The 66,041-nt window shown below is 38.2% G+C and overlaps 1 protein-coding gene and 1 long non-coding RNA gene across 9 annotated transcripts; both read left to right on the top strand.

Annotated features, from left to right (window-relative positions):
- Positions 1-30,604: 30,604 nt before the first annotated feature.
- LOC311077113 (single-pass membrane and coiled-coil domain-containing protein 3-like) lies at positions 30,605-42,940 on the top strand. 8 transcript variants are annotated; one of them, XR_014604758.1, is made up of 4 exons: positions 30,607-30,898; positions 36,721-36,932; positions 37,050-39,123; positions 42,405-42,940. XR_014604758.1 is itself a non-coding variant. In XM_084138917.1 (3 exons), the coding sequence occupies exons 2-3, from the start codon at positions 36,753-36,755 to the stop codon at positions 37,428-37,430; spliced, it is 588 nt and encodes a 195-aa protein (XP_083995043.1). In that variant the 5' UTR covers positions 30,607-30,898; positions 36,721-36,752; the 3' UTR covers positions 37,431-38,602. The 8 variants fall into 8 exon arrangements, 4 of the variants coding, with proteins under 4 accessions (XP_083995043.1, XP_083995041.1, XP_083995042.1 ...); XR_014604759.1 differs by having other exon boundaries at positions 39,022-39,123; XR_014604757.1 differs by having other exon boundaries at positions 30,605-30,898; positions 36,721-39,123.
- A 1,217-nt stretch (positions 42,941-44,157) lies between these two features.
- LOC311077112 lies at positions 44,158-55,964 on the top strand. The gene is made up of 3 exons (XR_014604756.1): positions 44,158-44,462; positions 49,993-50,075; positions 54,816-55,964. It is a non-coding gene; the product is annotated as an uncharacterized lncRNA (long non-coding RNA).
- Positions 55,965-66,041: the final 10,077 nt, after the last annotated feature.

Genomic DNA, 66,041 nt, shown 5'->3' on the forward strand with positions numbered 1-66,041 from the left:
TCAGCAGTGTGTTCGTTGTAAGAGGCCGATCGCACAGATGTGACTATTGTGAGTCAAAGTTATAGCGCCACCAACAGGCAGCAGGAAGTACATCACTATTAAAATGCTTTGAAATCACTGTCTTATTTTTACCAGATTTGCTTCAAACTTTATGTGTACAATGTAGACACACGGCAGATGTAAACCTGTGAAAGGATTATTGATATCTTAGATACTGTTGCCGTGGCAACGCATCAAACTTTAATATTCTTTTTTTATGCTTTTGAGACTCTTAACATACTTGAAATTGCATGAAACTCGACAGACACATCACATTTATTATCCAGTAGACATGTGCAAAGTTTCAGAAACGGGCGTGGTGAGGGGCTCAGTAGCGCCACCTTTAGTCATAAGTGGGGGTGTTAGTTTTATCAACAGCAACAAAACTTGGTATGTGTATTGTTCTCATCAAGACGGACAACTTTCTAATTTACATGAACCATCTCTGACCAACAGGAAGAGAGATATTTTGGTTTGAATGTGGATTTTCTGAAGAATTTTCTCTCCCTCTCTGTGTCTGTGTGTGTGTGAGGGGAGGGGGGGATTTGACTATTGCTTTTATATTGTTAATCAAGGTTTCAGGGGCTTTTGGGGTCCTTAACGTGCTCAAAAACTCTTGAAACTTTGCACACAGGTCAGAACCCACGGCCATCAGGGCCGGGCTGAAGCTGGGACCCGGGCGTGGCTGGGGGGCTCAACAGCGCCCCCTTGAACGGGGTTCTAAAACTTGATCCATATATCAAACACGCTCGCATGAATTAATATGAAACTCGGTACACATATAGATCTCATCAGGCCGAACAACTTTACCCCAGTCAAGTTTTACGCCAGCCCAACAGGAAGTCGGCTATTATGGGTTGTTTGGAAAACGCTTGCTGTGGAATGTGAAATACTCCTCCTAGAAAATTCACCGTGCCCCCTTCAAACTCGGTGTGGATGTAGTCAAGACATTGAGGATGCTAAATTGCGGACGGATTTTTGATATCTCGAACGGTTTGGCTGTGGCGAGGAATCGAATTTATGGCGAGAAAAGAGAAACACGGAAGTGGAATAACTTCTGCATACATTAACTGATCTTGATGAAACTTCAGCAGTGTGTTCGTGGTAAGAGGCCGATCAGATGGATGTAGCTATTGTGAGTCAAAGTTATAGCGCCACCAACTGGCAGCAGGAAGTGTGTCACTTTCAACATGCTTTTGACAAAAGTGGGGGGGTTAGTTTTAACTACAGTAAAGAAAAAATAGTTTGTATATTGTTCTCATCAAGCCGGACAACTTTCTAATTTACATTCAATAGCTCTGGCCATCAGGAAGTCAGATATTTTGGTCTGAATGTGGATTTTTTTGCAAAATCAGCCTCTGAATTTTTAGCCACTCCTCTTAAACTATTTATTTTATTCGTACCAAACTTTTTCAACATGATGAAACTACATTAAATATGCTAAATTGTGAATGGATAATAAATATCTCAAACGGTTTTGCTATGGCGAGGGATTAAATAATGTCCAAAAAGGAAACACTAAAAATCTTCTAAAAATGTAATTATATACCATTTATTTCTATATAAAAGTATACAAATATCACAACTAAACCCATTTTATTCTGTTTTTGCAATTCAAGAAGAATGAAAAAGTTAAAACAGGCTATTTAGTGCTATTTGGTTCAACAAAAAAGCAAACATAGGGCTATACTGCCCTCTTGTGTCCAAAAGGACATCAAAATAGTATATAAAACTTTTTACCAGGTAGGCCAATATTGTATTTAAATATACATGTATTAGGTATGTGTCTGAGGATATTTTCCCACCGGTTAATCGACGTGTGACACGAGTGGGTGCTTTTAAATCGCTAATATAATAGTGTAAGAAAAATAATGATAATGTTGCACACACAAATCACACACATGTGGGAAAGAATGATGCTTTTAAACAACACTAAACCGCCATTAGGTGTCGCCAGGCATCCATCTTAATAAGCGAGTCATTGATTCATTCGTTCAAACGATTCGTTCGAATGAGTCGATCATGATTAAGACAGATGTTTATGGATTGATCATTCAATCTTTGAGTCAACCGATTCGTTAAAAATGCTGAATCGTTCAGTTATGAGAAAACACGTGATGCGTGATGGTTCTGCCGTGATCTTTGTTTAACTATTTTCGCTGCTGAAACAGAACAAAAACAGTCAACATTGCATCTAAAATGTAAGTGACTTAATTGTAACTGTTTATTAACCTGTTGTATGAAATCTAGGGGTGGGAGAAAAAAATTATTCTTAGATGCATCGCGATGCGGACGTGGACGATTCTGAATCGATTCACAAATGTCAAAAAATCGATTCTCTAAAAAAATATTTTTCTAATAACGTAATATTGACGGACGGCAAAAGGCGGAACTCTAAGCGGACGTGCGTGCAGTCTGTGGCGCGCACATACCAGAGAAGTTTCTTCTGCTCACCAAGGCTGCATTTATTTGATTAAAAATACAAACAAAAACAGTAATATTGTAAAATATTATTCCAATTTAAAACAGCTGCTTTCTATTTTAATATATTTTAAACTGTTATTTATTCCTGTGATCAAAGCTGAGTTTTCAGCATCATTACTCCAGTCGTCACTGTCACATGATCCTTCAGAAATTATTCTAATATGATGATTGATACTCAAGAAACATTCATTATTATTTTAAATGTCGAAAACAGTTGTGTACAGTCTTTGATGAATAGAAAGTTCAAAAGAACAGCATTTATCTGAAATCTAAAGCTTTTGTAACGTTAAACACTACCGCTCAAAAGTTTTGGGTTAGTAATAATTAAAATTTTATTTTTTGGGGAAATAAATAAAATAAATCAGTACTTTTATTTATGAAGGATGAGTTAAACTGATCAACAGTTACAGTAAAGACATTTATAATGTTAAAAATATATATATTTGAAATATATGCTGTTCTTTTGAACTTTACATTCATCAAAGCATTTTGAAAAAAAAAAAAATCTGTACACAACTGTTTTCAACATTGAAAATAATAATGAATATTTATTGAGCATCAATCATCATATTAGTATGATTTCTGAAGGATCATGTGACACTGAAGAGTGGAGTAATGATGCTGAAAACTCAACTTTGATCACAGAAATGAATTACTATGTAAAATATTTAAAAATTGAAAACAGCTGTTTTAAATTGGAATAATATTTCACAATATTACTGTTTTTGTTTGTATTTTTAATCAATAAATGCAGCCTTGGTGAGCAGAAGAGACTTCTCCTAAAAACATTAAAAATCTTACTGACCCCAAACTTTTGAACAATAATATATATATATATATATATATATATATATATATATATATATACATATATATGTATGTGTGTGTATGTATATGTATATATATATATATATATATATATATATATATATATATATATATATATATATATATATATATATATATATATATATATATATATATAAATATAGCTGCGAGCAGCGATGGAGGGCCAAAGCCGGCGGTACCGCCACCCCGGTGCCTTTAGGTAACTAAAGGCACCGGGGTTGCGGTGCCACCGGCTTGGGCCCGTAATCGCTGCTCGCAGCTATATTTAGGGCCCAAGCCCTGAAAGGGCGAAGGCCCTATTGTTTTCGGTAGGATTATTATTATTATTATTATTATTATTATTATTATTATTATTATTTTGTCAACCTTTCGGCCACTTTTGGGGCCCTTAACATGCTCGAAAACTCTTGAAATTTTGCACACAGGTCAGAACCCGCGGCCATCAGGGCCGGACTGAAGCTGGTACCCGGGCGTGGCAGGGGGGCTCGACAGCGCCCCCTGGAACGGGATCCGAACACTTGTCCATAAATCAGACACGCTTGCATGTAATAATATGAAACTCGGTACACATATAGAACTCATCGGGCCGAACAACTTTCGTGCTCTAAGTTTTACGCCAGCCCAACAGGAAGTCGGCTATTTAGGGTTGTTTGGAAACGCATGCTGTGGAATTTAATGTACTCCTCCTAGGGAATTCATCGATTCGCCTCCAAACTCGGTGTGCATGAAGTCAAGACATTGAGGATGCTAAATTGCGGACGGATTTTTGATATCTCGAACGGTTTGGCCGTGGCGAGGAAACGAATTTATGGCGAAAAAATGAAACAGGAAGTGTGTTATAACTTCTGCATACATTAACTGATCTTGATGAAACTTCAGCAGTGTGTTCGTTGTACGAGGCCGATCGCACAGATGTGACTATTGTGAGTCAAAGTTATAGCGCCACCAACAGGCAGCAGGAAGTACATCACTATTAAAATGCTTTGAAATCACTGTCTTATTTTTACCAGATTTGCTTCAAACTTTATGTGTACAATGTAGACACACGGCAGATGTAAACCTGTGAAAGGATTATTGATATCTTAGATACTGTTGCCGTGGCAACGCATCAAACTTTAATATTCTTTTTTTATGCTTTTGAGACTCTTAACATACTTGAAATTGCATGAAACTCGACAGACACATCACATTTATTATCCAGTAGACATGTGCAAAGTTTCAGAAACGGGCGTGGTGGAATGGCTCAGTAGCGCCACCTTTAGTCAAAAATGGGGGCTTAGTTTTTCCTAGAATCACAAAACTTGGTATGTGTATTGTTCTCATCAAGACGGACAACTTTCTAATTTACATGAACCATCTCCGACCAACAGGAAGAGAGATATTTTGGTTTGAATGTGGATTTTCTGAAGAATTTTCTCTCCCTCTCTCTGTGTCTGTGTGTGTGTGAGGGGAGGGGGGGATTTGACTATTGCTTTTATATTGTTAATCAAGGTTTCAGGGGCTTTTGGGGTCCTTAACGTGCTCAAAAACTCTTGAAACTTTGCACACAGGTCAGAACCCACGGCCATCAGGGCCGGGCTGAAGCTGGTACCCGGGCGTGGCTGGGGGGCTCAACAGCGCCCCCTTGAACGGGGTTCTAAAACTTGATCCATATATCAAACACGCTCGCATGAATTAATATGAAACTCGGTACACATATAGATCTCATCGGGCCGAACAACTTTACCCCGGTCAAGTTTTACGCCAGCCCAACAGGAAGTCGGCTATTATGGGTTGTTTGGAAAACGCTTGCTGTGGAATGTGAAATACTCCTCCTAGAAAATTCACCGTGTCCCCTTCAAACTCGGTGTGCATGTAGTCAAGACTTTGAGGATGCTAAATTGCGGACGGATTTTTGATATCTCGAACGGTTTGGCTGTGGCGAGGAATCGAATTTATGGCGAGAAAAGAGAAACACGGAAGTGGAATAACTTCTGCATACATTAACTGATCTTGATGAAACTTCAGCAGTGTGTTCGTGGTAAGAGGCCGATCAGATGGATGTAGCTATTGTGAGTCAAAGTTATAGCGCCACCAACTGGCAGCAGGAAGTGTGTCACTTTCAACATGCTTTTGACAAAAGTGGGGGGGTTAGTTTTAACTACAGTAAAGAAAAAACAGTTTGTATATTGTTCTCATCAAGCCGGACAACTTTCTAATTTACATTCAATAGCTCTGGCCATCAGGAAGTCAGATATTTTGGTCTGAATGTGAATTTTTTTGCAAAATCAGCCTCTGAATTTTTAGCCACTCCTCTTAAACTATTTATTTTATTCGTACCAAACTTTTTCAACATGATGAAACTACATTAAATATGCTAAATTGTGAATGGATAATAAATATCTCAAATGGTTTTGCTATGGCGAGGGATTAAAGTAATGTCCAAAAAGGAAACACTAAAAATCTTCTAAAAATGTAATTATATACCATTTATTTCTATATAAAAGAATACAAATATCACAACTAAACCCATTTTATTCTGTTTTTGCAATTCAAGAAGAATGAAAAAGTTAAAACAGGCTATTTAGTGCTATTTGGTTCAACAAAAAAGCAAACATAGGGCTATACTGCCCTCTTGTGTCCAAAAGGACATCAAAATAGTATATAAAACTTTTTACCAGGTAGGCCAATATTGTATTTAAATATACATGTATTAGGTATGTGTCTGAGGATATTTTCCCACCGGTTAATCGACGTGTGACACGAGTGGGTGCTTTTAAATCGCTAATATAATAGTGAAAGAAAAATAATGATAATGTTGCACACACAAATCACACACATGTGGGAAAGAATGATGCTTTTAAACAACACTAAACCGCCATTAGGTGTCGCCAGGCATCCATCTTAATAAGCGAGTCATTGATTCATTCGTTCAAACGATTCGTTCGAATGAGTCGATCATGATTAAGACAGATGTTTATGGATTGATCATTCAATCTTTGAGTCAACCGATTCGTTAAAAATGCTGAATCGTTCAGTTATGAGAAAACACGTGATGGTTCTGCCGTGATCTTTGTTTAACTATTTTCGCTGCTGAAACAGAACAAAAACAGTCAACATTGAATCTAAAATGTAAGTGACTTAATTGTAACTGTTTATTAACCTGTTGTATGAAATCTAGGGGTGGGAGAAAAAATGTATTCTTAGATGCATCGCGATGCGGACGTGGACGATTCTGAATCGATTCACAAATGTCAAAAAATCGATTCTCTAAAAAAATATTTTTCTAATAACGTAATATTGACGGAAGGCAAAAGGCGGAACTCTAAGCGGACGTGCGTGCAGTCTGTGGCGCGCACATAACAGAGAAGTTTCTTCTGCTCACCAAGGCTGCATTTATTTGATTAAAAATACAAACAAAAACAGTAATATTGTAAAATATTATTCCAATTTAAAACGGCTGCTTTCTATTTTAATATATTTTAAACTGTTATTTATTCCTGTGATCAAAGCTGAGTTTTCAGCATCATTACTCCAGTCGTCACTGTCACATGATCCTTCAGAAATTATTCTAATATGATGATTGATACTCAAGAAACATTCATTATTATTTTAAATGTCGAAAACAGTTGTGTACAGTCTTTGATGAATAGAAAGTTCAAAAGAACAGCATTTATCTGAAATCTAAAGCTTTTGTAACGTTAAACACTACCGCTCAAAAGTTTTGGGTTAGTAATAATTACAATTTTATTTTTGGGGGAAATAAATAAAATAAATCAGTACTTTTATTTATGAAGGATGAGTTAAACTGATCAACAGTTACAGTAAAGACATTTATAATGTTAAAAATATATATATTTGAAATATATGCTGTTCTTTTGAACTTAACATTCATCAAAGCATTTTGAAAAAAAAAATCTGTACACAACTGTTTTCAACATTGAAAATAATAATGAATATTTATTGAGCATCAATCATCATATTAGTATGATTTCTGAAGGATCATGTGACACTGAAGACTGGAGTAATGATGCTGAAAACTCAACTTTGATCACAGAAATGAATTACTATGTAAAATATTTAAAAATTGAAAACAGCTGTTTTAAATTGGAATAATATTTCACAATATTACTGTTTTTGTTTGTATTTTTAATCAATAAATGCAGCCTTGGTGAGCAGAAGAGACTTCTCCTAAAAACATTAAAAATCTTACTGACCCCAAACTTTTGAACAATAATATATATATATATATATATACATATATATGTATGTGTGTGTATGTATATATATATATATACATATATATGTATGTGTGTGTATGTATATATATATATATATATATATATATATATATATATATATATATATATATATATATATATATATATATATATATATATATATATATATATATATATATATATAAATATAGCTGCGAGCAGCGATGGAGGGCCCAAGCCGGCGGTACCGCCACCCCGGTGCCTTTAGGTAACTAAAGGCACCGGGGTTGCGGTGCCACCGGCTTGGGCCCGTAATCGCTGCTCGCAGCTATATTTATTATTATTATTATTATTATTATTATTATTTTGTCAACCTTTCGGGCACTTTTGGGGCCCTTAACATGCTCGAAAACTCTTGAAATTTTGCACACACGTCAGAACCCGCGGCCATCAGGGCCGGACTGAAGCTGGTACCCGGGCGTGGCAGGGGGGCTCGACAGCGCCCCCTGGAACGGGATCCAAACACGTGTCCATAAATCAAACACGCTTGCATGTAATAATATGAAACTCGGTACACATATAGATCTCATTGGGCCGAACAACTTTCGTGCTCTAAGTTTTACGCCAGCCAAACAGGAAGTTGGCTATTTAGCGTTGTTTGGAAACGCATGCTGTGGAATTTAATGTACTCCTCCTAGGGAATTCATCGATTCGCCTCCAAACTCGGTGTGCATGAAGTCAAGACATTGAGGATGCTAAATTGCGGACGGATTTTTGATATCTCGAACGGTTTGGCCGTGGCGAGGAAACAAATTTATGGCGAAAAAATGAAACAGGAAGTGTGTTATAACTTCTGCATACATTAACTGATCTTGATGAAACTTCAGCAGTGTGTTCGTTGTAAGAGGCCGATCACATGGATGTGACTATTGTGAGTCAAAGTTATAGCGCCACCAACAGGCAGCAGGAAGTACATCACTTTCAAAATGCTTTGAAATCAGTGTCTTATTTTTACCCGATTTGCTTCAAACTTTATGCGTACAATGTAGACACACGGCAGATGTAAACCTGTGAAAGGATTATTGATATCTTAGATACTGTTGCCGTGGCAACGCATCAAACTTTAATATTATTTTTTGATGCTTTTGAGACTCTTAACATACTTGAAATTGCATGAAACTCAACAGACACATCACATTTATTAGCCCGTAGACATGTGCAAAGTTTCAGAAACGGGCGTGGTGGAATGGCTCAGTAGCGCCACCTTTAGTCAAAAATGGGGGCTTAGTTTTTCCTAGAATCACAAAACTTGGTATGTGTATTGTTCTCATCAAGACGGACAACTTTCTAATTTACATGAACCATCTCCGACCAACAGGAAGAGAGATATTTTGGTTTGAATGTGGATTTTCTGAAGAATTTTCTCTCCCTCTCTCTGTGTCTGTGTGTGTGTGAGGGGAGGGGGGGATTTGACTATTGCTTTTATATTGTTAATCAAGGTTTCAGGGGCTTTTGGGGTCCTTAACGTGCTCAAAAACTCTTGAAACTTTGCACACAGGTCAGAACCCACGGCCATCAGGGCCGGGCTGAAGCTGGTACCCGGGCGTGGCTGGGGGGCTCAACAGCGCCCCCTTGAACGGGGTTCTAAAACTTGATCCATATATCAAACACGCTTGCATGAATTAATATGAAACTCGGTACACATATAGATCTCATCGGGCCGAACAACTTTACCCCGGTCAAGTTTTACGCCAGCCCAACAGGAAGTCGGCTATTATGGGTTGTTTGGAAAACGCTTGCTGTGGAATGTGAAATACTCCTCCTAGAAAATTCACCGTGTCCCCTTCAAACTCGGTGTGCATGTAGTCAAGACTTTGAGGATGCTAAATTGCGGACGGATTTTTGATATCTCGAACGGTTTGGCTGTGGCGAGGAATCGAATTTATGGCGAGAAAAGAGAAACACGGAAGTGGAATAACTTCTGCATACATTAACTGATCTTGATGAAACTTCAGCAGTGTGTTCGTGGTAAGAGGCCGATCAGATGGATGTAGCTATTGTGAGTCAAAGTTATAGCGCCACCAACTGGCAGCAGGAAGTGTGTCACTTTCAACATGCTTTTGACAAAAGTGGGGGGGTTAGTTTTAACTACAGTAAAGAAAAAACAGTTTGTATATTGTTCTCATCAAGCCGGACAACTTTCTAATTTACATTCAATAGCTCTGGCCATCAGGAAGTCAGATATTTTGGTCTGAATGTGGATTTTTTTGCAAAATCAGCCTCTGAATTTTTAGCCACTCCTCTTAAACTATTTATTTTATTCGTACCAAACTTTTTCAACATGATGAAACTACATTAAATATGCTAAATTGTGAATGGATAATAAATATCTCAAATGGTTTTGCTATGGCGAGGGATTAAAGTAATGTCCAAAAAGGAAACACTAAAAATATTCTAAAAATGTAATTATATACCATTTATTTCTATATAAAAGAATACAAATATCACAACTAAACCCATTTTATTCTGTTTTTGCAATTCAAGAAGAATGAAAAAGTTAAAACAGGCTATTTAGTGCTATTTGGTTCAACAAAAAAGCAAACATAGGGCTATACTGCCCTCTTGTGTCCAAAAGGACATCAAAATAGTATATAAAACTTTTTACCAGGTAGGCCAATATTGTATTTAAATATACATTTATTAGGTATGTGTCTGAGGATATTTTCCCACCGGTTAATCGACGTGTGACACGAGTGGGTGCTTTTAAATCGCTAATATAATAGTGAAAGAAAAATAATGATAATGTTGCACACACAAATCACACACATGTGGGAAAGAATGATGCTTTTAAACAACACTAAACCGCCATTAGGTGTCGCCAGGCATCCATCTTAATAAGCGAGTCATTGATTCATTCGTTCAAACGATTCGTTCGAATGAGTCGATCATGATTAAGACAGATGTTTATGGATTGATCATTCAATCTTTGAGTCAACCGATTCGTTAAAAATGCTGAATCGTTCAGTTATGAGAAAACACGTGATGGTTCTGCCGTGATCTTTGTTTAACTATTTTCGCTGCTGAAACAGAACAAAAACAGTCAACATTGAATCTAAAATGTAAGTGACTTAATTGTAACTGTTTATTAACCTGTTGTATGAAATCTAGGGGTGGGAGAAAAAATGTATTCTTAGATGCATCGCGATGCGGACGTGGACGATTCTGAATCGATTCACAAATGTCAAAAAATCGATTCTCTAAAAAAATATTTTTCTAATAACGTAATATTGACGGAAGGCAAAAGGCGGAACTCTAAGCGGACGTGCGTGCAGTCTGTGGCGCGCACATAACAGAGAAGTTTCTTCTGCTCACCAAGGCTGCATTTATTTGATTAAAAATACAAACAAAAACAGTAATATTGTAAAATATTATTCCAATTTAAAACGGCTGCTTTCTATTTTAATATATTTTAAACTGTTATTTATTCCTGTGATCAAAGCTGAGTTTTCAGCATCATTACTCCAGTCGTCACTGTCACATGATCCTTCAGAAATTATTCTAATATGATGATTGATACTCAAGAAACATTCATTATTATTTTAAATGTCGAAAACAGTTGTGTACAGTCTTTGATGAATAGAAAGTTCAAAAGAACAGCATTTATCTGAAATCTAAAGCTTTTGTAACGTTAAACACTACCGCTCAAAAGTTTTGGGTTAGTAATAATTACAATTTTATTTTTGGGGGAAATAAATAAAATAAATCAGTACTTTTATTTATGAAGGATGAGTTAAACTGATCAACAGTTACAGTAAAGACATTTATAATGTTAAAAATATATATATTTGAAATATATGCTGTTCTTTTGAACTTAACATTCATCAAAGCATTTTGAAAAAAAAAATCTGTACACAACTGTTTTCAACATTGAAAATAATAATGAATATTTATTGAGCATCAATCATCATATTAGTATGATTTCTGAAGGATCATGTGACACTGAAGACTGGAGTAATGATGCTGAAAACTCAACTTTGATCACAGAAATTAATTACTATGTAAAATATTTAAAAATTGAAAACAGCTGTTTTAAATTGGAATAATATTTCACAATATTACTGTTTTTGTTTGTATTTTTAATCAATAAATGCAGCCTTGGTGAGCAGAAGAGACTTCTCCTAAAAACATTAAAAATCTTACTGACCCCAAACTTTTGAACAATAATATATATATATATATATATATATATATATATATATATATATACATATATATGTATGTGTGTGTGTGTGTGTGTGTGTGTGTGTGTGTGTGTGTGTGTGTGTGTGTGTGTGTGTGTGTGTGTGTGTGTGTGTGTGTGTATGTATGTATGTATATATATATATATATATATATATATATATATATATATATATATATATATATATATATATATATATATATAAATATAGCTGCGAGCAGCGATGGAGGGCCCAAGCCGGCGGTACCGCCACCCCGGTGCCTTTAGGTAACTAAAGGCACCGGGGTTGCGGTGCCACCGGCTTGGGCCCGTAATCGCTGCTCGCAGCTATATTTAGTTTTATTATTATTATTTTGTCAAACTTTCGGGCACTTTTGGGGCCCTTAACATGCTCAAAAACTCTTGAAACTTTGCATACATGTCAGAACCCGCGGCCATCAGGGCCGGACCGAAGCTGGTACCCGGGCGTGGCAGGGGGGCTCGACAGCGCCCCCTGGAACGGGATCCGAACACTTGTCCATAAATCAAACACACTTGTATGTAATATGAAACTCGGCACACATATAGATCTCATCGGGCCGAACAACTTTCGTGCTCTAAGTTTTACGCCAACCCAACAGGAAGTCGGCTATTATGGGTTGTTTGGAAACGCATGCTGTGGAATTTAATGTACTCCTCCTAGGGAATTGATCCAATCGCCTCCAAACTCGGTCAGCATGAAGTCAAGACATTGAGGATGCTAAATTGCGGACGGATTTTTGATATCTCGAACGGTTTGGCCGTGGCGAGGAAACGAATTTATGGCGAATAATGAAAACAGGAAGTGTGTTATAACTTCTGCATACATTAACTGATCTTGATGAAACTTCAGCAGTGTGTTCGTTGTAAGAGGCCGATCGCACAGATGTGACTATTGTGAGTCAAAGTTATAGCGCCACCAACAGGCAGCAGGAAGTACATCACTTTCAAAATGCTTTGAAATCACTGTCTTATTTTTACCCGATTTGCTTCAAACTTTATGTGTACAATGTAGACACACGGCAGATGTAGACCTGTGAAAGGATTATTGATATCTTAGATACTGTTGCCGTGGCAACACATCAAACTTTAATATTATTTTTTGATGCTTTTGGGACTCTTAACATACTTGAAATTGCATGAAACTCGACAGACACATCACATTTATTAGCCAGTAGACATGTGCAAAGTTTCAGAAACGGGCGTGGTGGAATGGCTCAGTAGCGCCACCTTTAGTCAAAAATGGGGGCTTAGTTTTTCCTAGAATCACAAAAATCGGTATGTATATTGTTCTCATCGAGCCGGACAACTTTCTAATTTACACTTATAAGCTCCAACCAACAGGAAGTCAGATATTTTGGTTTGAATGTGGATTTTCTGAAGAATTTTCTCTCTCTCTCTGTGTGTCTGAGTGTGTCTGTGTGTGTGTGTGTGGGGGGGGGGGGTTGTCTATTCCATTTAATCTTTGTTTTTCAAGGTTTTAGGGGCTTTTGGCGCACTTAACGTGCTCATAAACACTTGAAACTATTCACACAGGTCAGAACCCACGGTCATCAGGGCCGGGCTGAAGCTGGTACACGGGCGTGGCAGGGGGGCTCAACAGCGCCCCCTTGAACACGGTCTGAAAACTTGGTCCATATATCAAACACGCTTGCATGAATTAATATGAAACTCGGTACACATATAGATCTCATCGGGCCGAACAACTTCCGCACTCTAAATTATTAGCTCCGCCCAACAGGAAGTCTGCTATTATGGGTTGTTTGAAAAACGCATGCTGTGGAATTTGAAACACTCATCCTAGAGAATTCATCCGATCCCCACCAAACTCGGTCAGCATGAAGTCAAGACATTGAGGATGCTAAATTGCGGACAGATTTTTGATATCTCGAACGGTTTGGCCGTGGCGAGGAAACGAATTTATGGCGAGAAAAGAGAAACACGAAGTGTTATAACTTCTGCATACATTAACTGATCTTGATGAAACTTCATGAACTTTGTGTTCATGGTAAGAGGCCGGTCAGATGGATGTAACTATTGTGAGTCAAAGTTATAGCGCCACCAACTGGTAGCAGGAAGTGTGTCACTTTCAAAATGCTTTTGACAAAAGTGGGGGGGTTACTTTTACCCACAGTTACAAAAATCAGTACGCATATTGGTCTCATCGAGCCAGACAACTTTCTAATTTACAGTCATTAGCTCCGAGCAACAGGAAGTCAGATATTTTGGTTTGAATGTGGATTTTTTGGATATGTCAGACTCTGAGTTTTTAGCTACTCCTCCTAAGTGGTTTATTTTATTCACACCAAACTTTTTCAACATGATAAAAATACATTAAAGATATATATATATATATATTGCGGTGCCACCGGCTTGGGCCCGTAATCGCTGCTCGCAGCTATATATATTTTAACAATTATTTTCAATAATATTGAAAAACGGTTCAATAACAATGTTCAATATAAACAAGAATCCAACTGTAATGCGACTGTGCTTGTTTCACATATAACTGTTGATTGTTTCACATATAATAGTTAGATGATTTATCTAACGATTGAAATTTACGATATGTTAAAACATTTCGGCATTCTGCCGAATAAAAAGAAGATCATAAAACTCTGGTGTCAAAGTGTGGACGGAATAAAAAATGAATCACCCCCACCTTTCACGTAAAAATACCACGTATCAATTGTGATTCATTAGCTTAACCGTTGTTTAGCGACACACACAAAATAACTGTGTAATAATAACAAAATAAGTGTAATAGGTAACAGAAAAACAGCAATACTCATCTTTGACGTCAATGTTTCGTAGACATAGCAGAAAGATTTAGTCAAACACTATCGTGTAGAAGGCCATATATTGTATAGGAACATGTTTGACCACGCTCTATGTACTTTTTGCAAACTGTACAAAAACAAAAAGAAACAAGATGTCAATGACAGACATTCAAAAGCTAAAAAGGATCACTATAGTGGCTTTTCTGTATTTGTTTTAAATGGCTCATGATGATGAAGAATTAGAATTTACTTTTGTGCAATTTTATCAGCAGGTTTTACCAAAGTGTGGAACTTTGTTAAACAGCCTCAAGCTTTGATGAATATGCATCTCTTGGTGCAATAGTTTAAGTGTAAAACAGCTTGTGTGATTCGTATTTGTGTGATTGATATCAGTTTAGTCAAACTATCGCTTAAATTCTTAATCGTCATTTATTTCTATAAATGACTCTCAAAGAAAACGTCTTCACTTAAAACACATACAGTCCAACATACAACATGTGAAACAGTGTCGCCTGAACAAGATGACTAAATCTAGCGGAGTAATAAAACCATCATCATTTGGAAACTTTTCTTAGTGAATTGGTCTTTTGAATCTTACACATGTGATTCCTGTATAAAGATTATGTTTTTAAGTTAGTCCATAGTCTTTACATAAGTGTGACAAAATACACCCAAAGATAGGAGAATATCTAACTGTAGATCTCTTTAATTTTGTGTGTTGAAGTGTTAGTAGGCATTAGTTAATAACAAAAACTTTAAATCAACATAATATTAATAAAATATGGTTAAATTACAGTTTGAAAATGTTTATTTACAACGGTTTGCGTTGTGAGTGAGATGTTAGAGAAATCTAACATTGTGTGGTTGCACTATGCCTGAAACTTAGCCATCCACATCTAAACTAAACATTATCATGGTTTTGTTGTATTTTAAAAACACTGTTTTTTTTTTTTTTTTTAAATGATCTTGTTTAATCGTATTCATATTTATCAGGTTGATGTTTGTAGAAATAAGCAAAAAGAACAAGTTAATGGCCTTGTGTCAGACTTTGTGACACTTTACTTTTTATTCTAACTTTGAAAAGTGTCATACAGTATTTGATTTTTACACACGCAGTGTTTTCGCCAACTGGCCTACCCCTGAAGTTATGACTTCTGAAGGCCTCTCATGCGCAGATTCGCTCGGTTGAAAAAAATGGTATGTTGTCATTTAACTCATTAAACATTAACTCTTTATTGCGATGCTGCCCAACAGATATGTTATTCTAATATTACTTATTCTAACCCTACCAGTCCACTAATACTCTACTAACACTAATGAGAGTTTACTTTACACACTCTGACTCTCACAAGCGAGTTAGTGGGCATGCAGGTGCGACACTACTATAGTCAACAACCAAATTATGACTTAAAACCGTTTTAAGTATTACATTAAAATGGTAAATTATGATAAAGTAAATATTCCATAGTGAAATTTTCTGAATTCAATATAATTGTATTTGTGAAAATGATTCAGTACCGAATCTTCAAGAAACTGCTTGTTTCTGCAGTTCGTGTAGGCCTCTAAGACTATGAATAACTAAAAAATGATTATTGATGAACTTGAATAACTTGAATTTTGTTGGCAATGTAAAAAAAATTGTCTTCCCATACCGGGAGTCGAACCCGGGCAGCCTGGATGAAAACCAGGAATCCTAACCGCTAGACCATATGGGAGACGTTGATATTTCCCGCAGCACATTTGAAAGGCTGCACTGCACGGTACAATATAATGCAGAATCATAGTTATGCCGAGCCACAGGAGAAGTTTTAATTCAATTCAAATTTAATTTATCGTTATGTAAATAAATATCGGGATAGCTTTTCCCAGGTGGAAAAAAGCTAATGAAGGAGAAAGCCTTTGAAAGGGAAGTTGCCTGCTTTCTTCTCGACGGGTAAGTCAAAGGTACGGTCTAAATGACAAGCTTGGTTGTGTAAATCATTATATAGAACGGTAGAACATGTACGGTAGAACATGTAACAAGTACATCATAACGGTAGAACATGTACAATTAAACTCGATGAAGCGCTATCGGAAGACATGTTGTCATAGATTCTTGGCACATTTACCAAAGTTGAAAAAGCGAGTAGATGGGAGAACCGCTAGAGAGCACTATTCGTTTAAATGCAAAATAGAATTTCACCACTAGATGGGAATCTTTTAAAATCTTTAACAAAAAGGCCTGCAAAATCGAGGAGGTCAAAGGGCATGGTTCCTGCTATAGCTCTCCCCAAAGTCTGTTCATGCGGCCACCATCAGCTAATGCTAACATTTGAAACTTCTACATGTATTTTGAGTAGATGACCGATAGTATATTCTCAGTAAAGGGTTTCACCCTAGTTTGGGAGATACGAGTAAAAATGATCTTATACGATCTTATACTTTGAATTCCTCTGAATTTTTACTTATCACACATTGCGTCTATCAAATTGTGTGTTGATTTTCCAAATGATACAACTTAGTCTAAATAAGAGCAATGTGAAGTCCTCGGATTTCTTAAAAACAACGCAGCAGCAAAACATTGTGACAACATGTTTCATGGACAAAAGATCTAAGACGTCTAAGCACAGTTTTTCAACAATCTAAAGTTTTTGGACAGATGCTGTTTAGTAAAAATAAATCTTCTAAGAAGATAAATAGAAGATATGATTTTAATAAAACTTTAAAGATTTTATTTAAACTTTTAATGTTATGCTTTTAAATGAATTTGAACAGTTAGTATAAAACTCTGGATGTAGCATGCTCTGAAACGCAGACTAGATTTACTGTGACATTGTCCCCCGAGACTCATCTGGTCTGCCCCTATATCCTGAAGCTTCAGTTCACACTGTAGTTTATCACTGAAGGGTCTGGGGCTGTTATGTTTATGACAACTTAAACTATTTGCTTTTTGGATCGTTTTTATCATTGCAGAAAGAAATACTTCCCCTCTCTGGAAATGTAAGGTGTTTTTATTTTAGCTAAAACTTTGTTTACATTTTGAAAATGTAGTTTTCTGTGATGGTCGTGTTTAGGTGTATGGGATAGCTATGGAAAGCCCCCACCATAAAAATTGAAACCCCCAGATGGACAAAAAATGCTGGTTGAATCTTTTTCATATAAATGAGATTTAAGACGACCAAGTACAGTTTTTGAACAGACATTGTTTAATAACAATTATACTTTAGGTCACCGTTAAGCAAAATAATTTATATCATACATAAGTCTTCTAAAAGATAAATAGAAGATGAGTATGTATTCAAACTTTAAACAGTCTTTTAATTTTAAAATATCTAATGTAAACGTTTAAGGTTATGCTTTGAAATGAATTTAGTATGTACAAAACTTTGGCTCTGGAAAGGCGTTAGCAGACTAACATGACATACGCTCTGACACGATGCACAGAGGCTCGGTCTGTCATCCGATATCCTAAAGCTAACATTATTGTCCAGTAACTTCTTTCTCAGCGCTGATCAGAAGGACCTTATTTCTGGAAGATTCCCAGTTTCTAAATGTTTTCATAGTTGCTCTCAAGATAGGCCTATGTTGTTGTCATTTTCTCACAGATTCAACTTAAGAAATGATTGAACATTTCACAGGCGTGAGATGACTTGTGACGCTTCAAATTATTTTACATACCCATGATAAAAAATATATATACTTTAAGTTCAAGTCGAATTTTTCCACAGACCATCGTTGTAGAATATTTGTTTTTATTAAGACTTTTAATAATTTATTTAAATTTTATTTTTTAAAAGACATCATTAAGATTTTACTTTGAAGTAAATTCAACACAACATTCACAAAGTCTCATCCCATCACTGAATACACTCCTCTGAGTCAGAGACGCTGGTGTGAGAGAGAACCACTCTGTGATTTATGTTAACTCTCTTAAGAGCTTCTTGAACATGTAAGTTCAAGAGTTGTAAGTTTCTAAACATGTAAGATGAATTTTATTCTTTTTACAAGCATTTCAGTAGATTTTTTTAGTAAGATATTTATTTTATATTATTGTATGTGATGTTTAATCTCACTTTCACCGTGCTCGGGAATGTGGAGTGGGGTCCTGTTTCATATGTCAGAGCACGCAGGAATAGGGGGGCGCGCATAGACATACACACACACACACACACACACACACACACACACACACACGTACGTGTGTTTTACTTTTTGACGCACATACATTAAAAGCGCGCGCTCCTTATGTTTTGAGACAGTGTGAGGTCATTCAGGAATGACTATATGAATTCAGTTGTGTAAAACAATTTTGAACCCATTCATACATTGCATTTTTGTGGACATCCATGGTAGGACATACTTCAACTTTCTAAAACATGTAAGATGATTTTTTATTCTTTTATCTAAAACAATTGGATCAATAAGATATTTATATTATACTTTTAAAGGCATGTTTTCAACTTTAGTTTAGTTATTTTTGTGGACATCAATGGTATGGACATTGATGTGTTCATTTTAAGTCTGTCATTTTATATTCTTTTATTTGTCTAAAACTTAAATAATTGGTTTCAGTAGGCATTTCATTTATACTTTTATTCATCTAAAACTAAAACAATTGGATCAATAAGATATTTATATTATACTTTTAAATGCATGTTTTCAACTTTTGTTAGTGTGAGATTTCACCGTACTCTGGTATGCAAAGGAGGGAGTCAGAGCTCAGACGGAGAGGGGGCGCGCATAGACACAGACACGCGCGCGCACCATTCTGAGTGCTCTGGTGAGGTCATTCAGGAAAGGAGTGTTTTTGTTTTACCACTTTTAATAATTCATTGATTTTAAAAGCATTATTACAACTTTAAAACATTTTTAAACTTTTAGGATTATAATTTCAGCCCCTGATATCTTGATCACTGAAGTCAGAGACCGTCCAGACTTACAAACATGTAAGAAGATTTTTATTTTTATTCTTTTAAAGGATAGAATGTTTTAGATTATATAATTTATATTATATAAATTATATAAAGGATAGAATGTTTTATGTAATTTTTATCTAAAACTAAAACAATTGGTTTTAGTAAGCTTTTTTATATACTTTTATTCAGCTAAAATAATTGGTTTCAGTAAGCATTTCATTTATACTTTTATTCATCTAAAATAATTGGATCAATAAGATATATTTTATATACTTTTAAAGGCATGTTTTCAACTTTTGTTAGTGTGAGATTTCACCGTGCTCAGGAATGCTGTTTCAGATGTCAGAGGGCTCGCAGGAATAGGGGGGCTCGCATAGACGAGCGCGCCCCCCACTCTTACTGCTCACAGACAGACACGCGCGGATCCCTATGTCATTCAGGAAAAAAACAGTGTTTTTGTATTTAGACTTTTAATAATTCATTGATTTTAAAAACATTATTACAACATTTAGGATTATAATTTCAGCCCCTGATATCTTGATCACTGAAGTCAGAGACCGTCCAGACTTACAAACATGTATACAAACATATATTGTGTAAGCATTCCATTATTTAATTCTATTCCTTAGTTTAATTGTTTTAGATTATATAATTTATATTATATAAATTATATAAAGGATAGAATATAAAGGATAGAATGTTTTATGTAATTTTTATCTAAAACTAAAATAATTGGTTTTAGTAAGCTTTTTATTTTATACACTTTTATTCAGCTAAAATAATTGGTTTTAGTAAGCTTTTTTATTTTATATACTTTTAAAGGTATGTTTTTCAACCTTACTTTAATTGATTTATATTATATAATTTATATAAAGGATATAAAGGATAGAATGTTTTATGTAAGGTTATATATTTTCATTTATACACTTTTAAGGAACAGTGTGTTTTTTAACTTTTAAAGAACAGTATGTGTTTGTGTGACATACACTTCACAGTGACCGAACAGCACATGTTCAGATGTCAGTGCCCGATGCTCTGGAATGTGAGGGGGGTGTCTGTGACACCACACACACACACACACATAGAACACAAAGGGTCTGTGACACACACACACACACACAGAACATGACACCGCCTGTTTGAATCCAGCAAAACTATCCGGCAAAAACTATCCGGCAAAACAACATCTGTTTTATTTTGATTCCGTCAAAACTATCCGTCAAAACATCTGTTCTATTCAAATAGGGGGAACTAGCTGTCATACCACATGATCGATAGGGCAAAGGTTAATCCCATGACCTCATTCGGGAAGTTCAACCCATCAATCATAAAAAGGTCACCGGAAGTTCAACCTGTCAAAAGGTCAAAGGTCAAAGTCGTAAATCATTTTGACATAAGCTCCCTCATAAGGACTACTCACGAAGATATAAACAGCTTTAGTTAAAGCGTTTGAAAACAGGGCTAGTACAAGTAAACATATCAATAAATGATGTTGCTCCCAGGGTAACTGGTGGGCAACATATCTGTAATGAAAATCAGGCTGTTCTGCACTATTACTGGATGTTAAAACATATGTAACAATACAACTATCATACCTCGGTGATGCTGCGTCGAATATTAGCTCTTCCAGAACTTGCAGGTTTATGGCAGAACTTCTTCAATGTCCTGGGGGTCTTCGACGGAGTAGGCTCACGTTCTCTTTTATCTGAACGACCTGTAATTGTTTCTACTGCGGAGGCTTCCTCGTTCTTTTCATCCTCCACCCATCTCCAGTACACCGGCAAGTCACGTTCAAGTCTCGATAAAAGATTGAGACACACCTTACAAATCCTGTTCGACTTTATCGATGTTTTAACTACCGCCACTCCGACATGCAGTAGTCTCTCGGCAATACTTAGTTGTTTCTTCTGTTTATCGAAAATGCTTGCTGAATGTACAAGCACACCCGCAATTCTCATATTTTTTTCACAAAAACGGCAACAGTCATTATGCTCCATTACAATAACATTTGGTCGCTTACAGAAATCTCTTCATCAAACTTTACCGCGAAACACTTTCCCATAAATTATTTTCCGTCGCTCTGACTACGTCACCTTCTTCGTTGCTCTGATTGGTTGAAGCGCTATCCTATTGCGTGCAGAGGGATTTTGAGAGACAACCGTTTATCCCGCCCCTCGGAGTAAGCCGTGTCTATTGAGAGTTTCCAGACTAAACATCTTGATGTAAGTCTGGCTCGCCAGGCTATGATTTACCATGATTTACCATAGTTTACCATTATTTACTATAGTATACCATGATTTACCATGTTCAAGTATGATTTACTATGATTCTAGCATGATTTACCATAGTTTACCACGATTTACCACAGTTTACCATGATTTACCATAGTTTACCATGATTTACCATAGTTTACCATGCTAGCATGATTATCATGTTGCTAGCATGATGCTAGAATTTTTTTTACCATGTTGCTAGCATGGTTTACCATGATTTACCATAGTTTACCATGATTTACCACGATTTACCATAGTTTACCATGATTTACTATAGTATACCATGATTTACCATGTTCAAATATGATTTAATGATTCTAGCATGATTTACCATAGTTTACCATGATTTACCATAGTTTACCATGATTTACTATAGTATACCATGATTTACTATAGTATACCATGATTTACCATGTTCAAGTATGATTAACTGATTCTAGCATGATTTATCATAGTTTACCATGATTTACCACAGTTTACCATGATTTACCACGATTTACCATAGTTTACCATGATTTACTATAGTATACCATGATTTACCATGTTCAAGTATGATTTACTGCTTCTAGAATGATTTATCAGTTTACCATGATTTACCATAGTTTACAACGATTTACCATAGTTTACTATGATTTACTATAGTATACCATGATTTACCATGTTCAAGTATGATTTACTGATTGTAGCATATATAGATAGATAAGGTTTGAAGATAGATAGATAGATAGATAGATAGATAGAAAAGGTTTGAAGATAGATAGATAGATAGATAGATAGGATAGAAAGATAGATAGATAGATAGATAGATAGATAGATAGATAGATAGATAGATAGATAGATAGATAGATAGATAGATAGATAGATAGATAGATAGATAGATAGAAAGAAAGATAGATTGGTTAGAAAGAAATAAAGATCGATTGTTAGAAAGAAAGAAAGATAGATTGTGTAACGGTGGTGACCACCCTAGCACAAAAAGTCTTTCAAAGAAATAATATATTCTTTCTGTTCGGGCGCCAGCCAGGAATTTCCTGACAAAGATGGTATTTTTCCCCGGATAGCAAAAAAACACCGGTTACAATATTTACAAAAAAATATATTTGTCAGCGACAACAGTTAGCAAAAAGAAAATTTATTTTTCAATGTTCCAAAAACAACACACAAAACAACCTTCAAGAGCAAAAAAAATAAAATAAAATAAAATAAAAAATAAAAACACACACAAAAAAAACCCAATTGTTCAACAATGCAATTCAAGGGTGAAAAGAAAAAATCCCTGTAGCAATCGCCGCGTCACCTGTGTCACGTTTCCAATAGGCAGATTCGCGTCCAGGACCATTCATAAATTGTACAAAAAAAAAACATTGAACTAATTAACAGAATGTTTGTTCTAAGTTACTAACATCAACAAACTTATCACAGTAAACTTATCAAATCAATAAACAATCACAGTAATACTTATAAGCATATCAAAAGTGCGTGCGTGAATGTTTTGCGAGTGCGTGCGTAAATGAATGAGTGGGTGTAATGGCGGCGCACAGGTACTGACCAAGTTTGTTGTTTATGAAGGGATCTAGGGGGTGTTGTAGTCAGGCACCGTTTCGGCGGATTAAGCAGCCCATACTTGTCTTCAGCTTTATTAAAACCAGATGATCAGGATGTGCAACGCAGTGAAGTTGAGTGAACTCCGCGACGCACCAGACATCACTCACAGGAAACCTCAGCTCACAAGCGGCCGTCTCTCCCCTTCATACGGTAATACTAATCCAAACAATCACTCCCACAGCTTCAAACCTTCGGATGACGCGCCCTCTCTCAGGTACGAACCCACATTTATATCCTCCTTGCCTCCGCCGTTAATTGAAAAGCGCCTCCCCATACACGCAAAGTGAAAGTAAAAAAAAATAAAAGTAAACAAAACGAAGATGTGGCGTAAAGCTCCTTTTTTTTTTTTAATCGCCACAATTGTTTAGAAAGAAAGAAAGAGATTGGTTAGAAAGAAAGAAAGATAGATTGTTAGAAAGAGAGAAAGATAGATTGGTTAGAAAGATAGATAGATAGATAGATAGATAGATAGATAGATAGATAGATAGATAGATAGAAAAGGTTTGAAGATAGATAGATAGATAGATAGATAGATAGATAGATAGATAGATAGAAAAGGTTTGAAGATAGATAGATAGATAGATAGATAAGGTTTGAAGATAGATAGATAGATAGATAGATAGATAGATAGATAGATAGATTTAGAATGGTAGTTTAATTGAGTCTAGGGCTTCAGAGAATTTAGATTTGAGATTTTGGTTTGTGCACTAATGGGCCACCGTAGTCTTGGCTCAATTTGAGCAGTCTGCAATGAAAGTCTATGGGATTTTTATGATTTTTAATATTAATTTTTAAGGAAACCGTAACTCAAACCAGTCTGAAAAGATATAGCACACCAAGTCAGAACAGTAAGCCAAGCCAACTTAATAATAAGTTTAAATAGGATTTCAGTAAGTTGGCTTTCTCAAGCCAACTTAATAATAATAAGTTTAAATAGGATTTCAGTAAGTTGGCTTTCTCAAGCCAACTTAATAAGTTTAAAAACAATATCAGTAAGTTGGCTTTCTCAAGCCAACTTAATAATAAGTTTAAATAAGATTTCAGTAAGTTGGCTTTCTCAAGCCAACTTAATAATAAGTTTAAATACAATATCAGTAAGTTGGCTTTCTCAAGCCAACTTAATAATAAGTTTAAATAGGATTTCAGTAAGTTGGCTTTCTCAAGCCAACTTAATAAGTTTAAATAGGATTTCAGTAAGTTGGCTTTCTCAAGCCAACTTAATAAGTTTAAATAGGATTTCAGTAAGTTGGCTTTCTCAAGCCAACTTAATAACAAAACAGACTAGGGTAAATGCAGATGCCTCAGCAGGTATTTTACTGCACACCCCATTTCTTTAAATTCACACATTCCAGAGGAGGCATATATCCACTAATACACAGGGCGAATGTGTTATGCGGGGGGAAATCTGGGCAGATATTCATCCTGCTTGACCACTTCTTTTAATGCACTACATTAGAGAAAGTTCATAATTTAGCTATTCATACTCATACATAGGACAAGAGTGGCGGCTTGGGTGATGGTTCTGGGGTCGGGATGTGGTTGTTTGTGGGGGGGGGGGTTGTGTGCTTGGTGCCAGGGGATCGGATGGCGCACGGGGCCCTTCCTCTGCCGTCTCACCATGGTATACCTTATGCCGGGGCCGGGCGGCAATGTGGCTATGCGTGGGTGTCCAGGCAATTTGCACCCACGCATAGCCGGCGGCAACTAACACACGACCATTTCCACACACTCATTAAACCCCGCCATTTTATTCCTGTCATTTCATTCATATCTACAGTCAACCTGTATGCAGTAATTCTCAGCCTCTATATCTGTTGTTAAATGTTATGTCATATATGTCTTTTGTCTAGTGTACATGTGTTTATTGTTTGGTGTAGTACTCTTATGTCTACTGTATTGTTACATTTTGTTTGTAACTTCATTCTTGTTTGCAATAATTTTTTTTTTTTTTTTTTTTTATTCTATAATGTTTGTTTGGCTGTTAATTGATTCAGTCATCTGCCAAACTTGTTTTTAAGATATGTTCATAGCAAAAATTCTAATTTCTATTACAGGAACGGCAAATTAGCATGTTACCTTTTACACAAGAAAATTATTCAATAAATAAATAAATAAATAAATATGCCACGAGTTTACCCCCCCCCAATGGTAGACCCAAAGTTACGCCCTTGCGTTTATGAGTACCACACAGAGTACGCTCCAACTTCACCAAATACGAGACAAACATCGTCCATATCGTGGGAACAAATGTTTCCAACTTTTCCGCTAAGGAAGTAGTTGTAGGCATCTAGACTGCGATGTGCCTTGACCGCTTCTCTCGTGTAGACACACTCGGTCTCAACCAGATAATGGTACACATCTGGATACGACACTTCAGGGAAATGCTTTACATTCTGAGTGAATAGTTGTCGCCTCAGGGTCTGATTTAAAGTGTCCAGTCAGTCCAAAAATTCCACGTTATTGTCTATTTTTTACTTTTATAAATATCTTAACTGTTCTGTTTTAGATAGACTTAAAAAATATGTGCTAGTCATTTAGTTTTGACAGCTCTGCGATTTAACAATGGTGCCATCGGAAATGCTTCAGGGCCAGTCGTGCGCAGTAGCATTCCCACACTTTTGGTATTGTTTACGTCCTTGAAATGATCTATATAGGCTATTTCTCTTTAAAAATAGTTTAGTTTGTCTAATTAACTTGTATGAATCTGTGATGACATAATAAAGTCAGTTGTGATTATTCAACCCGATCACACTAAATGCGTCTCTATAGCACGCAGTGTGTTTATCGTGCAATTTATACGCGGAAATGAGTTTTTACGTGCATAGGATACGAATGGGTTGGTTAGGGTAGGTCTTAGTGGTGTGGGGTGCGTGTGTATTACACGCAACGAAGTGCGTATCGAAATGCACGCGAAAACTGAGTATCATATGCACGTAAAAACTCATTTTTGCGTATAAATTGCACGATAAACACAATGCGTGCTATAGAGACGCATTTAAGTGAGAACAGGCTGGATTATTTGTGAATGAATGTGACATTCTATTGCTTTCTCAGTTGATAGCCTGCATAACTTCAACCAGACATTATTAAATCACAATAAGAAATGTTTGTTTTGGCATGTAAACAATCTTCCTCTTTCTCCACAAACACAGAGTGCTCCACATGGTTAGAAACATGGTGAGATGGGGAAAGGCAGTAGACCTACCCTACCACAAACATGTATATGGACTGGAGAAGACATATAATTGACAAAAGTATGGACATTTAATTACACATATACACACTGTTGGGACTGTTCTGTCATTTCTTAATCATTTGCTCAGTCTGTAAATCATTTCAAAGAGTATTTATTAAAACCTAAATTGAAGTCTTATTTTTTCATATTAACAGGAAACATTCCTAACCTTTTCCCCCCAAAAAGGTGCATTTATTTGACAAATTGCACATATGTTTTTTTTTTTATTTGTTATATATAAAGTAGTACTGTCAATCAATTATAAAAATGAAGTCAGTTGATCACAATTTTTTCTGTGATTAATCGCAATTAAAATCGCTTACGTTTTTATAGGTATATATTTAGTTTATATGTTTTATAATGTAATCATTTCACAGTAAATCTCCAAATTAATGTAGAGACAACATTAAGACAGTACATTTTAAAGGAGAAGTTCACTTTTAAAATGAAAATTCTGTCATCATATACTCACCCTCATGTTGTTTCAAAGCTGTATGAATTTCTTTCTTATGCTGAACAGAAAGGAAGATATTTAGAAGAATATCAGTAACCAGACAGTTTTTGGGTCCCAATGACTTCCATAGTAGGAAAAAAATATACTATGGAAGTCATTGGGACCCAAAAACTGTCTGGTTACTGATATTCTTCTAAATATCTTCCTTTCTGTTCAGCATAAGAAAGAAATTCATACAGCTTTGAAACAACATGAGGGTGAGTATATGATGACAGAATTTTCATTTTAAAAGTGAACTTCTCCTTTAAATACTTGTTTAATGACATCTTTTTATGAATGAAGGTCAGTATCACTGATAATAATACTAACGAAATTATGACATACTTAAATCATAATTATGACATAAAAAGTCAAAATTATAACTTACTAAATCGAAATGATGACTTGCTGCTCATTGATCTGATGCGACCCAAAGGACAGGATGAATTGTGAACACATTAATGAGAAAGCTATTTTAACCGTGGTTTTAGCTATGATGGTATTCTTGACTTTTAAGCAGAGAGGCAATAGCTCTGAGCAAACGCAGTCTTGAAACGATTTTAAGCAAGAAGCTTTTAGCGCCGAAAGAACAAAACGGATGTGGCGGCTTTCATTGAACAGCTTCAAACCCCTGGCCAATGTCATGGTTATAGATGCACCAGAAATGTTGTTTGAATGGTATTTTAACTGATAGGGAAACAGTGCGAGCTGCGGAACAGTTGCAACAGAGGTTGTGATCGGGCAGCCATTTTCATTCAACAGTAAATATAACCTACTTCTGTAAAACTGATCTTATGCTTCAATAAATGGTGCACGTGACAAATTCAACAAGAGAACCTCTTTTGTATCAGAATCAGAAAGAGCTTTATTGCCAAGTATGTTTGCACACACGAGGAATTTGTTTTGGAGACAGAAGAAGCTTCCAGTACACAGAGACAACAACAGTGCCGATACACAGATAGCACAATAAAAAATAAAGCATAAAGATAAATGAATAAGATACACATATGTATAGGCCTATATAATGGACAAAAGTAGACAAATGTTTATGTACAGGTGTGACAACAGAATAGAATATTCTGAATATAGAATACACTCCTGAACAGGAAGGACACTGCAATCATGTGTGCACGACTGCACACTCACAGCACGATACAATCACTGCCAACAGCTCCTATGGCTCCTAAATAAGACATTTATTATGGAAATATGATCCCCAGAACTGCGCCACCCTCCGGTAACTGTATGTAGCGTCAGTGTCATTACTTTATGATTTCATAGGTTCTCAAAAAAATAAAAATAAACGAGAACATAGAGAGCTAGATAAATTCGTTCTCTAAAGAAATCGTTACGCTCTGTAACTTACCATATTCATTCTTTTCTCTGTTACCTTTGTTCTTTGATTAACACTGATGACAGACACGGATCTCACATGCACCTCATTCTCTCACAACTCTTCACATTCATTAAGACATTAACTCATTTAAGTCTGAACTTACGTTATGTGGATCCTCGACAAAACCGACATCTTGGCGTAATCGTGTGTGTGTGTTATTGTTCGTTCAAGCGTGAAAGAGAACTATATAAAGTTATGTATTTATGTTGCTCGACTGATGTTAAATAATATTTTTGACATTGTTGTGTTGCCAGAAGGCCTGAATATGAATTCTTCTGTTAAATCCCTCAAACTGGAATCTCTTCTTAATTATTTACAGGTGATGAAATTGAAATATTTATGGGCGATCTTTTAGTTGACCAGCTCCAGAAAGACCACGCCGGAGAACTTCATAAAGCTCAGAAAACAGAGAAGAGGAAGAAGACAGGCAAGGACCCATCTTCCCCTAAACGAGCTGATCTGGCGAGGCAAGCAGATGATAAGGATCATCAGGCAGATGGAAAAATTACATAAAAGATTACTTAGTATTTTGAGGGGGTTAATGTCAGAGAGTCAGTTTAAATGTCCTAATTGTGAAATATCATGCTTGCAAGAGAAGCTTGAATTGCTTGATGCCTGTTCCAGCAAACTTTTATATGTATAATTATTAAATTGGTTAAATAGAATTTAAAACAATAACTTACATCATCAATATAATCTTTATTTTGTTCTTCAAGTCCTCAAATATTTAATTTGGCTTATAATTAATATTTTGAGTTTGTTCTGTGAGTGACATCATCTGTAATGGACCGGCTGCGCCTGCTCTCTCTCAGAACAGCCTGTGACCAGTCAATAAACTGCAGACGTGGTCCACCGAAGCCAGTGGTGTAGGGGAATTTCTTTGTTGTGCAAGACGAGGTCTGCTACACAAGCTTGTTTTGCAACTAGGTGTTTGTGGTTTAATGTCACACTTGCAAAAGAAGTTGCCAACTCTCACGCGATTGACACTTTTCACATGCACTCACGCCACACATCCATTTTCTCACGCACAGAAGAATCTCGAAAGCAAAGAGGACACGGAGACCGACAGACTAGACAGAGCAGGGTACTTTTGATATATCTAAAAAAAAAAAAATCAGCTCTCAAAGTCTGTCAATTCTATTACGAAATTCAAACAATAAACACTGTTTGGCGCTTGTAAATGTGACAAGACCGATCCCTTGCGCCTCAGTTCTAGCGGCACGTGACCCGATCATCTCTATTAGCTAATAGTAAATAGACACGAATGAACAATGTTGAAAGATACAGCACAACTTACCGAAATGTATATTCCTCATACATAATATCGACCAATCAGTGTTTTCCAACTGCGGAAAGAGGTACAACAGCTGGAGAACAATTATGTCACAGAACGTTACATTTACCTCAGGAAAGCCATTTAATGACCAGAATATATAGCACGTTAGTTGACTAGAAAAAAGAGCTATAGAGAGTATTTTGCTAAATATGCGTATTACATATGTATTATATTTTTACTTATATCATTAAATAAAGTTGTTGTTATAATAAAAAACGCATTATATAGAATTTAAGTTATTTTTATCCTTAAATAATACTGCCAGCTGATAGGGCTCTCTGTATGTTTACAGCATTTGGTGAGTTTTTTTCTTGAGAAAAATTAATGCCTATCTTGTGTACCTGAAATTTATCCAAATGAGTCAATATTGAATCAAATCACAAGAATTGAATTGAAATCGCGAAATTTGTGTCAAGCAATAATAAAACACCGTATCTTACCAGAAATTGTACCATGTAAACATTGTAACATGTTGTCACTAAACCTAATACAAAGAAAGACAGAGGACAGAGGACAGAGACAGAGGCCCCTCACAGCCTGTGAGGAGGCGAGAGGCGGGATGTGGTTTTAACAACTGCTTTTTAGGTGTCGGTGGCAAAAGATGAGATATGTATATGTGTTTACTGCATAATAGCTTTAACTGTGGAAAGTTTCAGGCCAGTTATTTTACCTTGTAAGGGATTGCTTCATTATATGGCCAGCCCCAAACTCTTAAGACAGCCCCAATCAAACCATATAAAAAGTTTTGTTTCCAGTTGCTCGGAGCTGCATTTCGAGGTGAAAACCTATGCGCATTTCTGTTATTTTTTCCTTTTTGAACTTATTGTCTTTGTATTATTCTGAAACTTTTTTAAGTAAAACGAAATAATTTTTTTTGGTGATTCGAAAAACTTTTAAAACAAGTCTATTTCCCTAGAAAGATCAAGATTTTTTCTCTATAAGTATCTTTACTTTGTTGTAGTTTAGATATTTATACTAAGCAAAAGCCCAGTGAAACAGACCCAAGACTGAACTGGATCGGACACTGCAACAACTTCCAGCATTTTTAACCTGCAGGTAAGGTAACCATTATTTAAATCATGAAAACACACAATAGTGAGATTGGGTTTTGAATTACATGATTAACTGGCAAGGTTTTAAAGCACATACCGTAAAACTTCAAATAATAGCCGAGTCCCAAATAGACGCCTGTCTCTTTTAAACGCTGGGTGTGACGACAGGTTTGGGTAAATAAAGGCCGGTCTCAAATAGAGGCCTGGTCTGTTTTTTAGTATCGGGTTGTATATGATATTCTAAAACCAGTCAGATCGTCTGTTCTATGTTTTGATTAGATTTCACGTGACAGACGCAACCATTCATTAACGACTCATCACTATTCGCGCGCGTGTGTGTGTGTGTGAGGGAGAAAGAGGAAATAATATATTTCATTAACTTCGGGATGTTATCCTTAGGTACGTGGCCTGACTAGCTTCAGCGAGGATCACCTTATCCATTGTTTCAAAGAGGGAGAGCCGTGCGCATCTGGGCGGGAGCATTATTTTTTTTTATTTTTTATTTTTATTTATTTATTTGGGACAGTGCACATTAATGAACAATCTAACATTTCTGTACAGACTGTAAATGAGCCAGGTTATAGCATAAATGCTAATTTTCACCTGTAGTCCCGAGGCAGGAAAACAACAACATAAAAAATAATACAACGCAAAAGAACAGACAATATAAAGTATCATACAAGAAACATATTAGCACACACACAGGCAGATTACATTACATCAATAAAATTAGTCAAAATGAGGACATATCTGGGAACTTTTAAGAAACTGTTTAAGGTGCATTTTAAATGTGCAGTAAGTAGGACATTCTCTAATGTTTGTTGGGAGGCTATTCCAAAAATGACCCCCTCTGACGGACAGAACAGTTTGTCCAAAGGTAGTTTTCCTGTGCGGGATCTCTATATCTCCTCTAAATGAGGCTCTGGTGCAAAAACCTCTGTCCGACCTTAGTTTGATGTATGTAGAAAGTGTAGGTGGGGCCAATCCGTGAAGAACTTTATAAATTAAACAACTATTTTTAAAATTAATAAAATTTTCAAAATTGAGCATATTATATTTTCCCAAAATATTACACTGATGGAATGACAGAGGCTTTTGATCTAGTATTTTTATAGATTTTTTGAATAACATTTCTATGGGTTTTAAAATTGTATTTCCAGTGAGTGACCAGGTTGTGATGCAGTAATCTATATGTGAAAATATCATTGAATGTAGGAACATTTTAGCAGAAGTGATTGTCAATGATGGTCTGATTTGTTTAAAGTTATGTAAATTGAATTAGTGCAAGCAAGGCAGGCAGAGTTAGCGGAGGCTGGAGAGGGAGAAGTGGAGGAGAGCGACGTGGAGGAGGAATTTGCCAATGAACTTGTAATTGAGGTTCGCGGGGATAATGATAGTGATGAATAGAGTAATTTTCTATCACATGATTGCAGTTGTTTTACAGGGTAGCGGGCAACAAGTTCATATGCTCGATGGATTTTAGTGGTAACTTGTGTTCTGCCCATTGCTGTCACATCGTTTCGTTTTTTATGTTTTTTTTATGCTGCCAATAGCCAAAGACATTTCTTACATTAAATTATTTGTTAAACACATTCGAATTACTTATAAATAAAACATAATATAATGTGTTAACCTCCTACTGTCATGCTTGAACATCTCAACACTAAATTAAAGGCCTGTCTCTTACAGACGCCTGTCTCAAATACAAGCCGGTGCAGTTCGGTGATTTGGGTAAATAGAAGCCGGGGCTATTATTTGAATTTTTACGGTACAAGGGGCTGGGGGGCGAGGGGCCGGTAAGACATTTCACCACAGAACATGACTTTTTGGGGCACTCTCCCTCTGACAATTGAGAAAGAGGACAATCCCTTTACAAATAAAGCACTTTTTCCTTCAGACTACTGTAGCGCGACTTAAAAGATAGGACAAGATGCCAAACACATGGATCTCGCGGGATCATCATCACACTACATCCTTATGCTTCGCTTTCTGCCACGACTTTTACTGACTTTTCTCAACTCACAGAAGTGACGACAACATCCGATCTAGCAGTAGCATAACCCATAAGGCAAGTGTTATTTTAACATAGGCGTAATTTGCAGGTGAGACATGTCCCCACCACTTTCCGCTAAGGTCGATATTGTCCCCAGCACTTTTGAAACATCTCGCGGCACTAACCCAGCAAACACAGAACGTTGACACAACGTACCCAACCGTCTAACAACGTTTTAACAACATGGCCAAAAGGTTGCTATAACTACGTTGTGTGGTGAAGGTTGTTACAGCGTTGTCACAATTTTGACATTGAACCACCGTTCAGGGCCATTGCTCAAGGTTGTGCCTAGGGTGTCTGGATAACCACTGGATGACACATGTACTCGTCACTGCCCTGAAGCTGACCATTTTAAACATGTGTGCCTTTTAAATTTCAGCTGACCATTGGGCCGTCTCTCATTCTTCATCGAACAATCCATACGTGAGAATTGCGTTTAATTTACCTCAGCTAAATAAGATACGTAATTATTCAAACACAACCTACAACTTCCTTGTCTAATGTGACATTTATTTGAACATCTCCTGGTCAGGTATGACAAATATGTAATATCTTTATGCCAAAAGTATGAAGCCAAAATGACTTTGATGATGAGTAATTGATTTCAGCGCGTAGCCTACTTGTTGCACGTTAATGCTTTTTCCTTTTTTTTTTTTTTGTGGAAACGCACAGAGAAAAAAATGTTTGTAACTCCTTTAATTTGTCATCTCATTCGTTTCTTTGCTAAATTTTCTCATGTCTGCTCATTCTAGTTAACGTTAATGTTTTCCCTGTTTCCCTGTTTTATTTTCTCACAAATGTATGACTTTTAGAAGTGCAATTTGATTACCATATGCAGTTTTAATAAAGTTGAATTAGGTAACCTTCTATGTCATTTTTACTCTTCAAAGTGTACACTTGCAGATGTTGATTATAATGAATTTACGGTAAAGCCCATAAATAATAATAGGGATAAACAATATTTAAAAAGTATATACTTTTTAACATATGACTAATTAAAAATTAACCACAAAACATGCTAAATGGGGGATATCTATATCTAGCATAAAACAAAAAACGGCCAGAATGTCGTCTCTCAGTTGCTAAATGTCACGTAACAATGTTGCTACAGCCCTGTCGCGTCTTACAATTCTACGTTGTTACAATGTTGCGAGCACGTAGACAGCAACGTTGCCATAGCAGAAATGCAACGTGCCACAGACGTTGCCACAACGCAAATGTGTTTGCTGGGAATATACCAATACAAATAAATAAAACATCTCCAATTAACTAGCAGAGCATTAATTTAGCTCGTTTGTTAAATAAGAGGCGATCTAGCACTGAAATGTGTTGTTTTTTAAATCAAGTGATCAAAGTGCTCGTTGCCGCTGCGATCAGTGGCGCTGATACAGTGTTCTCTTGTGGCTCGCGCACAGTCTTCACTCGGATGCGCGCTTCAATCCGTTGTGGATACTCTCTATTCGTCCCGGTGAAATTACAAAACAAAAAGCACACACACTTGCCTGATATACAACCACTGATAAACATATTCGGTTTTGATGAGAAAAAAACCTGTACGAGTGCGGATAAGAACCCAGAACCTCTGACACGCTTGGCAAAAGTTCTACCCCTGGACCATTTACATACATGCTTAAAATTGTCGGATCTGTTTATTTATTCACGTGAAAATTCTCACCACTAACAACATATATTAGACCTCATTAAACGACATATTAAACCAAATGTAGCCTAGGCTACTATTTCAATTGAATTGTGTTAGCAACGCTTTTTCATTAAACATTTTTATTTATTTATATTAGTAAGCTACACCGTGCCTGCTATAGGCTACTTTTTTTCTTTTTTTTAAAGAGACCCCCACAAAGATGAAATCATAATTCAAACCCTGAATATAACCCTTTATATCACAAGAACAAGGGAGAAACACTGAAGAACATTTCAAAAGTCTATTAATAATATATTCATACATTTATGAGCACTACAGTCTCTGAACATATGATGGTTCAGTGTAAAAGAAAGAATAAAGGCATATATTTACATTTTTGTCCATTGTTCTTTGAAATGTCAGTCTACATCATTGTCTTTTCTGTGTATCAGAATAATTCATCATGTCATCACATTCATGATCATACGTTACAGCTGTAGTCATTATTTGCACATACATTTCATGTGAAGAAGACGTACACATACTGGCGTTGGCTCATGTTTAGAGCACTAGAGTATATGAAAACATGCGCACGCCGCATGTTGTTTAAATCTCTGCTGTAATGTGATGCTATCATGTGTAATACAGCGCAGTGATTGGATTGAACGAGCTGTTTCTCATGAATAAATGGAGAGAATACTGACTGAAATGCTTCAACAGCGTCTGTCCTGAAATGTGAGTTGTTTTTTGGAGCAATGCAACTGCTGATACATTAGACACTGCAGATCTGCAAAAAAATTCAAAAACAGAATGCTTTCCTATATTTGTTGTTGTAAAACAGTGTCCGCAAAACCTTATGTAATGGTTCTTTCATAGAAAATGAGCTCTTACAGTACATATTGAGTCTTATTAATATTTATCACAATCATTAGCGTCAGTGCTTGTGAAATTCCTAAATGATGGTTTCTCTCTTTATTTCAAGACCCTGAAGAAAAATGTGGAGTGACATCTTCTTCCCTGGAAATCCTGAAAGAAGGGAGAGGCTTATCCGCAAAAATCAAGAGCTTATAGAACTGATGAAAGGCAACTTCCGTGCCACCAACCAACTCATAGAGACTCTTAATAAGCACTTACATTTGTCCTTCAGTCTGATTGCCCTGAACGAGAAAGCTACTGTGAAGGAGAACTGTGACGTCATCATTGAACGCATACATGAGATCCAGGCAGTAGTGGAGAAGATTGACACACACCTGAAGGAGAAGCTGGAACCAGCGCTGTATGAGAAACTGCTGTGCTTGTCTCTGTCTGACGGCGAACACCAGCGCATCTCACTTCATTTAACTGAAGTTTTTAGTTCTGCTGCCACTTTTTCCACATTGGTAGTTAGTTGGCTAATTAAAAATGACAAAATTCTGACAAACATAACATCTGCGATTGGTAAGATTGGAACAGGGGTTGCAGCAGGCGCTGTTGTGTTTGGGCTGCTCATTGGGATTGGGATGGTTGTTGAGGCCATTCTAGGAAGTATTGAGCGTGATAAACTTGAGAGGGCTCTGGAAGAAAATGAAAAAGCTTTGGAAGAATTAAGGCCAGCATCTGAAGCATATCAGGATAGCATAACCTATGTTAGGATGCAAATTGAGGAAAAAGAAGGAAAATAGCTTCCATGTACTTATGAGTTATCTGAAATATTAACAAGTTTACCAGTGATTTTTCAATCATGTGGAAAATAGATTCTGTGTTTTACCTCGTCTTACATGTTAAAAAAAGGCATGTACACCATAAATATAAAATTAAAATTATAGGAGATACATTCTTTTTACCATTTCACCTGTGAAGCTATATACTTTTTTCAAAAGTACTATGTGTATTTGCTTATGCTTTCATGATAAATTTATGTTTAGTTGTAAATTGTGTATCTATGCATCCTTCTGCTACCATCGTTCTCAATTCACTGAAATAAATAGTTTAACAACATTTACCAATGACTCCTGATTTTTTTTAATACAAATTAAACTTAAATTCAATGCAAAACAAATGTTTAACACTTTTAAATATAATTTTTTTTTAGCTTTTGACAAGATGGAAATGGAATGGAATGAACCATTTTTCTTTATTTCTTTTATACAAGTTCCCCCCTGCTGACAAAAAGAAAACACCAGAATGATGTCTCTTCCGATCTTTGGCAAGAAAGACGAACTGAAGAAAGAAGACCTGATCAGGCGTACCCAGACCCTCCACCACTATGTGCACAAATACTTCCACATCACCAACAGACTGTTGGAGATACTCAATACTCACCTGAATCAAAGCCCTTCCCCTGCAGTCTCTGCAAATGAACATGTGAGTATTGAGGAGAACTTTGCCAAGGTGAGGGGTGTTATGTATATGATCATTGAGCTTTCTCTGAGGGAGGACAAGCATGTCCGTAAGAGCATTGAACCTGCTCTTTATCGGCAGATTGCCTTCTCTGGAGTGTCACTGAAAGAGAAGGCTGCAGTGATAAAGAATCTGCATCAGGACACTCTGGGACTCTTGGGGAATGTCTTCGGCCCTCTAGTCACTGTTCAACTGGCACACAGTGATCTGGGGAGTGTAATGCCTCCAGCGGAACAGCGTGAATCCCAGCCCGCTCTGTTGCTTGCCCTCGGAGATCTAGTGCAGAGCAGTGCAAGAATCACTGAGCTTCTGTCTGAGCCAGGGAACCAGCAGAAGAGCCTGGCTGAAGCTCTAGAGCTAGTGGAAGATGCCCTGTCTGTGCTGAAGCCGCTCTGTGACTCCTACCATGACATTCTGAGTGAAGTGGAGGCCTACGTCACCATCCTATCTGAAAACATGTAGAGCACATCGTGGATTTAGATTTACCATCCGGGTTCAAGGAGTCCTTCGAGAGTTTATTCAATTGTGAAGTTAAACACAAATTCCTCCATTGTATTGGTAATCGATTAGTTAACAAGATCAACTCGTTCAGATACATAAAATGAATAATACATGCTTTGTTTCTTCAGTTCTCTTTCTAAGAATTACAAAAAATATGCAACTCAAAATTTGGTCTTACATCACAACACATAGCAATAACATGAAATCTTCTTTAAAAAATGATATATACTAAAAAATTATATAATATGGCTGAGGGTATGAGGGAACACAACATAAAACAGATATAAATAAATAAATTCCCAGATCTTTTAACTCTGGTAGACGTTATCCAGTGGTGGAAAGAGTACTAAAAACGAGAATGAGTAGTACTGGAAAAAAATATGTCTCAAGTTAAGAGTAAATAAGTAGTTTGCTGAAAAACTACTCAAGTTACTACTTTAGTAGTAGTAGTAGTAGTAACGCAAACATGAGGCTTTTAACGATGTTAATGTAAACATTGTATTTTGGTTATTTATATATTTTGTATTTCTTTTTCAGTTTTACAAAATAATGAAAAATTGAGAGAAGTAACATGATTGCACTCAAGATGAACATTTACATCCTCTGAGTGGTCATTGAAGCATCGTCATCACATTATACAATGTTTAGCTATCTGTATATGCATGCCCAACACACACGAATGCAGAGGACAGAATAGACATGCCTTGACCGCTTCTCTCGTGTAGACACACTCGGTCTCAACCAGATAATGGTACACATCTGGATACGACACTTCAGGGAAATGCTTTACATTCTGAGTGAATAGTTGTCGCCTCAGGGTCTGATTTAAAGTGTCCAGTCAGTCCAAAAATTCCACGTTATTGTCTATTTTTTACTTTTATAAATATCTTAACTGTTCTGTTTTAGATAGACTTAAAAAATATGTGCTAGTCATTTAGTTTTGACAGCTCTGTGATTTAACAATGGTGCCATCGGAAATGCTTCAGGGCCAGTCGTGCGCAGTAGCATTCCCACACTTTTGGTATTGTTTACGTCCTTGAAATGATCTATATAGGCTATTTCTCTTTAAAAATAGTTTAGTTTGTCTAATTAACTTGTATGAATCTGTGATGACATAATAAAGTCAGTTGTGATTATTCAACCCGATCACACTAAATGCGTCTCTATAGCACGCAGTGTGTTTATCGTGCAATTTATACGCGGAAATGAGTTTTTACGTGCATAGGATACGAATGGGTTGGTTAGGGTAGGTCTTAGTGGTGTGGGGTGCGTGTGTATTACACGCAACGAAGTGCGTATCGAAATGCACGCGAAAACTGAGTATCATATGCACGTAAAAACTCATTTTTGCGTATAAATTGCACGATAAACACAATGCGTGCTATAGAGACGCATTTAAGTGAGAACAGGCTGGATTATTTGTGAATGAATGTGACATTCTATTGCTTTCTCAGTTGATAGCCTGCATAACTTCAACCAGACATTATTAAATCACAATAAGAAATGTTTGTTTTGGCATGTAAACAATCTTCCTCTTTCTCCACAAACACAGAGTGCTCCACATGGTTAGAAACATGGTGAGATGGGGAAAGGCAGTAGACCTACCCTACCACAAACATGTATATGGACTGGAGAAGACATATAATTGACAAAAGTATGGACATTTAATTACACATATACACACTGTTGGGACTGTTCTGTCATTTCTTAAAGGAGCATTTCACCCATGGGAACATTGATCTTTATTGAAAGTGGGTCATATATGTAGTCGAAATGTAAAATAAATTTTGAATTTGGTGCCTTCTTGGCCGAGGAAAGAAAGAAAGTAACTTCAGGACGCATTTGTATGAAAGACAACAACTCCCAAAATGCACCACATTGCACAGCTGCGCAAGCCACTCCCACTAATCCAGAACAGCATATGAATCACTCATCCGTCTATAAGGCTAGCTACCACCGGAGCTTAAAATTAATTTCACACAAAATGTCTAACGTTAGTTATTTGGCAAACTCATTAGTGAATTACTCCTCATTTGTATTTCTTTCGAAGTGGTGAATTATTGCATGGTAACGTTACCGGGATGTTCAGTCAGATGCGGTGCGAAACTAGGATGGTTCACAACACAAACGTCCGTGTCCTCGTCTGATTCAGAGATTTCGTCCAGGAGAAATTGGCATCGTTGAAATTCTTTGCAGCAGACGGACTCTATCTCTGTGTTCGCAGTTGCATAGTGAGATCACCGGCGCCACCAGTCCGCCCCCAGCTCGAGCCAGTCTGGGCTTCTCGTCCGCGACAGGCAGGTCTTCTGCCTCGGCTGCTCTTCGCTATAATGCGGCTTGTAAAGGTAGCCACAAACACCTGATTCGAGCATCAGACTTCCGAAATCCTCTTCTTCTACATCATAAGTAACGTTACCCTCCGTTATTTTCATATCTTCACAGCTGGCTCCACAGTGCCTGTTAGCTTAGCTTCCAAACAAGATGGAGGATATTGCTTTTAGTTTCAGAAAGTGAAGTCCCACCCACTGATCTGTAATAGGCCTGTAGCGTGAGCAGGTCCCTCCTCCTGGAATAATGAGGAGCTAGTGTTTGTAGTCTCTACACTTTTCAATGAAATGTGACTTCCTGCTTATTATGACGCAAAATGATGATTTTTACGTCATAATAAGCAGGAAGTAAAACACTTAAATCCTTATTTCTCCCATCTCAGGGAAAAATGAATGAAAAATCCACGTTTATTATAATATATGACTGGGTTTCTAACAATACAAAGCTTAATGCAAATGGGTGAAGTGTCCCTTTAATCATTTGCTCAGTCTGTAAATCATTTCAAAGAGTATTTATTAAAACCTAAATTGAAGTCTTATTTTTTCATATTAACAGGAAACATTCCTAACCTTTTCCCCCCAAAAAGGTGCATTTATTTGACAAATTGCACATATGTTTTTTTTTTATTTGTTATATATAAAGTAGTACTGTCAATCAATTATAAAAATGAAGTCAGTTGATCACAATTTTTTCTGTGATTAATCGCAATTAAAATCGCTTACGTTTTTATAGGTATATATTTAGTTTATATGTTTTATAATGTAATCATTTCACAGTAAATCTCCAAATTAATGTAGAGACAACATTAAGACAGTACATTTTAAAGGAGAAGTTCACTTTTAAAATGAAAATTCTGTCATCATATACTCACCCTCATGTTGTTTCAAAGCTGTATGAATTTCTTTCTTATGCTGAACAGAAAGGAAGATATTTAGAAGAATATCAGTAACCAGACAGTTTTTGGGTCCCAATGACTTCCATAGTAGGAAAAAAATATACTATGGAAGTCATTGGGACCCAAAAACTGTCTGGTTACTGATATTCTTCTAAATATCTTCCTTTCTGTTCAGCATAAGAAAGAAATTCATACAGCTTTGAAACAACATGAGGGTGAGTATATGATGACAGAATTTTCATTTTAAAAGTGAACTTCTCCTTTAAATACTTGTTTAATGACATCTTTTTATGAATGAAGGTCAGTATCACTGATAATAATACTAACGAAATTATGACATACTTAAATCATAATTATGACATAAAAAGTCAAAATTATAACTTACTAAATCGAAATGATGACTTGCTGCTCATTGATCTGATGCGACCCAAAGGACAGGATGAATTGTGAACACATTAATGAGAAAGCTATTTTAACCGTGGTTTTAGCTATGATGGTATTCTTGACTTTTAAGCAGAGAGGCAATAGCTCTGAGCAAACGCAGTCTTGAAACGATTTTAAGCAAGAAGCTTTTAGCGCCGAAAGAACAAAACGGATGTGGCGGCTTTCATTGAACAGCTTCAAACCCCTGGCCAATGTCATGGTTATAGATGCACCAGAAATGTTGTTTGAATGGTATTTTAACTGATAGGGAAACAGTGCGAGCTGCGGAACAGTTGCAACAGAGGTTGTGATCGGGCAGCCATTTTCATTCAACAGTAAATATAACCTACTTCTGTAAAACTGATCTTATGCTTCAATAAATGGTGCACGTGACAAATTCAACAAGAGAACCTCTTTTGTATCAGAATCAGAAAGAGCTTTATTGCCAAGTATGTTTGCACACACAAGGAATTTGTTTTGGAGACAGAAGAAGCTTCCAGTACACAGAGACAACAACAGTGCCGATACACAGATAGCACAATAAAAAATAAAGCATAAAGATAAATGAATAAGATACACATATGTATAGGCCTATATAATGGACAAAAGTAGACAAATGTTTATGTACAGGTGTGACAACAGAATAGAATATTCTGAATATAGAATACACTCCTGAACAGGAAGGACACTGCAATCATGTGTGCACGACTGCACACTCACAGCACGATACAATCACTGCCAACAGCTCCTATGGCTCCTAAATAAGACATTTATTATGGAAATATGATCCCCAGAACTGCGCCACCCTCCGGTAACTGTATGTAGCGTCAGTGTCATTACTTTATGATTTCATAGGTTCTCAAAAAAATAAAAATAAACGAGAACATAGAGAGCTAGATAAATTCGTTCTCTAAAGAAATCGTTACGCTCTGTAACTTACCATATTCATTCTTTTCTCTGTTACCTTTGTTCTTTGATTAACACTGATGACAGACACGGATCTCACATGCACCTCATTCTCTCACAACTCTTCACATTCATTAAGACATTAACTCATTTAAGTCTGAACTTACGTTATGTGGATCCTCGACAAAACCGACATCTTGGCGTAATCGTGTGTGTGTGTTATTGTTCGTTCAAGCGTGAAAGAGAACTATATAAAGTTATGTATTTATGTTGCTCGACTGATGTTAAATAATATTTTTGACATTGTTGTGTTGCCAGAAGGCCTGAATATGAATTCTTCTGTTAAATCCCTCAAACTGGAATCTCTTCTTAATTATTTACAGGTGATGAAATTGAAATATTTATGGGCGATCTTTTAGTTGACCAGCTCCAGAAAGACCACGCCGGAGAACTTCATAAAGCTCAGAAAACAGAGAAGAGGAAGAAGACAGGCAAGGACCCATCTTCCCCTAAACGAGCTGATCTGGCGAGGCAAGCAGATGATAAGGATCATCAGGCAGATGGAAAAATTACATAAAAGATTACTTAGTATTTTGAGGGGGTTAATGTCAGAGAGTCAGTTTAAATGTCCTAATTGTGAAATATCATGCTTGCAAGAGAAGCTTGAATTGCTTGATGCCTGTTCCAGCAAACTTTTATATGTATAATTATTAAATTGGTTAAATAGAATTTAAAACAATAACTTACATCATCAATATAATCTTTATTTTGTTCTTCAAGTCCTCAAATATTTAATTTGGCTTATAATTAATATTTTGAGTTTGTTCTGTGAGTGACATCATCTGTAATGGACCGGCTGCGCCTGCTCTCTCTCAGAACAGCCTGTGACCAGTCAATAAACTGCAGACGTGGTCCACCGAAGCCAGTGGTGTAGGGGAATTTCTTTGTTGTGCAAGACGAGGTCTGCTACACAAGCTTGTTTTGCAACTAGGTGTTTGTGGTTTAATGTCACACTTGCAAAAGAAGTTGCCAACTCTCACGCGATTGACACTTTTCACATGCACTCACGCCACACATCCATTTTCTCACGCACAGAAGAATCTCGAAAGCAAAGAGGACACGGAGACCGACAGACTAGACAGAGCAGGGTACTTTTGATATATCTAAAAAAAAAAAAATCAGCTCTCAAAGTCTGTCAATTCTATTACGAAATTCAAACAATAAACACTGTTTGGCGCTTGTAAATGTGACAAGACCGATCCCTTGCGCCTCAGTTCTAGCGGCACGTGACCCGATCATCTCTATTAGCTAATAGTAAATAGACACGAATGAACAATGTTGAAAGATACAGCACAACTTACCGAAATGTATATTCCTCATACATAATATCGACCAATCAGTGTTTTCCAACTGCGGAAAGAGGTACAACAGCTGGAGAACAATTATGTCACAGAACGTTACATTTACCTCAGGAAAGCCATTTAATGACCAGAATATATAGCACGTTAGTTGACTAGAAAAAAGAGCTATAGAGAGTATTTTGCTAAATATGCGTATTACATATGTATTATATTTTTACTTATATCATTAAATAAAGTTGTTGTTATAATAAAAAACGCATTATATAGAATTTAAGTTATTTTTATCCTTAAATAATACTGCCAGCTGATAGGGCTCTCTGTATGTTTACAGCATTTGGTGAGTTTTTTTCTTGAGAAAAATTAATGCCTATCTTGTGTACCTGAAATTTATCCAAATGAGTCAATATTGAATCAAATCACAAGAATTGAATTGAAATCGCGAAATTTGTGTCAAGCAATAATAAAACACCGTATCTTACCAGAAATTGTACCATGTAAACATTGTAACATGTTGTCACTAAACCTAATACAAAGAAAGACAGAGGACAGAGGACAGAGACAGAGGCCCCTCACAGCCTGTGAGGAGGCGAGAGGCGGGATGTGGTTTTAACAACTGCTTTTTAGGTGTCGGTGGCAAAAGATGAGATATGTATATGTGTTTACTGCATAATAGCTTTAACTGTGGAAAGTTTCAGGCCAGTTATTTTACCTTGTAAGGGATTGCTTCAGCCCCAAACTCTTAAGACAGCCCCAATCAAACCATATAAAAAGTTTTGTTTCCAGTTGCTCGGAGCTGCATTTCGAGGTGAAAACCTATGCGCATTTCTGTTATTTTTTCCTTTTTGAACTTATTGTCTTTGTATTATTCTGAAACTTTAAGTAAAACGAAATAATTTTTTTTGGTGATTCGAAAAACTTTTAAAACAAGTCTATTTCCCTAGAAAGATCAAGATTTTTTCTCTATAAGTATCTTTACTTTGTTGTAGTTTAGATATTTATACTAAGCAAAAGCCCAGTGAAACAGACCCAAGACTGAACTGGATCGGACACTGCAACAACTTCCAGCATTTTAACCTGCAGGTAAGGTAACCATTATTTAAATCATGAAAACACACAATAGTGAGATTGGGTTTTGAATTACATGATTAACTGGCAAGGTTTTAAAGCACATACCGTAAAACTTCAAATAATAGCCGAGTCCCAAATAGACGCCTGTCTCTTTTAAACGCTGGGTGTGACGACAGGTTTGGGTAAATAAAGGCCAGTCTCAAATAGAGGCCTGGTCTGTTTTTTAGTATCGGGTTGTATATGATATTCTAAAACCAGTCAGATCGTCTGTTCTATGTTTTGATTAGATTTCACGTGACAGACGCAACCGTTCATGAACGACTCATCACTATTCGCGCGCGCGCGCGTGTGTGTGTGTGTGTGAGGGAGAAAGAGGAGATAATATATTTCATTAACTTCGGGATGTTATCCTTAGGTATGTGGCCTGACTAGCTTCAGCGAGGATCACCTTATCCATTGTTTCAAAGAGGGAGAGCCGTGCGCATCTGGGCGGGAGCATTAGTGCAAGCGAGGCAGAGTTAGCGGAGGTTGGAGAGGGAGAAGTGGAGGAGAGCGACGTGGAGGAGGAATTTGCCAATGAACTTGTAATTGAGGTTCGCGGGGATGATGATAGTGATGAATAGAGTAATTTTCTATCACATGATTGCAGTTGTTTTACAGGGTAGCCTTCATTCTTTATTGTTGATGTGTTTCGGGCAACAAGTTCATATGCTCGATGGATTTTAGTGGTAACTTGTGTTCTGCCCATTGCTGTCACATCGTTTCGTTTTTTATGTTTTTTTTATGCTGCCAATAGCCAAAGACATTTCTTACATTAAATTATTTGTTAAACACATTCGAATTACTTATAAATAAAACATAATATAATGTGTTAACCTCCTACTGTCATGCTTGAACATCTCAACACTAAATTAAAGGCCTGTCTCTTATAGACGCCTGTCTCAAATACAAGCTGGTGCAGTTCGGTGATTTGTAAATAAAAGCCGGGGCTATTATTTGAATTTTTACGGTACAAGGGGCTGGGGGGCGAGGGGCCGGTAAGACATTTCACCACAGAACATGACTTTTTGGGGCACTCTCCCTCTGACAATTGAGAGAGAGGACAATCCCTTTACAAATAAAGCACTTTTTCCTTCAGACTACTGTAGCGCGACTTAAAAGATAGGACAAGATGCCAAACACATGGATCTCGCGGGATCATCATCACACTACATCCTTATGCTTCGCTTTCTGCCACGACTTTTACTGACTTTTCTCAACTCACAGAAGTGACGTCAACATCCGATCTAGCAGTAGCATAACCCATAAGGCAAGTGTTATTTTAACATAGGCGTAATTTGCAGGTGAGACATGTCCCCACCACTTTCCGCTAAGGTCGATATTGTCCCCAGCACTTTTGAAACATCTCGCGGCACTAACCCAGCAAACACAGAACGTTGACACAACGTACCCAACCGTCTAACAACGTTTTAACAACATGGCCAAAAGGTTGCTATAACTACGTTGTGTGGTGAAGGTTGTTACAGCGTTGTCACAATTTTGACATTGAACCACCGTTCAGGGCCATTGCTCAAGGTTGTGCCTAGGGTGTCTGGATAACCACTGGATGACACATGTACTCGTCACTGCCCTGAAGCTGACCATTTTAAACATGTGTGCCTTTTAAATTTCAGCTGACCATTGGGCCGTCTCTCATTCTTCATCGAACAATCCATACGTGAGAATTGCGTTTAATTTACCTCAGCTAAATAAGATACGTAATTATTCAAACACAACCTACAACTTCCTTGTCTAATGTGACATTTATTTGAACATCTCCTGGTCAGGTATGACAAATATGTAATATCTTTATGCCAAAAGTATGAAGCCAAAATGACTTTGATGATGAGTAATTGATTTCAGCGCGTAGCCTACTTGTTGCACGTTAATGCTTTTTCCTTTTTTTTTTTTTTTTTGGAAACGCACAGAGAAAAAAATGTTTGTAACTCCTTTAATTTGTCATCTCATTCGTTTCTTTGCTAAATTTTCTCATGTCTGCTCATTCTAGTTAACGTTAATGTTTTCCCTGTTTCCCTGTTTTATTTTCTCACAAATGTATGACTTTTGGAAGTGCAATTTGATTACCATATGCAGTTTTAATAAAGTTGAATTAGGTAACCTTCTATGTCATTTTTACTCTTCAAAGTGTACACTTGCAGATGTTGATTATAATGAATTTACGGTGAGGCCCATAAATAATAATAGGGATAAACAATATTTAAAAAGTATATACTTTTTAAGATATGACTAATTAAAAATTAACCACAAAACATGCTAAATGGGGGATATCTATATCTAGCATAAAACAAAAAACGGCCAGAACGTCATCTCTCAGTTGCTAAATGTCACGTAACAATGTTGCTACAGCCCTGTCGCGTCTTACAATTCTACGTTGTTACAATGTTGCGAGCACGTAGACAGCAACGTTGCCATAGCAGAAATGCAACGTGCCACAGACGTTGCCACAACGCAAATGTGTTTGCTGAGAATATACCAATACAAATAAATAAAACATCTCCAATTAACTAGCAGAGCATTAATTTAGCTCGTTTGTTAAATAAGAGGCGATCTAGCACTGAAATGTGTTGTTTTTTAAATCAAGTGATCAAAGTGCTCGTTGCCGCTGCGATCAGTGGCGCTGATACAGTGTTCTCTTGTGGCTCGCGCACAGTCTTCACTCGGATGCGCGCTTCAATCCGTTGTGGATACTCTCTATTCGTCCCGGTGAAATTACAAAACAAAAAGCACACACACTTGCCTGATATACAACCACTGATAAACATATTCGGTTTTGATGAGAAAAAAACCTGTACGAGTGCGGATAAGAACCCAGAACCTCTGACACGCTTGGCAAAAGTTCTACCCCTGGACCATTTACATACATGCTTAAAATTGTCGGATCTGTTTATTTATTCACGTGAAAATATATAACATATTAAACCAAATGTAGCCTAGGCTACTATTTAAATTGAATTGTGTTAGCAACGCTTTTTCATTAAACATTTTTATTTATTTACATTAGTAAGCTACATCGCGCCTGCTATAGGCTACTTTTTTTCTTTTTTTGAAGAGACCCCCACAAAGATGAAATCATAATTCGAACCCTGTTCATGACCAATTGTGTCATGCTAAAGTTCAGGTGTATTTAAATTGAAGATGCTATTCCTGTAAGTTTTAATCTGTGTTTATCAAGGTAAATATATTTTAGGCTTAAGTAAACATATTGAAATTGTGATTACATGCGATATGGTTGTTTAATAAGTGATAAATCATGAAACATTTTGTGTAAAAGGATGTGCTCTGCAGAAAAAATAATTTCGTGACCTTTAACATCCAGCCGTAGTTTGATGGAAACGTCATGTTTCATATTGCAGCAGTGTTTCCCACACATAGACTAATTTGTGGCGGTGCACCACAGAATCAGCACCGGCCGCCACATATTGCGTTTCGTTATAAAAAAAAATGTTTTTACGCCATTTAAAACACAACTGCATCTCCTTTCCCTGCTCTCCCTCCGTCTCTCTCACGCACAGCCCCTCCATACACACAGCGTGCGTCTGTCTCCATGAAAACGTGATCATCCCTGGAAGCGCAGTCTATTTGGTCAGGGTTTTTCCTCCATTGGAATTTTTTTGGGGCCGCCAAAGCGAATTTGTCTCACCGAAGCCTTATTTGATCAATGAGTGATGTAGATGATTGCTGCGCTTGTTATAGGGTGCATGTTACTTAGAGAGAGAGAGAGAGAGAGAGAATTGAGAATTGAGAATTGACACGATGGTAAAAGATAGGAAGACCGAAGTTTCACGTGGAGCATTCGGATATTTTTTTTCCTGAATTACTGCTGGGTGTGAATTGTGCTAAAATAATAATAATAATAATAATAATAAACTTTTAAAAACTATAAAAATACGTTGCCTTATCTTCTCTGAAAAGTGTTCCGCCCATTCAGCTGACATAAAAACACTTTCATTAAACAAAACAAACCTATCCAGTGATGAAATGTTTTCTGTGACATAAATCGTCTCGGGTTACTGATGTAACCCTCGTTCCCTGAGTAGGGAACGAGACGCTGCATCGATACTCGATACTTTGGGGAATGCCTTCGGCATGAAGCGTCTGAAGTCAACTATTCCAATCTTGATTGGTGCAACGACATTACGTCACCCATGATGTCGCCTGTGACAGTGATCTGGTCTTCAGCAAGCGCTCTATGTTCAACTTGTCTGTTCTATTTGGTGTTGTTTGTCCCATGAAAAGAGAAATATATATATAAAGAGTATGGCGGAAAAACAATTCAGGCAGTGTGCGTCCCCTTGCCCACGTTTTCTAGCTGAGGCTGACACACACTCGCTTTGTGTGGTTTGTCTGGGAGTGGAGCATGCTAACTGTGAAATCATGCCCCTAAGAATGCTCCACTCCCTGCGAACCAGCCTCGCGATCCCCGTGGATCAAGTTGCAATAGTTGCATAGTTGACTTCAGATGCTTCATGCCGAAGGCATTCCCCAAAGTATCGAGTATCGATGCAGCGGGAGTTCCCTTTACGAAAGGGAACTTGTGCGATGTCCTAAACTGCCGAGATAATCACGCAACGAGTGTGATCGTGACTCTTTTGAACCGATTCACTTTAATGAAGGGTTAAAACAACTGATCTGTCCAACACTGAATCGGTGTATAACAAATCTAGAACACTTTACCATAAGGTTCCCTTTATTAAACTCTAGTTAACTACATCAGTTAGCATTTACTATTAATAAACTGCACTTCTACAGCATTTTTTAATCTTTATTAATGTTTATTTCACCATTTACTAGTAGCCTACATTATTTAAATCAAAGTTGTATTTGTTAACATTAGTTAGCCTAATGCATTGTGTGAAGTAACATAATAAAAATACAGATGTTCATTGTTTGTTTCTTTAAGATTAACAAAGATTAATAAATACAGTAACAAATGTATTGCTCATGGTTCATATTAGTTAGCCTAATACATTCACTAATGTAAACAAATCAAACCACATTTAACACCTCTTAAGATGAGAATGTAAGTGTGCTTACACCATTTTTTTAGTAAGAGTGGTTAGCAAGATTTAACCTTAATAAACTACTGTATTATCAGGCTATCTATATGACAATGTGTAGAACAATTACCAAAACATCTTTTAGTTTAGACTGTTTGCGGTAAATGCAGTTGGGTTGTCGAGGTCAAAACTCTAAATAAGCTGTGAATCAAATAAACTTACTGTAAATAATGTTATGTCATTTTTTTTACTCTTACACTGAATGTTTGGATTTTGTGAAGGTGTGAATCATTTTTTATTAATATTTAATAAAGTTCTGTGTAAGGAATCGTTAACAAAGGGGGCCCACATATTCAAAAACCCATAAACCACTGATAAGTTCATCAGTTTCCTGAGAATGAACCTTTACTTTTAAATGACTGAATAACACAGCAGATGAGCGTTCAGATGACTAACTGCTTCACTCTTATGCTTCGTCCTGCCAGAAGTGAAAGATTTCAGAGCTGCTGTTCAAGACAGCAGTTTCAGAGAAGTAAAAAAATACAAAGATCTACAAATATTATTTGAGGTGAGTGTTCCATCTTTCTTTAATTTGTATTGTTTTTGTTGTTTTTATGAATGAGTGTCAATTTATGATGTGTCACTGGTCACGTTGACCTTCAGAGATTTGAATGCTGCACTGAAGTCATTACAATGATTTTATTTCAACTTCTTTGTTGTAATCAAACAGATGATCAAGTGTGTCTTTGTAAGTGAATCACAGAAAGCTGCACATTCTGGTATTGTGGTCACATGTTGTGAAATCACTGTTTTTCATTTTACTTTGTGTGATTTCTCAGGCAGTATTTCTCATAATGCGTTCTTAACTCTGAGGTCTTAACTCTTGACAGCTTCATGAGTCTGCAGACAGTTTTAATATAATATTGTGTCTGAATTATAGACTCTTATTACAAACTCAATCAATAAAAACAGCAGCATTTCTACTTCATGAACACTCTTTTATTGAAGTTCACTACAGAGTTATAGTAATATAAATAACTCCCAGATAGAGAAAGCTCTCATTGCAACTCTAAAGTGTTCCTAAATACATTGTTTGCTTCTGAATGTAGATGAAAGTGAAGTTTGAAAAGTAGGACTGAATATCATAATACTTTATATCATAATAATTATTTATAATTATACCATGGTCTGGGTGAATACTCGATTCTGATTGGCTGCAGGGTGTCCATTAAAAAGTGATAGAGGACACCTAGTAAACTAGATGTACCGCATGGCGGTACAAAATATGACCGCCGCTCAGGCCTGCACTGGCTTTCCACAAAAATAAATGACGTGGAGCAATTTGGCTGTATTGCGTGTTTATGTATATACCTAAAAAAAGTAGTAGTATGTGCATGTCTGTCTGTGTGTGTGTGTATGTGTGTGTGTATGTGTGTGTCTCTGTGTGTGTGTGTGTGTGTGTGTGTGTGTGTGTGTGTGTGTGTGTGTGTGTGTCTGTGCGTGTATGTATGCGTGCGTGTGTGTTTGTGTGTGTGTGTCTGTACATGTGGATTTGTATGTGTGTGTGTCTGTGCGTGTGGATGTCAGTGTGTGTGCATGCTTGCGTTTGTTTGTATTCCTGCATGTGTGTGTGTGTGTGTGTGTGTGACAGTTAGGGTTGCCAACTTCAGAAAAGGAAAATGCGGGACAATCGTGGTTATTTATAGGAAAATGAGGGACACTCAAAATATTTGTACTGTATCACACAGTGTACGTCATTTCAGTGTCTGCAGTTAAGTTTGTGTTTAAAAGGTTATCAGACATAAACACATTTGTATTGCTTAACCTATTTATGTATTTAATTCTAAAAATAATTTTAATGTCATACATGAAACAAGTCACATTACAAACAAACCATAGTTCAAAATAACAGCATTTATCTAAAATAGAAAGCTTTTTTAACATTATACACTAGGCTTACAGTTCAAAAGTTTGGGGTTAGTAAGATTATTTTTTGGGAAAAAAAATAAAGAAAGTAATTGCCTACTTATATTCAGCAAGGATGCATTACATTAATCAAAAGTGACAGTTAAGATAATGTTACAAAAGCGTTCTATGTACTTTCTAAAAGCTTTAAAACATTAATAATAATCAGAAATGTTTTTTGAGCATATTATTCCCTCAGGTAGATTACATGTTTTCTTGCGTGGCTGGATGTTAGACTCATGAACAATAATCACGTTGTTTGCATTCGCCAAAATTGATTAGCCGAAATCAAAACGTGGACAGTGAAAGGAAATTACCGTTAGCGCGAGACGAGTCCGGCTTGAAGCGGAAGCGACCAGATGGCAGAGGATGTTTGCAAATCAAACAATGATTTGTCTCAAAACAGTGATTAAAAAAAGCTGTGATTGGATGATGACAGGTGTCGGTGATCATTCTCAAGTGTCGTGGTCAGCACTGCTGCTGTTGCTGTTGTATCAGTCAGTGGTTTATCAGCTTGTCAAAAAACGGGACACGGGAGGTCACGCACGGGACAAATAAATTAGGCCCAAAATACGGGACTTCCCGCCTAATTCGGGACAGTTGGCAACCTTAGTGACAGTATCATCCTAAACCAGCAACCCTTCGCTCAACACCACCATCTACAGGCCGATGAGTGTACAGTCACTAAATGTGCACATAAATGAATTTATTTTATACCCCCCCATGGATGAAATTCTACGAAACTTAGCATACCCCCAGAGGATGTCAAGTTAATCATACACATGAAATATGGTGCAGTTATGAACATCTCAACTGAAGATAGAGGCAATTAAAGCAGAATAATATTGCATTTTCATTTTTTATGGGAGGGGCGCAAATCACAAATGAGTAATTATGGGCTAGGTTGATGTGGGCCCTTAAGAGCAACATACCATAAAAATTTATTCATCCTCGGTGCCACGGTTCAGGTAGTTATTTAGGAAAAACTGCATTTTTTGGGTTTGGGGGGGCCCAGCGTGGGAGGGGAGTGGCCCCCGGGGACCAAACGAAAGTTTTCCGTAAAAGTCTAGTGGGGCTACATGCCCACCAAATTTCATGTTTCCCGGTGTTTCGGTGTCCCTGGTATCGTTGGCGAAAAATTTCAGTAGATGTAAAAAAAAAAAAAAAAAAAAAACTTTGACAATCGATTATGGGCTAGGTTGATGTGGGCCCTTAAGACCAACATACCATAAAAATTTCTTCATCCTCGGTGCCACGGTTCAGGTAGTTATTTAGGAAAAACTGCATTTTTTGGGTTTGGGGGGGCCCAGCGCGGGGGGGGGAGGGGCCCCCGGGGACCAAACGAAATGTTTCCGTAAAAGTCTAGTGGGGCTACATGCCCACCAAATTTCATGTTTCCCGGTGTTTCGGTGTCCCTGGTATCGTTGACGAAAAATTCACGGGAGCCCCAGCGCGGGGGGGGGAAGTGGCCCCCGGGGACCAAACGAAATTTTTCTGTAAAAGTCTAGTAGACCAACATACCATAAAAAATTCTTCATCCTCGGTGCCACGGTTCAGGTAGTTATTTAGGAAAAACTGCATTTTTTGGGTTTGGGGGGGCCCAGCGCGGAGGGGCAGTGGCCCCCGGGGACCAAACGAAATTTTTCCGTAAAAGTCTAGTGGGGCTACATGCCCACCAAATTTCATGTTCCCCGGTGTTTCGGTGTCCCTGGTATCGTTGACGAAAACTTCACGGGGCCCCAGCGCGGGGGGGGGGGGTGGCCCCCGGGGACCAAACGAAATTTTTCCGTAAAAGTCTAGTGGGGCTACATGCCCACCAAATGTCATGTTCCCCGGTGTTTCGGTGTCCCTGGTATCGTTGACGAAAAAATTCACGGGGGGCCCAGTGCGGGGGGGGGGAGTGGCCCCCGGGGACCAAACAAAATTTTCTGTAAAAGTCTAGTAGACCAACATACCATAAAAAATTCTTCATCCTCGGTGCCACGGTTCAGGTAGTTATTTAGGAAAAACTGCATTTTTTTGGGTTTGGGGGGGCCCAGCGCGGGGGGGGAGTGGCCCCCGGGGACCAAACGAAATTTTTCCGTACAAGTCTAGTGGGGCTACATGCCCACCAAATTTCATGTTCCCCAGTGTTTCGGTGTCCCTGGTATCGTTGACGGAAAATTCAGTAAGGTGACGAAAAAAAAAAAAAAAAAAACTTTGACAATCCCTATATGACCGCTTTCGCTAGCTATGCTAGCGGCGGTCATAATAAACAGTCAGGCGTAACCAGGGAAACCAAGTTATTGTTTGTAAAAACTTTAGATTTCGATTGTAAAACTAATTAAAATATAAACTAATGTTTTAAAAATGTGTTATTTGGCAAGTGACCATGGTATAAGCGGGTTAATGCCCTTCGAGGTGTCCTTTGTCAGGTATTAATGGACTTCCTCCGCTGCGCGTCATACGGTTCACGCCTCCGCCGAAGTCCATTAATACCTGACAATGGACACCTCGTCGGGCATTAACCCTTACTGAATTCACACATAATCTTTGTGTGACATAATCATGCATGTGCTCAAACCTCCCTCTGAACCCAAACCTCTGAAGCTTAGAGACGTTTATTGCCAGCGGCACAAACTGCCAAAGACTCCTAGAAACACAGGAGAGCTTCATTCTTCATCCTCATGGTTATGCTGAGTCTAGTTAAACCATCAGCACAGCTGGTAACTTTAAACAAGACAAAAAAACCAATGGAATAAAAGTGCAAGAAACTGAAGTATAATGCAGTTGCAGAATCCCACAGATGCAGTTGCTCATTTATCCACTAGAGGTCCTCTTCTCAATGATGTTGGTGATGTGCCAATACATGCTGTAACTAGTAAAGTAATGGTTACCAGTCATCTTTCAGCAGCATGAGATCTTTTTTTAGAGAAACAGTAGAAAGATTCGTAATTAAAACAGATAACTGAATATTTCTTCTGGGAAATAAAGAGTCACTTTTTTACTTTGATCTCAGCTAGCGACAGTCCTAAAATAACTGAATATTCAAACCCTGAAAGGTTAACTGCAGTAGACACAGACAGAATGGATGCATCCCTCTGTTTCTACTCTTCTACACTGACAATAGTGTGCAACACTAGCTAAAGTTTGCTTAGAAATGGGGTCCACTAACATTAGTAACTCTGTCAACATGATCCCGGTGAATCGTGTTCAGTCTTTTGTCTGTCATGTCACTTGACGACCACCGGTGTCACTAATAACAAGGGTTTTTTTTATTCTTACAGACAGTCCCTTTAACTTGCTGTTTATCAATCACTTAGATTATTTACAATTTCCTTAAACAAATGTTTCTCTTTTTAAGGATCCTAATATAAAGAAAAATGTGGAGTGACATTTTCTACCCTGATAATCCTAAGAGAAGGGAGAAGCTTATCCGTAAAACTCAAGAGCTTCAAGATCTGATGAACAACAACTTCCGAGCCACCAACCAACTAATTGATGTTATGAACAAGCACTTGAGTTGCTCCTTCGAACACATTGCACTGGACGAGAATGATACGCTCCAGGTGAACTGTAATGTGATGATTGCATGCATGCATAAGCTCCAGGCAGAGGTAGAGAGGATTGACAAGAAGCTGAAGGAGAAGCTAGAACCCCACCTGTATGAGAAACTGCTAAACATGTCTCTATCTACTGAAGATGTTAAACGGAATTCAAACATTTTTCTAGGACTTTTGGGTATTGCAACTTTGACATCTACTATTCTAGCTGGTTGTTTAATTAAAAATGGAGCTATGTTTGGTAGTATGACAAGTGTATTTCTTAAAATTGGAGCAGGGACATTAGCCACTGTTGTGTTGGCAGTGGTGTTCATGGGAATAGACATGATTGTTTCAGCCATTCTTGGGAGCATTGAGCGTGATAAACTTAATGAGGCCCTGAAAGAGTTTGACAAAGCTTTGGGTGAATTCAGGCCAGCGTCTGAAAAATATCAGGATGACATTGCCTATGTCAAAGTCAGAATTGATATAATGGAGGAGGCAAAAAATCCATCCTCCAAATAATAAAAAAATAAATCATAGTTCTCCTGCTATTAAAGGGTCATAAAAGCATGGGTAACTGTCCACTTCTTCCCATAGTACAAATATGACGTCAAAAACATAGGAGAAACTGTTCCTGCCATCTCTCGCTGATGACATCATTTGGAGACAAAATATGTGCAGTGGGGATTGCTGTAAAATCAACAAAAATAAAATTCAAAACCGCATGCATGTCCTTGTCCATCATTACTGAGTCAATCAAAATCACTACAGGTTTGAGTTGTTATACACACACTTGCATGTATGTGTGTGTGTAGATAGATTTAATTTCTGAGTCTGACACAGATTGTTCAAAACAGCATTACCATTTATCAAACCCCTTTTAAGGATGATGTATGCAATGTAAGATGCTTTGCAAATGCAAATATGTAAATGTAATTATTAAAACAGGCTTACTTATTTTTTTTGGCAATGCGTTGTGTAGGTCTTGAATTTCAATATTTATGGTCTTAAAATGTCTTAAAAAGGTCTTAAATTTGACTTACTGAAACCTGCAAGAACCCTGTAGAGGTCTGCACAGGCTTTAAACTTAAGTCCAAACCCGGCCCATACCCGAAATCATTTAACCCGACCCGAGCATTATGGTTATATTTTAAGCCCGAACCCGAGGTCCGTTTCTCACAGTAAATACTTTTTTATTGCAATATGCTGTATTGTATCATTGCTTGCAACTACAATTAGACAAATACATGTACAAGCACCGTTTCATCGAGGCACAGCGGCCCCCCAGCACATAAGAAAAGAAAGAGAAAAAGCACAGACTTACCAATTACAAAACTTTGATGTGGTTGAAAAGGTGAAACTGTCACACATTCATCTGGAACTCAACCATTACACAAAGTTTGTGCATGGCACAACTATTTACATAAATATATCCTTCTCAGTATGAGTTATGAAAGAGAACAGCATGGACAGTTTCAGGTTTCAGCGCCGTCGTCCTCTGATTGCAGTGCTATGACTGAAATAGTGCGCGCGGGAATACATATGCAAACTAGTGTTGTAAAATGATATATTATAAAATAATAATTATTCATATATATTTTTACAAAACTGTTTTGCACATGTGCTCCCACATGCACTATTTCAGTAATAACACTGCAATCAGAGGACGATGGCTGAAACTGCGCATGTACTTTCTCTCTCGCATGCTCATATTTATGGTCACAATACAGCAAGCAGGCAAGCACAGGGCACACAACCTATATTTTCTTAGTTACAAACCTGACCCAAACCCGAGGCTATTCATCAAACATTGACCCGAACCCGACCCGAAACCCGTGAGTTTTTCAGGATCCGTCGGGGTTGGGTAGCAGACTTCCACACCGTTCTAAAAGGAAACCCTTAATGCGCTCCGACCTGCTCATTTTCACAACAACAGTGCCTGGTGGCTCGAGAACGCAAACCTTAAAAAAAAGGTACCACGGTACAAACGTTGAAAAATATATATGTGAACAGGCATGTAGTCTTTCTTTACAAACTCTCCCGTTACCATTCTACAGATAAAGTGTCGTCGGGAAAACTCAATTTGCGTACCTACCCCGAAGTGACAAATAAAATAAAATTCTGTATCAAAATTTATAAGGATAGACCAGTACTTTTTAGGCTTGGTCTGTAGGCAATTCCAAACCTGTGCACACATATTCAAATGCACATAACTATAGAACCAATTCTTAATGCGCATGTGAACGCCATCAGCGTTTATCACAGGTTTGCGTTTAAAGTCTGTGTAGAGAGAATGGTGTCGTCTTGGCGGCCCCTAATTTAATAACAAATGATCGTTGCGACGGAAGTGAATCAATCAAAACTAACTTTAGCTCGAAAATAACTTTAAAGAACCGCTATAAAGCCAAATCAATCTCTGTTACCTTAAATTATAAATTATCTCTGTGAAGCTGCTTTGAAACAATCTAAATTGTTAAAAGCGCTATATAAATGAAGATGACTTTACAAATCAACCTCAACAAATTACTTGTCTGGAATTTAAAAAATCTTAACCCTCTGGGGTCTAAGGTGTTTTTGGGGCCCTTGGGATGTTTTGACATGCCCTGACATTTGTGCTTTTTTCAGTTATTTATAAACATGATAATGGCAAAGGTGTAAATTCACTCTATATAGCACAAACAGGGCTACCGAGCAACATGTATGTAGATGTTTGTATTTTTAACCCTCTGAGGTCGGCAATCACGCCGGCGTGATTTGCTCGGGTTTTTTTTATCAGTTCAAACGAGAGTCCAAATACTCTGTTGACTTTGATTGTAACGGTCACCAGCTGGAGTGCCCTTGAGAGCCACCAGAGGGCACTCCACATCAGACACTCACTTTCACTCACAAACTACATTTCCCATAACTCACTGCCCGGATTCATCATCACTTATCACTGATCACATTCACCTGTACCTCATTCACTGATTGCATTCACCTGTGCCTCATCATCCTGTTAGTCTCAGTCTATTTATACCATGTTCATTCATTCACTCACGGCGAAGTCTTGTTAAGTGTTACACTGCATTTCTGAGCGTTTCCCTGGTTTTCTTGTTTCTTGGTTTTTGATATCTTGCCCTGTTCCCTGTATTACTCTCTTGCCTCTGGTCCCTGGATTACTCTCTTGCCTCTGGTCCCTGCCTGTTTTGTTTGTTTTGTTTGTTTCTTTGTTTTGACTACCTGCCTGTGTATGACCCTAGCCTGTACTTTGGATTACGCCTCTGGATTGCCCCAGCCAATAAAGCTGCATTTGGATCTCCTACTTTGTGTCTCTGAGCAGTTCGTGACAGAAGACTTCGCCACACCTAGATCCAGCAGCGATGCCAACAGATACTGCAGTACAAATCCTGCATCTACGTCAGGGGAATCGGCCGATTGAGAGGTATGTTGAGGAGTTTATTGAACTGGCACATCTCACCTCAATGAACACAGAATGTCTAAAGATCTTTTTTCGGGGAGGGCTATCTGAACCGCTCAGTTCATTCATGCCCTTTCATGATCCTCATGAGACTTTGGAGCACTATATTGATCTGGCCCTTTTGTTGAGTGGCTCATCGTTTACTGTGGGCGGGGTAGAGAAGGAGCTCCGTGAACCTGCAGTATCCCTTCAACCTGAGCTTCTCCTCATCAGCCCTGCCGATCCTGAGCTTCTCCACGTCAGCCCTGCCAAGCCTGCACTTCACGCCAGTCCAGCCGAGCCCGCACTTCACGCTAAATCTGCCGAAGCCAAGGCAGTATGCGTCATGCCCGCCGCACCTGAGACTGAGAGCATCATGCCCGCCGCGCCTGAGACAGCAAGCGACATGCCCGCCAAGCTAGAGTCTTCACCGCTGGTCCCGTCCAGCACAGAGCCCTCTTCACCGCTGGTCCCGTCCAGCACAGAGCCTTCACTGCTGGTCCCGTCCAGCACAGAGCCTTCACTGCTGGTCCCGTCCAGCACAGAGCCCTCTTCATCACTGGTCCTGCCCAGCTCAGAGCCCTCTTCGCCACTGGTCCCGTCCAGTCCAGAGTCTCCTTCGCCGCTGGTCCTGTCCAGCACAGAGCCCTCTTCGCCGCTGGTCCCGTCCAGTTCAGAGCCCTCTACATCGCTGGTTCCGTCCAGTTCAGAGTCCTCTTCGCCGCTGGTCCCGTCCAGTTCAGAGCCCTCTACATCGCTGGTTCCGTCCAGTTCAGAGTCCTCTTCACCGCTGGTTCTGTCCAGTTCAGAGTCCTCTTCGCCGCTGGTCCTACCCAGCTCAAAGCCCTCGCCGCCGCTGGTCCCGTCAAGCTCAGAGTGTGCTGATCCTGATCCAGAGCCAGAGCTTCACGTCAGTCCTGCCGAGCCAGAGCCAGAGCTTCACGTCAGTCCTGTCGAGCCAGAGCCAGAGCTTCACGTCAGTCCTGCCGAGCCAGAGCCAGAGCCAGAGCTTCACGTCAGTCCTGCCGAGCCAGAGCCAGAGCTTCACGTCACGTCTGCCCGTCCAGAGTCTCGTCCCGCCGAGACTGAAATTGTTCCTGAGCCTGAATCTGATACTGATCCTGAGCCTGTGTCTTCGGACAAGATGGCCGACTCCACGCCTGTGTCTTCGGACAAGATGGCCGACTCCACGCCTGTGTCTTCGGACAAGATGGCCGACTCCACGCCTGTGTCTTCGGACAAGATGGCCGACTCCACGCCTGTGTCTTCGGACAAGATGGCCGACTCCACGCCTGTGTCTTCGGACAAGATGGCCGACTCCACGCCTGTGTCTTCGGACAAGATGGCCGACTCCACGCCTGTGTCTTCGGACAAGATGGCCGACTCCACGCCTGTGTCTTCGGACAAGATGGCCGACTCCACGCCTGTGTCTTCGGACAAGATGGCTGAAACCACGCCTGTGTCTTCGGACAAGATGGCCACCGCCGAGCCAGTGTCTCGGGACAAGATGGTCTCCACCGAGCCAGTGTCTTCGGAAAAGATGGCCGCCCCTGAGCCGGTGTCTGTTCCTGTCCCTGAGCCGGTGTCTGTTCCTGTTCTAGAGCCCGTTCATGTTCCTGAACCGTTGGATCCGCCTGAAGGGTCGTCTCCGCCCCGGCCGCCTGAAGGGTCGTCTCCGCCCCGGCCGCCTGAAGGGTCGTCTCCGCCCCGGCCGCCTGAAGGGTCGTCTCCGCCCTGGCCGCCTGAACAGCCTGCTCCGCCCTGGCCGCCTGCTCCGCCCTGGCCGCCTGCTCCGCCCTGGCCGCCTGCACAGCCTGCTCCGCCCTGGCCGCCTGCACAGCCTGCTCCGCCCTGGCCGCCTGCTCCGCCCTGGCCGCCTGCACAACCTGCTCCGCCCTGGTCGCCTGCACAGCCTGCTCCGCCCTGGCCGCCTGCACAGCCTGATCCGCCCTGGTCGCCTGCACAGCCTGCTCCGCCTGCTCCGCCCTGGCCTTCCGCCCTGCCGGAGTCTTCAGGTCCTCTTCCGCTGCACGGGCCTGGCCCTCCATCCCGCCCCCGGGTCTGCCTCCGCTCCACCACCCTGCTGGACAATTTAGGAGCGTCTGGAATCCGCTCCTTAAAGGGGGGGCTATGTAACGGTCACCAGCTGGAGTGCCCTTGAGAGCCACCAGAGGGCACTCCACATCAGACACTCACTTTCACTCACAAACTACATTTCCCATAACTCACTGCCCGGATTCATCATCACTTATCACTGATCACATTCACCTGTACCTCATTCACTGATTGCATTCACCTGTGCCTCATCATCCTGTTAGTCTCAGTCTATTTATACCATGTTCATTCATTCACTCACGGCGAAGTCTTGTTAAGTGTTACACTGCATTTCTGAGCGTTTCCCTGGTTTTCTTGTTTCTTGGTTTGATATCTTGCCCTGTTCCCTGTATTACTCTCTTGCCTCTGGTCCCTGGATTACTCTCTTGCCTCTGGTCCCTGCCTGTTTTGTTTGTTTTGTTTGTTTCTTTGTTTTGACTACCTGCCTGTGTATGACCCTAGCCTGTACTTTGGATTACGCCTCTGGATTGCCCCAGCCAATAAAGCTGCATTTGGATCTCCTACTTTGTGTCTCTGAGCAGATCGTGACATTGATCTTACAAACCAGTTTCATACATCAATCTCTCCTGTTAAGTGTGTATTATTTTTGTGTATACTCACAATAAAAACAAAGTGTTGTGCTTTTTGCCAAATAAAGAAAAATAAACATGATGCGAGTTCTGCATTCTCTCTGTCAGTGAAGTCAATTCTGAAACGCGTCTGAAAATTAACCATAACTCAGCGAATACTCAGTCAATCAGGCATACAGACACACAGGCATGAAGCTTGAATTCTATTCTTTTAAATGAATTTTTATGAAAAACAAATATTCTCAGTTTATGTAATCTGTAAGAAAAGAGCGAGATGTCAGTCATTCTCATCTCATCTAATTATTTTTAATGTGACTCCGCCTACGGAGAGCTCGCGCGCTATTCAAACGCAAATGACTGAGGCAATCCACGCAAACCTGTGAACGCCCCCATATCAGCTCGAGAAAACACAAGTTTATTCAGATCATTACTTGTTTACACCGTCTCGCAGCGCTGTGAGGAATAATAATAATGGAAAATGTACCTCAGAAGTGCGGGTATTTCGAGGAGCAAGGATCCGACTGAGCTGAGGAATACTGTAGTAAGTTTTTTTTCCTTCTCAAGTGAATTGCGTTTCTGTGTGTGAATGAATGAACGGCAGAGATGCGCGCTGTTTACCACAGCTCGCAAAAAGACAGTTTAAATTTAAATCGCGTTTCTGTGTGTGAATGAATGATGATGTTTTAGCAAACTGTATTGCTATACTGAGATGAGTAAAAATCGACTGAAATATGTTGAAATAAAATGTAGGCTATTTGTATTGCAACGTATTAAACTGCAAATTAACATTTATATGCCCTAATATTTCATAAAAACAATGTTACAGTCAGGCGAAATATGAAAGACAACATTTTGTTGACTAGATTTGGGTACAGTTTTTACTCTAGAATATACTGCCACATCAAATAAGCTTTTGTTTAGCAATTTCTGCTCATATGTTCTGCTCATATAAAAAACACCATGCGCACGACGGTAAAAAAACATAAACAGACAAATACATGCAGACCCAACCACTGCTGTTCATCGCCGCAATGCAGCGCCGCTTCCCTATATATATATATATATATATATATATATATATATATATATGCATTGCGCTGCATTGCGGCGATGAACAGCAGTGGTTGGGTCTGCGTGTATTTGTCTGTTTATGTTTTTTTACCGTCGTGCGCATGGTGTTTTTTAACCTTTTAATATTCTTTGACACTTTTTAATTGCGTGAAATCATCATGGAATTTATGAATGCTTTGCTTATGAACATTGTCACTTTTGGTACTGTAGCGACAATGAGTATGAACCAAACACAGACTAATCTTCGTCCAGAATATTAATTTAAACTCTCTGCTTCTCGATGAACAAAGAGGAAGATTTGGTCAGGACTTCGTATCCTCATCCATCTTGTCACGGGATCCAGGCACCGACCAGTCTGGCTATTTAAAAGAGCCCCCCAGCACTAACAAAATAACTGGTCAATGCTAGCTTTGTGGCCGAACACTGATGGGTTAAGAGAATGACCGAGACCAAGGTCCCATGAGAAATGAACAGATTTCGGCAGGAAATACCATGACCTCAGGGTATTTCCAAGCCCATACACTTTACACACCAAGAGACATACACATATTCAAAATACATAAAACCATTCAAGAACAATTTTCAATGGACTCATGATCAAACAATCATGCAGCTACCTAATCCTGTGTTGTTTCTACCACTTATATGCATATTTTAATAAGATAATATGTTTTGATCCCATATAATTCATGTAAGTGTTATAACTATTAGATGCTTGAATGAAAGTGTGTCGTGCATCCTGTCAGCATGACCGTATGCTCGTGATTCAAAAGATGGCTTGATTGAAATCTGTGTAAAATGTTTCATATCAATGCTATTTTACGAACACAACTAGCAAGATGGCTGGAATTAAATCTGTGTAAAATGTTTCATATTCTGATCATTAGAAATCATGCCTAAACTGTTGCATCTGGTCTTTAATTAGAGAACCCCCAGGGAAGACATGATTTATGACTTTGCAAACAAAGCAACAGTCAGGACTCCATTGGTATAGTAACAAACCTTTTTTTTGTTTTAAAAAACCCTTTAAAAACCAGCGCAGAGCGTTGGGGGAGTGGGTTCGTTCAAAATGTTCTGATAGAGAAGAGCTCTCTCTGTGCTCTCTCTCTGTGCTCTCGCTCTCTGGGTTCACCCTCAAGAAACGCTCTGCTATCACTCTCAAGAGAGATGGGCAGGAAACAGAAATCTAACTCAGACTAGTAACCATGTAACAAACGTGCAGACGGAGGAACCCAAATTAAGATCAGAAGAACGGGTTCAACAGCTTTATTCAAGCCATCTTACTACTCTCGTCTAAATCTTCTTTTCTTTTCTAAGTTTTCCTTTATTTTCCATTGTGAGTCTCGGTTCTAAGTTAAGTTTTGCGACAAGATTTCGACCCACGTTTCTTCTGCAAAGCCAGCTTCAAACAAAGACTTTCATTCCGCCAGCACACCACGTGACTGGCCGCCCCAGACATCAAGCACGAGGAGACCAGCCAACCAACGGACCCCGAAAAACACCCTTTTTACCCAACAAAAGGGAACCTTCAAACGGAAACGCAAGTAGACTACCTCCAGACTCTTAAGCTGAACTGGTGTATTGATATAAATTTAATAACCTGTCTAAGAAATGGCCAGGGTTAAATTAATGATTGATGGTTTGTTCAGGTCGATAGAAATTCGGAATTTTCTTCCTCTTACCCTTAAACTCATTCTTTCCAAACTCATTCCTTTTTTTATTTCTTCCTTTCTTTCTTTCTTTCTTTCTGTAACTTGTATGGATGTGTGCGTATGCGTGTGCGTGGGTTTGTGTTAGATTGTTTGCATTTGAAAAGAGATTGCTTGTGTACTGCTTACAAATTTATTGTCTTGAACTTCGATTTAAGTTACCGATGCTTTTACCCGTGATTATTTCTTAATTTATTGTTAGCTGGGGATTAATTCTTTCTTGGCCAGGAAGATATTATATTTCCTAGAGTTAATACTTGTTTATGCTCTGTTCATTGGATGAACTGATAAAATGATCATACTATTGATTCTGCTACAGTAAATTCTGAAAATAATTAAAAATATTAATTATTGATCATAATCCGTTATGAATAATAATTAATTATATTTATACGTGGGCGTAAAAACGCTGCAGTACCATCTTGAGGTTGAAAACCTGGTTGAACGATCAGTACCCGAGCCACGACTATGAAATCGATGGCTTTGGTCAACCTATCCAGCTCGATCATGATGAGAAGCTGACCGGAAAGACACAGGGAGGGGGCATGGCCCTGTATGTCAATCAACACTGGTGTAAGACAGTCATAGTGAGAGAATCGATCTGCACTTCCAATATTGAACTCTCATCTATTTCACTGCGTCCATTCTACTTGCCACGTGAAATTCCGCAAGTATTTTTGACGGTGGTGTACATCCATCCTAAAGCCAGTTTGGCAGATGCTACATCCACCATTGTCAAACTTGTGCACCGTTTGCAGGGTATTTCTCCTGATGCTCCACATTTTATTCTGGGGGATTTTAACTCTTGCTGTCTTAAAAAGCCCCTCGTCATTTTTACCAATATGTAAATTGCCCAACTAGACATGGCAAAGTGCTAGACTTGTGTAATGGCACTATAAAAGGGGCGTATAAATCATATGCAATGGCTCCGTTAGGATCCTCTGACCATAATTGTGTTCTTCTAGCCCCTGTCTATCAGCCAGCCCTTAAGAGAGGGAAGATTGAACACAAAGAGGTTGCTCTTTGGACAGAGAGTGCCATTAAAGAACTAAATGGCTGTTTTTATAACACTGATTGGGATGTTTTTAAATATGCTTGTAATGACTTAGATGAATTGCTTGATACTGTAACAAGTTATGTACTACACATGCAAGATATTATTATTCCCAAGAAAACAATTAGAATATATCCAAATAACAAACCTTGGGTTAGTAAATCCCTTAAAAGTGTCCTTAATCAGAAGAAGTTAAAAAAAATCCATAAACTGTCCGAAGACACTTCAGGTTGTGCACTGGCCCTCGCTGCAACTGGCCGCTCCCCACACAAGCACCAAAATGCACCAAGCAACATCGAGAGAGACGCATATAATTATAAAATAATAAAAAGAAGGGCTAAAACACCATGGGCTGCATCCAAACGGGTTAAATTACCGCGGTATATGCCTACAAGGGCTTAATTTGAACCAAAAACGAGGGGTACGTGTTAGTCAGATGTGATGAGGGGCATAAATCCCATGTCTGTATGGACATTGGCCCTTTCTAGAGACGCTCGACGTCACAGTGGACGGAGAAAAAATTATGTGGCTCTGCAACATCACTCAGACCAATGATGGCGGCCATGGGTTAGGGGAATGAGAAATCCAAGATCTGGGACCCTAAGGTCCCAGAAATGGCTATGCACTGGCCTACTTTCTGCTGACCACTAAAGGTCACCCAAGGTCAAGGAGGGGAACGATGCTGTGCTCCAACGTCCCACTACAATATCCACTTGACAAATACATAAATATGTATATAATATTATTGGTAATAATAATAATAATAATAATAATAATAATAATAATAATAAATTATTATTATAATGTTAACACCTATTAACCGTCTCATAATATGTTTTATATGTCTGCCCCCACACACGTGTGTATATTTTTATATTTTTTTGTCTATATGGTTGTGTTGTACCATAATGAGTAATAAATGAGATGACCCCTATTTTATTTGTTTGTTATTAATATTCTCCCAGGGGTCGACCAGAGAGGGCTGACAACAGTCTTGGAAGGCGTTAGAGGGCCGTTCTGACCGGATTAACAGATAAGTGGGGTAGATTTTTGTGTAGGAAATGGAGTAATTGATATTTATGTTTGTTAGG

Source organism: Abramis brama, assembly GCF_963993115.1.
Source record: "Abramis brama genome assembly, contig: SCAFFOLD_86, whole genome shotgun sequence".
Classification (NCBI taxonomy): Eukaryota; Metazoa; Chordata; class Actinopteri; order Cypriniformes; family Leuciscidae; genus Abramis; species Abramis brama.

What these genes read in the sequence shown, in the direction of transcription:
- LOC311077113 (XM_084138914.1), top strand. Translation starts at nt 36,753, where the DNA reads ATGATGTCTCTTCCGATCTTTGGCAAGAAAGACGAACTGAAGAAAGAA.